The following is a 72,089-nucleotide window of genomic DNA, read 5'->3' as shown; positions in this document are numbered from 1 at the left end:
TTATACTAACTATACTAATTTATTACTACCTTTAAGAATACTCCACATCAAACTAATTAAAATAATTTACTACCTTTAAAAAACCAAATTTTATACTAACTTACTATATTCAACATTACTAACATATAATAACTTCCACCTTACTAACATTATACTAATTCACTAAACAATATAACCAATAAACAAAATCAACAACACTAACAAAACTAATATTAATCAAAATCAACAACACTACTACAACTACAATCATCACTATCAAAACCCCCAATATACACAACCATTAATCCCAATCTCACCAAAACCTAATGAAATGACATATAAAAACCTAATAATCAACACAAATGTTTATATAAACATATCAAATCATTCTAATACTAATTACAATAATAAAATAATCTATAATTAAACAAATTAATTGAAATTTAAAACAAAGAAAGAAATTATACCTTCAAATAGCTTAGGATGAACCAAAATAAGGCACCAACTCTTCTTTCCGGCGTCGAGGTGGTCGGTGTGATGATGGTCGGAGTAGTGGTCGGAGTCGTGGCCGGCTTAGGTGGTCGGATTAGGTGTTCTGGTGGTCGGGTCGATTTTTGTGTGTTTATGTTTTAGTAAAGTAAGAGAGAGGGGAGAAAGAGTCCCGTGTTGTTGTCTCTAATTAGTGACTGGGCGACTGAATTGGCGACCGACAAAGGGTAGTCGCCAATTTGGCGACTGATATCAGTCGCCCGTTATGTAAATCAATCGCCAGCTCCAATAATTGGGAGGAAATGGGTAGTCGCCAAATTAGCGACAGATAGTAGTCGCCCGAATTTTTTTTCAGTAGCCAATTTGGCGACTATTTTAGTCAGTCGCCATTTTAAGTCGCCCGAAACAGGATTTCTTGTAGTGTACTGGAGTTTGCACTGATGTACTCATCGGATCAGATACGTTATGACTGGATCCTGACATGACCAACTGTAGAGATGTTAGGATATTTCGGAAAGAGATATTTTAACCAAGATTTAACCACAATGCCCAACGGTGGGCGCCAAATTGTTTTGGCAAGATTTTACCGACTAAAGATTTGTGAGTAAATGCGGCTATTCCAACTAAAATACGAAGATGAAGACTTAAGTAGATAAGCAGAAAGAAAATAGCGAGAACGAAAATAAACAACGAGTACGAAAGAGAAAAAAACGAAAAGTAAGAGAGACAAACAACACAAGCAAAATGGTGACGTGGGAAACCCAAAATGTGGGAAAAACCGCGGGGGGAATGATATCCCGCCAATGATCCACTAGTAGTAATAGTATTCGAGGATGAACCTAGCTTGAACGATCAGGAGGAATAGCAGTAATATCCAAACGACTAAGTACAAATGATATGAACAATGTATAAAATTCCAAGTGTGATGGTGATGTAGATTTTTGCATATGATATATGAGATTTCTTCGAGTGGAGTTGATGAATGAATGATATATGAGCCATCCTTGAATATCGTGTTTGTTGCTGTTTTATAGTCTCCTTGAATTGTCGCACATGTCTTTTATTTTTTCTCAACCATACGCTCCACTTCCTATGAAATAGGAAGTGGTTGCTGACTTTGTCAAAGCTCCTGCTAATTACCAGATGTTCTTGCTGACCATTTCAACCTTCCTGCTGGTTTGTTTATTATTTGGTCCAACCGTGGCCTTCGTATCACTTGAATGTCCAGGTTCATCTCCCCTTGTTCTTCCTTGCGTCCAGCAGCCTGCAGCTTCGTCATTGATCCGTGTGCTTCTGTTTCGCCCAATAGCGAGTTGCCACGTCATGATAAAAATGAGAGGGTATTTTTACCCTTACAATACCCTTTAAAATGTAATTAACCAATAATATCACCGGGTAACGGATTAAACCGTCATGGTATAAGGAACCAAGGGTGATTATGATTTATGGTTAAAAAGTTTGTCATAAAAATGATTTGAAACATTTGAAATGGTAAAAACCGATTGCAGATAAGAAAATGAAATGGAGGAAAGACGAACTCAAACATATTTGAGTCTGACCCAAGAACCCACAAGAGGCGCGAGCCTCTTTGCATAGCAAAGGGCTTCTGTCTCGGGTCAAACCTCGGTTTTGGCTCGTCTAACCTATATTTGAATCGTGTTTTGTATTGTTCATGCATATAAACTCATAAAAACCGTAAAGACATGAAATAAATGTGATATTTACACCCTCAAACTTACGTGTATTGATGTTTGTGACGTAGACGACTTTAGACACGGTTTTCTCGTTGCGACTACTCACGATCAAAGAAGTTTAAAAGAGTGCCTTAAAAAGGATTTTGTTTTTGAAAATGAGTTGAAATATGTTAATTAAAACATGTTGATTGATGAATTGAGTTGGTCAAATGGGTCGGTCGAATGAACGGTGATGGTACCAAACAAAATGTGTAAGGCTTGTGTTTACGATCGGTACGTCGTAAACACGTGTCGATTTGGTGACTTAGGAAGTCGGGTCTAGAGGATTAAGGGAGAATGAGGGGGCGGACACTCGAGTCAGGATTATGGTGTGTGATGGTGGGTATTTATAGAGAAATGGGGGTGGTAGCAAGTCAGTTAAGTTTGCTTGCTGGCCAAGGGCATGCCTAAAGAGGCGCGAGATACCTAGTCACTGAAAGGGGTGTACTGTCCCTTTCAGAAATTTGGATTTTGCATTTGTTCTAACAATTGTTTTGTTGGTTGTGATTTTTGGTCTTCGATGGTTTCTTAGCCGTGTAAGCTTACTCTTGGGTGTTATTTGGGGTAGGTATTTTGTGTCCTTGACTCGGGTTTGACCCGTGTGAGTCGGGATTTAAATTTCGAGTCGGTTTTTGGCCTGGTGTCGGCTTAGACTCTAAGTAGGGTCATTTTAATGGAAATGACATGATAAAGACATTCATGGCATTATTTTCGACATTCGAGATTTGGGTTGACTCAGGTTGACTCGAGTTGCGGGTTTCTGGGTCGGTTTTGGGTCCGAAGACGGTTTTAATTCTAAATAGTGTTATTTTAATGCAAATGAAGTTAGAAAACTTTTGAAATCATTTTTCATATTCGAGTAGTGCAGTAAACCGTCTCATGTATAGCCAATCCACGCACACATATCAAAAACACGTTATAGTCCGATCATCATCGGGTGGTTTTTGGAAGGTGCAGATACTGGGTATCTACACAACTATGAAAGATCATTTTGTCATTTTTATTCGATTTATTTTTTGAAAATACGAAATATCATTTTGTAGAGAATAGGGTTGTAATCAATATCATTTGACAGCAGGCATGGGTGTACTCCTACTTTCCCAGTTTCGCGCCTGAGAGGGCGGAGGACGTACCGAGGGAGTACCCTATTGTCTGGGATTTGATTGTGTGCCATCATAAGAGCCAGAGGTCTTCTTATGACGTCTGCAGGAGGAGCGTGAACGCTCTGAGCTTAGACAGCGTAAGTATCTTGATTTTCGTTTTTTTTTTTCGTTTAGAGATGATCATAGGAATGACGCCCCGTCCTCTTGCTTTAGTGGGTGCCTCGGCCCTGGGAGAGCTACTGGAGCTCCTGCCTTCGTGGCCGAGGTTCTCCATTCTCGAAGTTCGAGTTGGTTGTTGTTGACGATGCCCATGGGGCCTGTGTGGTACTTGGGTGAGCGTTTGGCTCGACAATGGTCCCGCGACGACTTCACGTTTCCCATCGATCCTCCACGGACGATGTTTAGGAAGTCTTTAGAGGCTGAGAGGACGATAGATATGGCTGGCGCGAGTGGTGATGCCCTCTTTCTTCTTGGCACGGAGTACACGGAGTTTGTTCGTCAGAGGTTGGCGTACTGGCCGATCGTGGTAAGCATCTTTACTTGTCATTTTGATAAGAAATGATAAATGATGAATGATCATCAAGATAACGAATAATTTTAAACATGAAGGAGAGTGAGGTGGCAGGCGTAGAGCCCCCGGCTTTTCCAGAGACACTGGAGTATAATGACGCGGCGGGCATGACGACGATCTCGGAGATTCGTGACTTTGGCGAGGCGGTGACCGACGCTGGATTGGACGGGTGACAGCATATCGTGAGGAGGGTAAGCCCCCAGCTTTGGTTATCATTAGTCTTTGATGTTTTATTTACATATGAATGCATTTTCTTGAACCTTTCTTATATTTGAATGAAGGTGGCAGCGTCCAGGCACGTGGAGTTATGGAGGGTGGCCAACCGGCTGCAAGCTACAGCCATCGAGGCCCTTTCTGGTGGCTCTAGGAGGCAGGTATGAGCCTTTCGTACCCGTTTCTTATTTCTTATCTTTACTACTTCCGATCTTGTGAAAGGAAGTGAAGCATCATGTTATTTCTTCTGCGTAGAGGGAGCGTGGCCTGAAGCGTGAGCTGGCGCAGTCCTAGCAGGAGACAGCCCGCTTGTTGAGAGAGCTCGAGACCAGAGATGCTGAGATCGTTGCTCTTGAGGCGACAGTAGCCGAGCTGAGGGGTCGTCTGGACTAGCCTGTTGGTTGTTTGTTTGTTGCATAGTTGTACATTTTCTCTTTTGTCACTTTATTTTAGGCAGGAGCCCATCCTTTGATGTACATTTTGCTTTTTGGTTGTATATATGATGGCATGTGTGCCTTTGCTGCTGGGTGTTTGTTGTATCTGCTGGTTAGCTTAGAAGCAGGTCTGGCATCTGACGGTTTACGCCGTCATGCTACCGAAATTCACATAAAAAATCACATAACAAAGCATAAAATGAAATGAATTAACTTAAAATACGATGGCCTAAATAAGCGAGAAAAATAATAAAAGTTTCCAAAAAATGAAAAAAGCAGTGTCCGAAAATAGACGAAAATGACGCGACCGGATGGTAGGGAGGGCTACCCCCTAAAAAAAAGAAATTTAAAGAAATGTCTAAGTGTGTTAGAAATATTTTGAAAATAGGGAGTGAAATGATTCCCCAAAAAGAAAAAGAAAATAAAAATGAGTAAGTGTGCGTATATGGCGAAAATGTCGATTTTGCCTCGAAAAGCGAACCTGTAGCAATTAGGAAACGCAAATTAGGCAATTACATGGAATTGCCGAAATAATTCCTCGTAGGAATAAGAAATGTTAACGAAAATGGAATTAGGAAAGATCCACGGCCGTCAAAAACGAGGAAAAGGACCTGGGGAAGAGGCGCAGCAGGAGCTGCGATCCTTCGAAGAGGCGCAGCATCTGCTGCGTCATTTCCCCAGCTGATCCGTCCTCAGCTGAAATTAGGAAACAACGAATAGTATAAATAGAGACTTCGGTTGAGCTTCTATTCTCACAATTCTCTCTTTCTCGTCTTCATCTATTGCATAAAACCTCCTATAAACGTTTCCAAATTACCAACAAAACATGGATGTCTTTGAAAATCGCATGAAGGAGTGGACGATTAAATTCACAAATGTGGAGAAACACGACATGGGTGCTTTCAATTTGGGATCGATCATAAGTTTGAAGCTAGTGAAGGTTGTGAGGCCCTTTTTGGATGCATGTCTTGAATATTGGAACCCGAATTTCCATGTAGTTGCCTTCCCGAGAGGCGACATCTGCCCTTTTCCTGAAGAGATTGTTGCGGTTGGAGGATAGGATGTAGAAGGTGTTCCAGTTATACCCCCTAGCTCTCAAGGATACAAAGACAAATTTAGGGACTTGCTTGGGTTGACCAAGGCTGAGGTGGACCGTCTCGTGACCTCAAAAGGAGTCCGTATGTTTGACTTTGTCGATCGATTTATAAATAGGGAGGACTGTACTATCTCCTATAAAGCGAGATGCCGAGCTTATGGATTTTGCCTTCTTCATTGTTATATTCTTCGAGAGCATGTTGACCATGAGATGAGGGGTGATCCTCGATTTCTAGGCATAGTTGAGCAAATGAAACTGCGCAGGAGCCCAACATGCTTGATTCTAGGGGAGACCATCCTTGTTTTGGACAATAGGAAGGCAAACCGTGAGCTTCCCTATCTTGGGAGTCCTGTCATTTTACAGGTAAGAACCCACCTTTTCTCTTATTCGGCCGTTTTTATATTCCCGTTCATTTTTTTTTTTGGCCAAATATGGGATTGATTCCCATCTCCTTCCTTTGCAGATTTGGCTGATGGAGAGGCTGCGGGTGATCGAGCCCCTAGTTGATGTGGTTGGATACCATTCCCAATCGATTACGATGAGAACGAGGCCGTACATGGTTGACTTCACTCGAGTATGCGAATATTGGGAAAACAAATTGAAGAGTGAAGGTGGGCCGTTGATCAGGTGGATAGTGCCATAGTGGCATCTCAGATCAGTGACTGGAGTATCATCCTTGGATCCGACACGGTCCAATCGCGTTCCTGGCTTGGAATTCATGGTTCATACTTTTCCGGTGAGATTGATGAGGCAGGTGGGCTTCAAGCAGAAAATCCTGAAACTACATACTGTCCCTCAGACTGCCTTGGCACATACTGCAGGATCTTGCCGTGAGTGGGCTATTCGTTGGGCCCAAAGGAATATGTGGTTCATACCCGTCCCTATTAGCTCGTTATGGGTATCTGATTCATATCTGCAATGGAGGAAAGCTAGTACTCCTGAGGAACGTGAGAAGTTAAGGAAACACGAGCCTATTTACTACAAAATTCATGAAGTGGCGAAGGAGAACCAATGGTATTTGACTGAAGAGGAAGAAGAAGCAGGATATCGGGTTGTTCGTCCATCAAAGAAACCAAAGAATGCTCCTGCCGAGAAGATGGTGGTGGATCGAAATGGAAATGTTAGACCTCGTGAACGACCGTTGGTGATTAGGTCGAAAATAACGCAGGAGCGTCCTGCTCGTGGTCGAGACAATAAATATGACAAGGGTGACAAAGGCAAAGGGAAAATAGAAGAGTAGCCTTAGTCATTTATACTAGTATTATACTATTATTTATTATTATGTAAGTTGCAATAAATGGCGGGGTTTTTAGAATCGTAGGCTACCATTAAAATTTCAGCATTTACAATTTATATGTATGTGGCATATGATTATTATTTATGGGACAATGATAAAAGATTTATTAGTTAAGAAACTTTCATGAATTTCCTTTATTTATTCTTGTTGAATTTCAAATGCAAACGCAAATGTCCTTCTATTTACATTTTTTTTAAAGTGACGGGTTGTATCCGGTGAAGGAATGCCTACGTATTCATTAGAAAAAATAAAATCAAACCATGTGCGTAGTTCGGGAAATATAAAAGAATAAATGTTCGAAGCAAGAGCTTGTAATAAATTTAAAAATAAGCATGTGCTTTACTTACTCCTATGGAAGTGCAATTTAATTTATTTGATGATATGAGGATGTCGAAATGTCAAAACGCAAGAGCGTGATGGCAAGATTTTTTTTTTTAGCGGGCCAGGGGCCGGTTTTATTTCGTGCCGCATGAGCGGCACGTGGGCCACGCGAGGCGCATTTTCATCCTAATTATAAGGGTAGTACCGTTTCAATTGGTCTAGGTTGGTTGGGTTAGAAAACACATTCCCATCTAGGTCTGTGATCTTAACCGCACCCTCTAAAAGTATGGATTTGACTAAGAATGGTCTTGCCCAATTAGGCTTAAATTTTCCCCGTGGATCGACAGACAAGAGAGCTCTGACTAACATGATTACTAAATCTCCTTCCTTGATGTTTCTGGGTTTGACCCGTTTGTTAAAGGCTTGTTTGATACGTGCTTGGTATGTCTGCACATTATGTAATGCGCGTAGCCTTCGTTCGTCCAGGAGGACGAGTTCGTCATACCTATCCCTTTTCCCATCAGTTTCTGGAATTTGACTTTCGAGTAAAATGCATAGATATGGGATCTCTAGCTCCACTGGTTGTACGGATTCCATGTCGTAAGTCAAATAGAAAGGAATAGCCCCAGTGGGCGTCCTAACTGACGTGCGATATCCCCATAATGCAAAGGGTATTTTGCTAGGCTAATCGCGATAATTATCGATCATTTTCTTAAGGCCTGTGATGACATTCTTGTTGGCTGCCTCCACCGCGCCATTAGTTTGAGGTCTGTATGGTAAAGAATGGTGATGCTTGATCTTGTATTTGGCTAATAATTGTGCGGCTTTGGCCTGAAAATGTGATCCATTGTCACTAATGATTTCATGTGGACAACCATATCGACAGATGAGATTGGTTTGTATGAACTTTGCCACATGTTTGGATGTAAGGCTGGTGTAAGATGCGGCTTCGACCCATTTAGTGAAATAATCGATAGCTACAAAAATGAAATAGTGGTCTCCTGTCTGAGCTGGAGTGATCTTTCCGATGATGTCTATCCCCCAAGCAGAAAATGGCCAAGGAGATGTCATGGTATATAACATTGAAGGAGGAACATGTTGCACATTCCCAAAGATTTGATAGTTGTGACAATGCCTAACATATTTGATGAAATCGGATTCTATTGTCGTCCATTAATACCCTAGACGCGTTATCTTGTTTGCCATCATAGGTCCACTTATGTGAGGACCGCATTCTCCATCGTGAACTTCTTCCATCACATTCTGTGCCTGTAAACGATTAAGTCAACGCAAGATGACACCAAGAGGTGTTCTTTTGTACAATTCTCCCTGCATGAGAGGGTATTGAGTGGCAAGTAGGCGTATGGCGCGTTGTCCCTTCTTTTCCATTCTGGTGGGTATGTACCATTGAGTTTGAAGTTGAGAATAGCTTGGAACCAAGCCTCCTATGGGTTTTCCTCTTCATCTGTGAGGAAATGTACATAGGCTAGTTCCGATTTCCGTTCGATGCACAAAGGCATTTCGAAACACTTTGTCTGGCATGTTGATCAAGGCTGTGAGATTTGCAAGAGCGTCTGCAAAGTGATTCTCATCGCGAGGTAGGTGTAGGTAAGTAACCTGATCGAAGAATTGAGCGACTTGATCTATCCTAGCCTGATAGGGTGCTAGACTTTCACTTCGGATTTTCCGGGATCTAGTGATTTGGTTGATGATTGAGGATGAATCGCTGTGGACTCGAAGATGCTTGATGCCTAAGCTCACTGCTGCTTGTGGACCAATGAGGCAAGCTTCATATTCTGCTGCATTATTTGTCACCTCGAAGTCGAGTTTGACAAAAAGTGGTATATGCTCGCCTTCAGTAGAAATGAGCAACACTCCTATTTCGAATCCTCTCAAATTAGATGCCCCCATCAAAGTAAATATCCCAAGAATCCATACTAGTTTGTAGAATATCTTCATCTAGAAAAGACCACATGTCTATTGCTTACGTGTCGTTGATAGGATTCTCTGCGAAGAATATAGCCACGGCACGACCCATTATGACTTTCAAAGGTACGTATTCGAGATTGAACTCTGAGAGCATTAAGGTCCATCGTGCTAAGCGTCCATTGACAATGGGTTTCTCGAAGAGGTATTTAACGGGATCCATTTTAGAATACACCTTGGCAGAGTAGCTAAGCATGTTATGGCGTAGCTTCTTTGTTGCCCACACGAGAGCGAGGCTTGTCTTCTCAAGAGGTGTGTACTTACACTAGTATTCTAAGAACTTTTTACTGAGGTAGTAGATAGCTTTTTCTTCCTTTCCAACAGTCTGCGCGATCATAGCCCCCATGGCTGTTTCAGGGACTATGAGATACAAACCAAGAGGTTGATCTCGTTGGGGAGGCATTAGCACGAGTAGCTTAGCCAGTATTTCGATTATATAGTCAAATGTCTTTTGACAGTCCTTTTCCCATATGGTATGGTCCGTTTTCTTGAGCTTTTTGAAGATAGGTTTGCAGATCATAGTGACCTTCGATATGAATCGACTTATGTATTATACTTTTCTTAAAAATCCTCTAACCTCCTTTTCTGTCTGGGGTTGTGGCATTTTGATTAAGGCCTTGATCTTGGATGGATTAATTTCTATTCTCCTCTGGCTGATAACGTATCCCAGAAGCTTGCCTCACGTTACTCCGAATGCACATTTCTAAGGATTGAGCCTCATGTTGTACTTGCGCAATCTGAGGAAGAATTTGCGAAGGTTATCAATGTGCCCTTCCCTATCTTTGGATTTGACAATCATATCATCGACGTACACTTCTACTTCTTTATACATCATATCATGTAGCAAAGTAGTCGCAGTACGTTGGTCTTTAGCCCCAGCATTGATTGGCCCAAATGGCATAACAATATAACAGTATGTACCCCACTGAGTGACGAAGGCTTTTTTGTGCATATCTTCTACGATCATTTTGTTTTGGTTATACCCTGCATAATTGTCCATGAAGGATAACAACACATGATCTGCTGTATTATCTACCAAAATATCAATGTGTGGTAGAGGGAAGTCGTCTTTAGGACTTGCCTTGTTCAAGTCTCTGAAATCAACATAAACCCGGATTCAGCCATCCTTTTTGGGTATAGCGACTATGTTAGCCACCCAGTCTGAATACTCGGAAACTTTGATGAACCCGACTTTGAATTGTTTATCGACTTCTTTAATCTTAAGAGCCCACTCTGTCCTCATTCGATGAAGCTTCTATTTTACAGGTTTGAAACCTGGTTTAATTGGAATTCGATGTTCTGTAGTATCCCTGTCGATCCCTGGCATGTCCTTATAAGACCAAGCGAAGACGTCTTTGAACTCGTGTAGGATGTCGATGAAATTGGCCCTTTCAGTTGGGTCTAGGGTCGTCCCTATCCTATGTTCTTGGGGTTCTAATTCTGTTCCTACGTTGATAGGTTCCGTGTTTTCTATAACTGGTACCCCTTCCCCTCTTCTAGTATTTCTTTGATTATATAGGGAGGTAATTCGATTGAGTGCGTGGGTTAGGATCATCCTCATTATCATCGTAAATAGAATTGTATTCAGAAAAACACAAGGAGTAAGCAGAATCATATTTATTCATATTAAAATTTGAGAACAGCTAAAACAAAGAAGCCATCTGCGTGGTAGTCAGTGGCGGTAAAAGGGACAGTTGCTAGGACATTCCCTAAGCTACTGTTACTAGGTGACGCTATGCTTTGAGAAATAGAGGGGTGGGGAGTGACGACAAGAGGAGACTCTCTAGTGACTTCTCTAGACTTAGGTTCCGACTCCGACTCTGATTCCGACTCTGACTCGAATTCATCGTTGTTGGGTTCTCTTTTGAACATCTCTCCTTTTCTAGTAGTGATTTTGAAGAGCCTTCCTTTATTGTTGGTCCATTTGATCTACTTTTTCCACCCTTTCTGCTGATTTGAGTTGGTGTCGATGATCAGTGTTGCAGGGTTGAAATGGTCTTCTTGAAGTATCATGGTAATGATCACATCCTGTGCTGCCCTGACGAATCTATCTTCTCTAAACAGGAGGCTAACAGCCTATTCGTCGAGACAAGGTATCTGACGAGTTTTGACGGTAGGAACCGTTGCTGGAGGAATGAAGTAGCAATCGTGGAAGACCTCGATTCCAGCTAGTTGAATGCCTTTGTATTTCCAAGGTTCGGGAAATGCGTAAAGATTTTCACAGTCCCCTTCTCTAACGAAGTAACCATTTAGTGTGGGGAGATAGGTTTGCATTTGGACTCCCTGACTTTTGCGATTTCGAACTTGAGTAAAATTTCAAGAGTTTCGACTTTCGTGGGTTTGTAACCCAAGCCTAGTGATATCCTTTGCGATTCTCCTTCCTTAAAAGGTGCAAAGGTATTCTTCCAGATGGGGTTTAGTGGCATTCCTGGGACGTATCCCTAGGATTTGAGTATGTGGTTGACCACTAAGTTGGAGTATGGATTGAAATATAAGGGACCCAGCTCGCTCTCTATAAGGTTGATGATTTGAAATCCTCCAAGCTCATACATTGGGTCTGCAATTACATGGTTGCTTGACATTTTCTCTATCAGGGCCTTGATGGGTGATGAAGTGATCGTCACTACCTTGCTATCTAGAGGGATCTTGATCTTCTGGTGTAAGGTGGATGTCACTGCTTTGGAAGCGTGAATCTAGGGCCTACCCAAAAGGATATTGAAGGATGCCTCTATGTCCACTATCTGAAAATTAACCTTTCGCTCAATTGGCCCCGTGGCCACAGAATTCTCTCATGCCTAACTTATATGATGTTTTTAGTGGTATGACATTGATTGCGGAGCCATCATCCACCAAAGTCATTGGTACATTTTTATTAAAGCATGTGACTGTGATGTAGAGAGCAACGTTATGGGTGACGCCAAAAGGAGGCAAGTCCTCATCTGAGAAAGTAACTAGGTTACTTAGTTTGACTGAGTCTTGAAACACTAGGTTGACGACGTCGTCAGGTGTAGAGTTAGATGCCACGTTCAATTTGGCCAATGTTTACAGTAAAGCTTGGCGATGAGGAAATGAACTTGCAACTAGTTGCCAGACTGAAATATCAACCTTTGTTTTTTGAAGTTGCTTCAATAAATGGTCAGGAGAGGTATCTTCGCCGTCATTTGGTATGATGACATTGGTATTGGTAGTAATTGCACAATTTGTTTGAGTAACAGTTTGATATGGACGTCCTGAGCGAGTAAGTTGGTCCACATCTTGATCTTCACTAGCCTTGACTAGAGGGTGTTCTGTGAGGTAAACATCTTCATTGTCATCCTCCCAAACTCTATTGACGATATTGAGCTCGTTTGGACTTATGTTTTCAGCTTCTAGACTGATTATTTGCTCGGCTAGATCGTCAGTCATTGTGATCACTTCTTGCATTGTGGATTCTTGAGATAAGATTGGAACCACTGGCCTGTTTTCCCTAGGTTTAGTCTTTGGATTGCGTAGGGATGCCACTACAGCTTCTAGCTCTGAAACTTGTCTATTCACATTCTTTTTCCATGCGACAATGTCAGCGATAGTAGGGAGATGGTGGAATAGTCCTCTTCATTTTCTAGTGTATTGACCCCGTCTTCGTCTTGAGAAATGAGGTGTGAACAATCCAAAGTGGCGTCCACATTGGTGATCATCAGAATTCCAAGAGGATTCTGAGTATTGTTTGGCTTACTTGCAGGAGGTATATCTTGAATGACATGTTTTAATTTGAAGCATTTCTCTGTATCGTGCCCTTTGCCTCTATGGTACTCGCAGTAGGCATTCTTATCCCAGAATTTAGTCTTCTTCTCTGGGTCAGGTGTAGGTCTTATGGGTGGGAGCTTACCCTGTTTCATTAGTCTTTTTAGAGCGTTGGAGTTTGAGTCACCAACGTTGGTGAACTTCCTTTGTGGGCCATTCTTCTTAGTAGATTATTCGACAAGGTTGATCTTGTCGGTCTTTCTAGTGGAGCCATAAAAACGACTCGTTGCGCCTTGATATCCGCGACCTACCGTTTTGGACAAGAATCCTTTACGAATGTCGTCTTCAATTATTGTGCCTAATACAGTTAAGTCTTTGAAAGACTTTATGTTTTGGTATCTTAGGTGGTTCGCATAGATCGTTCTTAAGTTGTCCACGAACTTTTCAAGAAGAGTAGCCTCGTCTGGGCGTTCGACAAGTTGTGTGCTAGTCTTTTTCCATCTACTTAGGAAGTCGGTGAATCCTTGTTTCTCATTTTGGGTAAGAACGTCTAAAGTGCGCATATTGACTTGAATTTCAGCATTATCTGCATACTGTTTGGTGAACTCAATTGTAGCATCATCCCAAGTAGCAATTTTCTTGTATTCCAAGGAGTAGAACCACTGTTTAGGGATAGTATCGAGAGATAAATGAAAGATCCTTAGGAAAGACCCCTTAAACTTCGGGATGACAGTCATGTTGAAGTTAGTTGGCAATTGAGCGTTTACTATTTCATACTTGCGATTGTTTTCCTTGTAGATGTCATCTCCCTTGAGGTACATTAGTTGCTCCTCCAAATATTGGAGTCGCTTTTCAGCTTCAGTAGGACCTGGTGGAAGCTTGACTTCTAGTTGTCCTACAAAGGCTGGAAGGTTATCGTGTATGACCATGTCAGGAATGGCATCCTCGGCAGGAGGAAGTCTAGCTTCTACAGCGACAATACGGCCTTTAATGGTGTTGAGGCGAGCATAAGCTTGGTCTTGTCTTGTTTGGAGACGAATGAGTGCAGCTAGGATTTGATCATTACCATTCCGGGTTGACCATTAACGCTTCCGTGACTAGTTCCTGCCATTTTGGAACTGGGGATAAGAGATCGACGATGAATAAAAACACGATCGAACACTTTAGCACACTTATGCAAAAAGAAACTCGACTCGCGAAGTGGGCAACTGTAGTGTAGTTATAGGAGTGCCGACTCGAAGTGAGGTTTAAAATGGATTTCGAGGCCCGAATTTTGACTTGACATTTGGACAGAGTTTTTGCTTATTTTGCGCTATTTTAGGCCATTTTTGAAAAAATTTACATTTTGATAAAGGATTTTATTTTACAAAATTTCGTCATGTTTTTGTTTACAAAATGGTGATCACGTATATGATACAAACATTCATACGGGCATTATTACGGTATGCTGAGTGCATTTAAAGGGTTTTCGCATAAAAGGTGGGTTGCCATACCAAGCAATCAAACCCTAGTCTGTGGAGAGGTCCGTGCCAAATAGGAGTAAGTTCGGTTCCTGGTCCATTTCCTCGAGTAGTGAAAACCCTTGATACAAACATTAGTATGTACCACGATATGGTTGACGTCAATCGCTATCTATGCTTAGGCCCAGATAAGAATTTGGACTGTCCAGACGGGACGATTGGTCGAATGGGTTGGGTTGAGCCTAGGAAGGCCGAATAAAACGACCTAAGAAGGTCGAGTAATGAAAACCGACAACTGTCTCTATAAACTATTCCCTAACCTCGTTCAAGTTTCACCCTAGGTAATACATAAGTGTATCATCCCTATCAGAGTCACCAAACTATGGACATGGGCCATGCGCGGCATGCGTGAAAGGACTCGAATAAGCGTGCATTTGTGGAGTCCCCACCAATTTTTATGGGAAATTGGAACCGTTCAAATACCTCGTGTCATGCGAAGACACAAAGTAGTGACATGAACACTAAGAACTCGTTACCCTTAGCATTCTATTTCTAGAATGACTCTCGTGGATGCCAATGAACACGGATGTTCACAGAGATCTGGAGTAAGGGGTGAGGGTACGTATTAGGAAGCTCTTTAATCGAACACGTAATCCCGCCCTCCTCGATAGCGGCCTCTACTAAAGATTAGTGAAATTATTCATAGGTGATATGTTGTCGATGTAATACATGCAATGCAACAAACAAAAGATTAATCCTAGCATGTGAAATTAGACTAAGTCGGTTAGCACGTAATTTAGCACTCAATTGGGTCAAAGTAAGATGTTAGATTCAATTACATATGAGAACCAAGTAAACAAATCATACATAATAAATATATGCGATAATAATAAATAATAATAAATAAATAATAATGACGATTACAATGATTACAAAGGATTATTTGATCTACGTCAAAAGCACGCTCAAAACGGGATTTTGAAGAAGCAAAAAAAAAAAAAAGAGAAATTGGAATTAAAAGTATGAAAATACGTCAGGTTAGAGGTGATAATACGATTAATAGTCGATTATTTATGTAATTAGGAACTACGTCAAAGCGAGAAAGAATTCAGGGACGGAAACCAACCCAGAACAGGCGCATTAGCTGCTGCGTCCTCTGGAAGAGGTGCAGCACTTCCTGCATCTGTTCTCCAGTTGGGCTCTGGTTGTGAAGTCAGAACCGTGGATTGTTAATTTTCGTTGGTAAATTTAAGGCCGATTATTCATATTAGACTCAAGTAGAAGTGGTTTAAGAGGTTACATGCATACTAATATTGTCATAAGACAAAATAAAGGTGAGAATCTACAGCGGTTTACATGATTATACGAACTCCGGTCGTACTTAATAAAGGAGCAGATTTGAACTCGAAAATTGAATCAAATAAATCGAAATCAAATAAAGAGAATTATACAAAAGAATGAATTCCAAACAATCGATATGAACGAATCGAACCTCTAAACTCGGGTTTAAATAAACGACGAAGACCCTCAAATATCGAATTATAAGGGATTTATGTCGAATTATTGTAGTTACCCAGTATCTGCTGAGACTCCAACAAACACTCGATGATTATTGGACTATAACATGCTTTGGAATTGCGGCGTTTGATCGACAGTTTATGTACAACTTTACGTCGGAAAACATACAACGATTTCAAAAATAAAACTTCTCAAAAGTACCTGGAGTGTTTAATGCACGACGACGGGGTCGCAATGACACTAACTAGAGTCAAAACCGACACCGGACCAAAAACCGAGTCAACCACAAAAAATAAACCATTCAAGACCTTCTATGCTAAGATTTCCCGGATTTATGAATGGTCAAGTACCAAACATGTGACTAAAAATTCTAGGATAGAACAAATCGTGATTAGATTTGTGTGAAAGTGACAGGACAACTTGAAGACCCGCGACGTGGCTCGCGCCTCTTTGAGCAGCCCAGCTAGCCACGTCGCTCAAAACTCACACAACCACTCATTTTCCTATAAATACCCATCAAATGCCCCCATTTGAGAACTTACGCGAGTGTTGGCCCCCTCTTTTCTCCCTTAAAATTCTCGACTCGACTTCCTAAGTCACAATCCGACACGTATTTATGACCTACCGATCGTAAATACAAGTCTTACACATTGTTTGGTACCGTCATCGTGCATTAAATCACTTGACCGACCACTTCACCACCACATCGTCACTAATCTTAATAAAACAGTCTTTTTACTTACTAAAACGGTTTTTTCTTTTCCGACCAAACGAGTTGTTACACTTACGTCGGTTTCTCGCCATAACCAAGCATGTAAGTATGAGGGTGTAAAAATCCTTCTTTTATCATGTCTTTAATTATTTCATGACTATAACATGCTAAATCATGCATAACACGATCCAAAACATAGGGTAGACGAGCCAAAACTGAGTTTTGGCCTGAGACAGAAGCCCATTGTTCTGCACAGTGGCTCGCGCCTCAATGGGGCGTCTAGGTCAGACTCAACCGTGTTTGTTCTCGTCTTTCCTCATTAATTCACTTTCATATTTGTAATCGGTTTTTACCATTTCAAATATTTTCAAACCTCTTTTATTTTAATTGCTTTTACAAGTTTTTAACCATAAAACATTTTTCACCCTTTGTTCCTAATACCATGACGGTTTAATCCGTATTTCGGTGATAATATTTGGTTAATTACATTTAAAAGGTATTTTAAAGCCATTTATTTCATTTCTTTACATTTTGGGAGGTATTTTAAAGCCTTTCATCATTTCTTTACAATTTGTATTAGTCACCAACATAAAGTCATCCTTGGTTCTACATACCAGCATGCCGAATTTTAACCCGGTTACGATGATGAGTATCGACTAATTATATTCAAATGAACTTAAAACAATTAGTTCATAAATATTTTCAAAACTATTCATGTCAAGCTTGCCAAGTCGAACCCGACATCGAATATCATCAAGATAATGACGATTATTCAAGTCTCGTTCTTCAAATCAATAAATACGGTCTAAACAACCCTTTCAAACCAAAACTGGTTCAAATACCCATTTTCAACACGTTTTAAAAACGTTTTTCAAATGGTCAGAATGCGTCTTAAACCGTTGACTGACCCGCGCCTAAACAGGCCATTTCTTTTTTATATTCAAAACCAGGGGAGATCCCCTTGTATCGCCAACAGGCTCGCGCCTCATGTGGCCGCCTGGTGCAGGGTCTGTTCCCTTTCCAGCATTAGTCAAGGACGATCCCGACTCCGGCCAACCCGGATATAGGACGGATCAGATGACTAATTTGCTTATTCAAAAATCACATTTGAAAAATGGGGATCACGTTATGCACCAAAAACCTAATACGGTAAATGGATGTTTAATTTCCGTCTTACATGCAAATCAACCATTAATCCAACTCGACATCTTATACTTGATACTTGAATTAAATCAACCGACTTAGAAAGCTCTCATATGTTAGGTTTAAATTATTGCATGCGCATTCATGCAGTTAAACCGTTTTATCAACTTTTGCATTCAACCAACCAAGATCGATCAGTAGAGGCTGCTACCGCGGGCGGGATTGGGTGTCTGATTAAAGGGCTTCCCAATACGTACCTTCACCTCTTACTCAGAAACTTTGGATAGTGGACGACCTTATCCAGGGCGTACGAGAGTCATTTTAGAGATATGATGCTAAAGAGGGACGATTCCTTATCTTTAGCACCTATGTCAAACACTGCTTTGTGCTTCATTTGACCGAGGTATAAAATGGATTCGAACGGGTTCCAAGCATCCCACAAATGCTTGGTGGCGACTCCGAACATCTCTAATCATTTCGAGACCCTTACCGAGACGAAACCGACCGATCTAAAATGATTCGGTCGAAAGCATCTTTACGCCGCCGAGCGTGGCTTTCAAAAGACCGCTGTCATTGTCCACAAATCGTCTGGGCATACGCAGGTTGCTACATCCACCATTATATGATATAGTTTGTAAGGAATTAGTTAAACCATGATTATATACTGATATGAATGATAGAAACAAAAGAAAATAAGGAAAACAGAAAGTTGCAAAAGATCGAGGAAGAAGAAGAAGAGCAGGAGCAACGGCAGCCTCAGAAAGAGGCACAACATGCACTGTGAGTCTTCGAAGAGGCGTAGCTGATGCTACCTTTCTTCTCGACGTCAGATCTTTGTTGTTTTGTAAATACGGTTTTAAAAGACGGTTTTTGAAGACGGTTTTGAACGTGCTTTTGATATAAACCTTACATTATTGATACAAAATAAAAGGTACAATAAATAAACTAGGTTTTTACACCCTCAGACTTACATGTTTGACGAAACGAGATTGACTAAGTGATCGAGGCCATTTCGTTTCACAAATTAAGCATATGTGGTCGTTGGTCAATGGTCGATACAAAACACAATTTATACTTCACAAACAACTCTACAATTAGTAAAGAGGCAAGTAAAGGTCGGATCCCAAGGGACGGGTATTGAAATGAGAATTCTATTGTAACTAGTAGAGTCTAAGTGGTGTCACAAATTGGGTTGATGTAGAAGGTTACTAAACTAAAATAGCAATGAAAATAAACTAGCAAGATGAATAAAATAAGGGGTGTAAACAATTGATTAAAGGCACTAGGGTGTCATGGGTTCATAGGGGATTCATGGGATATGATCATACAAACATGTTCTCAAATTATAAGCAAGCAATTATTGTTGTGATGGATTGAGTTGGGTTATATCTTACAATCCTAGGAAAGTTTGGGTCCCGGAACCGAATCGATTAGATTGTACAACACCTACAAGTCGACTTAATCTTTCCTACTCAACACATGCATGGTCTAACAAGACTCGAGTTGGGTTATGTCTTACAAGTCAAGTTGAAAGGATAGAAGATGATAGTAAATGCAAGGATTCATAGGCTTAGCATTTCATCAAATATAACATGTGCATGTATTAAGATCAAAACAAGCAAGCAAATAAGATATGAAAGCATATTAATTTAAGCATGAATCATTCCCCATGTTGGTTTCCCCCTAATCACCCATTAAACCCTAGCTAAGAGACTACTCACTCATTATCATATTGATCATGCTAGAAAGGTTGTCAATCATACTAACATAATGAAACATGATGAATAAATGAAAGTAATTAGCAATAATTAAAAAGGGATTAAGAAATTATACCTACTAATGATTCCAATAATAAAGCAAGAATAATAGAAGTACTTGAATCCTAGATTGAGAGGTTGTCAATCTCCCAATAATAACCCAAATAATCTTCAATTACCCAAAATAAAGGAAGAACAAGAGAGAGATTAAAGAACTAAAACTTGGATTAAAACTTGATTAATACTTGATTACAATATTGAAGAGGGATTTGATTGATATTAACTACTCTAATTATTGATAAGAAGAACATGCTCCTCTAATTAGACTAATGGGGTATTTATAGTGAAAATTAGGGAGGATGCATTAGGGTTAACTAAGGGCTAAACTAGTAATTACACTTTTTAAGTTGAGCAAGGAGACTCCGGTATTCTCCGAGAGAAGGGCTTCTCTTATCGTAGCTTGAAGAATGAAAAACGTGCTGTACTGAAATCCGTGCGGATGGGAGTCGGGACGGCCGAATCTGGGCTGGAGAATCCGAGCGGATCCTTGGGCAAGACGCTCGGATTGGCGAGGGGGGATCCGAGCGGATTCCTTTGCGGGACGCTCGGATTGGGCTTGGACGGACGGACGGATTGTGTACAATCCGTTCGGATTGTATGGCAGCGTTATTTCTTCTTCTTTTCTTCCCTTTTCTTCATGAATTCCTTGGGTATTTCCTTGGGGACTCAAGGATCCTTTCTCAACAATGCTCTTCTACTATGCTATGTACAAAGGCCTTCTAGTCTTGTCTCTCCTTGATGCTTGGTCATTGAATACGATCAATTTAGCCTTGTTTTGCCATGAAAATGCAAGATTCTTACTCCTTTCCTACCAAGGGATCAAAATCTCAAAGAATATGCAAAACAAAGAACTAAAGATAAGAAATGACCCAAATAGGCACTAAAAAGCATGGAAACAATGGTAATTCGGGGGCTAAATATGCGCCAATTATGGTCACATCAAATATCCCCAAACCGAACCTTTGCTCGTCCCGAGTAAAGAGGTGACAAAGACTAGGACCAATACTAACCTAACCTAATAATAATAGCCGATATGAGACAATTAGCGGGTCTCACTCCGCCCCTTCAACTCACAACAAGACAACCATGAGGTAGGATGCCTTCTTGCAAGGCAAGGTGGGTCTTGCCAAAATGGCGACACATCCAAACATTAAGCACACAAAAAACACATAATGGATGCATCTACAAAAGGAATAGCCACTCCCTCATCAAGTGGCGGAAATTATCTACAAGGGAAGCAATTTAAGGGTACACAATCCTTCATAGATGCAATTTGTTCAAACTACTAAGCCTAGAAGGATACCAATAAATCACCTCCAAAAGGTGTCAAGCTAGGGTACCTTTGTCCTCAATCGTTAAATGATTTTGTCAAGAGTAGACTCCCTATGGTGTTAGAAACACTGGAGGATCGCGGAATTCCCCCTCTTGCCTAGACAAGAAGAAGGGTCGTCCCCTCTCTACCATGCACAAAAATGGATATGATGGATAAAGGGATCGATAGATATTTGAGTTTCATTTTGGGAGTTTGCTTTCATTTTTGTTTTCCCCCCAATTTCATTGGCATTTGACATTTGAGAACACTTTCTTGCCATTTCTTTTTGATTTTTGGCTTTTCAATACTTGACAACTTTTTGCATTTCTTTTTTGAACATTTTCAAAGTCACCCCAATTAGAAACGAGGGTGCCTTGTATTTGAAGCTTTAGGAGTCTATTTTTGCTCCTCTTTTCATTTGATGCATTTTTGCAAACTTTCTTTCACTTTTCATTTCATTGAACTCGAATTGATTTCTTTTTGTGCCCATTCCCTTTGATGACAAAATATGGTAGAATATGGATGAATGATGGAAGTATGCATGGTTTCAAGGGTCACCTTGGAATAAACGGTAGCCAAGGAGTTATCACACCACAAGGTACTCTTGACTAGGCCTTAAACCATGGGTCAAAGGATACTAGCATGACACATCCTAGGGTGTTTTACAAGCATTCTAACAAGCAAAGTCTTAAGAATAAAAAGCATCTACTAGGGCCTATATACACTTGTCAAGCTTCCCAAATAGACGGTTTCGCAAAATTTTTCTAACATGCAAACTACATGCCATGATGCAACTAACATATAAACATCCTAATGCAAATGATTCTACCAACTAATATGACATATAAACTAAATGCAAGTCCTAAGTTCACATTGTTATACCGCATCAATCAAAATAAAGCCACATAGTCATTAACATAAAGAGGAAAAAGGAGATTGGAAAGATCATACCATGCGGTCTTCAATATCCTCATGTCTCGGATATGGCGTAGTCAATCAAAGTGAACAAGGATAAACAAACACAATATATACAAGACAATATATACAAAGGAAATGAACTTGTTTATGGTTTTTCAATTTTTAAATTTTTATGATTTTTGAAATTTTTCAATTTTTATGGTTTTTGAATAAAAGTTAAGTGTTAGAATTCCCATCCCCACACTAATATGGGCATTGTCCTCAATGGCCAAAATGATGGAAATTATGCAAAAATGATGCATGATTTCTATACTAAATGCAATTCTACACTAAGCTATACTACATGATGCATGTTTTTTTGTTATGACGGAGAGGATAATTTAGATTAACTCCCGTTGTGTATGCATTAACTTCCCCAAACCAAATAAGACACTATTGCTAATGTCAAAGCATGGGTATAGTTCATGCACACACTATGCTATGCATGAAACTAGATTGTCATTTTGGATTTTCAAAAATGGGAACAATAAAGAACACCTCAATGGAACCGAGGTGTGAGTCCTTTGATGTTGCTAGGACTAAACCAACAATGATCAAAATGAAATAGAATACAAAGAGATATAGACAAACCGTGGGAGAGTAGGAGTCTCCAAGGCTAGTCTTCCATCATGCTATTATCATCACCACTTCCCTCATGAGAAGCGGTCACATTGCCACTTTCCTTGGCACTTTCTTCTTTGCTTTCTTCATCATCATCTTCACCATCTTCACCATCCCTTTCTTCATCTCCACTTGCTTCTTCCTCAATATTATCATCAATTTCTTCACCATTTCCAACAACCTCATTGTCTTCCACCACGTCCCTAGATGCACCCGGAAACAAGGCTTCTTTATCCGCCCAACTAGGCAAAGGACAAGATGGATCAAGGAGTCCTTGCCTAGCTAGATGTAAGAGGGGAGGATATTGAGCCAAATATGCATTCTTCCGATCTTCATAAGCTTGCTTGTGCATGGCTTGCATAAGAAGAGTGACATAGTCTTTCCCAATTTCAACTCCTTGCGGTTTGAACTCTTCATACACAAAGGGGTAAGGTGGTATAATAATGGAAGAGGAGGGGGTTTCATGATCACCCTTTTGTTGTTGAATGATGTACTCGGCTTCTTCGGATAGGGGAAGTAAATAGTTGGTCCGGTGGACACTAAGACGGCAAATCTTTGCGGGTAAAGTGAATGATCGAGCCTCACTAGTAAGCCACCCATACTTGGTGTCAAGGGGATTGTGAGCAACCCACTTGAACTTGTTAATCAAGATGGACATGTCAATAAGATGGCCACCTTCCTTTGCCTGTACTTGCTATCCTTATTGAAATTAGGATCAAAGTGCTTGGCTAGGACCGTGACAAGGCCGCCATTAACAATAACGGTTTGACCCTTCTTCCCACTATCTACATGAAGCCATCTTTCAACCAATAGCCTCAAAGAATTGTAAGGCTTGGTGTGAATTCTTCCAATATTCAAAGTTGATTCAAGGAGAATAAAATCGAGTCCCGTGAAATGATTGGTGTCTTTCCTAGCAATTATGGTATTTCCCACAACTTTGTGCCATATTCTTATGCCCGGATGATGGACCAAAAGAGCACGACAAACATGAAAATCTTCAAATTTCTTCCCGGAGATTGCCTCCCAAAGAGGCTCGGGGTCATACTTCCCATATTGCTTATAATATTTATGTTCATCGCTAAGACCCAAAATTTCACCCAATTCCGGAAAGGTAATGCGTCTACTAGTGTTAGCTAGACAAAACTCAATATTTTCCCTATTCTCAACTTTTGTCACTTTTAAAGAACTTAAGAATTCCAAGACAAGGGAGGGGTATGTTACTTCCTTCATTTCAAACAATTTCTTCAAACCCATGGCATTGAAAAAGACTCTTGTTTGTTCAAGAACACCCAACTTCTCTAAGGCATCTTTGCATATGAATTTGGTGGATTGAATTTGTTTCATAGCAAACTTGACAAATGTATTTCTATGGGTATCGGAAATGAAAGTTACCTCCGGATAATGCAAGAGTTGATTAATTACCGGAGTAGAAGGTGATGCTTCCATAGGAATTTGTTGTTGTTGTTGCACTTCCAAGTTTGGTGTTGATACCACCATTGCCAAAGCTTTCTTTGCTTGTAGAGCTTTTTGCCTTTGAGAGAGAGCCTTTGCTTTTGGTGCCTTTGTTGCCTTTGTTGCTCCCTTTGTTCTTGCCATTTGATAAACTAACCAAGTAAAGAGTCAAAAATCTTCAATTTGTAGAATGCCCAAATCGATTTGAAGGTGAAAGGCTTTGCCTTTATGAGAACAAAAATCGACTCAAAGGTGAAGATTTTGTGCTTGGTTTTGATTGTTAATAAAGATGGAGTGATTGATTTGTTGTTTGAAAGATGGTTTGATTTGATTTTGATGGATTTTGTTGAGGGTTTTTGTTTTTGAGATGGAGAGGATGAGGGTTTTGATGTTGTGGGTAGTGTTTATGAATGAATGAATGAATGAATGAAGGTGGGATGGGTATTTAAAGAAGTCGAGATTTTTCAAGACGCAGGGACAATCCGTGCGGATTGGGCGCAATCCGTGCGGATTCTACAGCTTCAAAATTTTCAAAATCCCGCCTAGAGACGGGCGGATTCTGGGGAATCCGCTCGGATTCTTCTGTGATGGGACGGGCGGATTTCGTGCAGGACGGACGGATTCTAGTCCAGAGATTTTTCTTTGTTTTTCTTCAGCTGCAAGACGGGCGGATTGTTCACAAGACGGACGGATTCTGTGAGACGGGCGTCTTTCCAGTAATCCGCTCGGATTCTTTGACAGTCAAGAATTTTGCAATTTCAGCTCAGCCCAAGACGGGCGTCTTCTCAGCAGGACGCTCAGATCTTCTTCAGACGGGCGGATTCTCAGGAATCCGCTCGGATTGGTACTTGTGTACACGGATTCAGTTCCATCCGTGCACAAACGCATTCCCTTATCATTCTTTCTTTCTTTCTTTCAAATCTTGTGTTCTTCATTGTGGGGGCACTACTAAGGCATGAATAGCCTAGGCAATTTCCATCCCCACACTAAGGTAAAGCACTACACATCAATTGAAATCGTTAATCCCTCCCTCACTTCTCTCTTTTCATGACAATTATTTTGATCAAAGTAAGTAAAAATCCAAAAATGACAAAAAAAAAATGCAATACAAAAATTGAAATGTAAGTTAGGGAGTTAGAAATATTTACAAGTGGTGGTTTAGGGAGGACTCCACCAAACTCTCATTCTTGATGAGATGTCAAGGGGGCATGTTCAAGGTGTTGTTGATGTTGCTCAACACCTTGAAGAAGTAATCAAAAGCTTGTTCATTGTTATGGTAGAGGTCCTCAATAGACCGTGGCCCTTGTTGTTGATCATGATCGATGGCATGCCCAATGTAGGGATTAAAGATCCCTTCAAATTCGTCGTCCCAAAGACCACAAACTTCATTGAGTTGATCATTGAAAATCTCTTGCTTAGATGGAGACAACTCTCCCAATTTCTTCTCTTGGCCAATGAGGCCATCATCTTCTTCCTTGGTTGATTTTGATGAGCTTTGCAAGCTCTCCTTGTCACAATTCACTTGCTCTTTGAATGGAGCATCTTCAATTTTCTTCTTCCATTGGAGTTCCGATTTCTTCCTTACATCTTTTCGGCTATAATGGTCAATCATGAAACATGGCTCATGCAAACGAGGAGCTCTCATGGTTTTGTCAAGATTAAAAGTTATGCTTTCATCTCCCACTTCTAGAGTGAGCTCTCCATGTTTCACATCAATCACCGCACCCGCGGTGTGTAGGAAAGGTCTTCCTAAGATGATTGGAATGTTGGAATCTTCCTCCATATCAACAATGACAAAGTCTACCGGGATGAAAAACTTCCCAATTCGCACGGGGACATCTTCCCATATCCCTAATGGTGTCTTCGTCGATCTATCGGCCATTTGAAGAGTGATATTGGTGCATTTAAGCTCTCCCATTCCCAACCTTTTACTCACCGAGTACGGCATGACACTCACACTAGCCCCTAGATCACATAAGGCTTTGTTGATCGTTGTGTCGCCAATGGTACACGGTATTGAGAAGCTTCCCGGATCCTTTAACTTTGGAGGTGAACTCCCTTGAAGTATTGCACTACTCACCTTAGTGAAGGCGATAGTCTCAAGTTTCCGGATCGACTTCTTCTTTGTGACGATATCTTTCATGTACTTTGCATAGACCGGAACGTGATTGATTAATTCCGTGAAAGGAATTGAGACTTCTAAGTTCTTCACAATCTCCATGAACTTTCCAAGTTGATCATCAAATTTGGGCTTGGCTTGACGACTTGGAAAAGGAAGTCTAATCACAATGGGCTCCTTCTCTTTGGCTTTGTCTTCATTTTTCTTTGAACTTTCTTCTTTTGATGATTCCCCTTCTTTGGGACTTTGCACAACAACTTCATTCTCACTAGCTCTCACAACTTCATTCTCAACTTGCTTCTTTGGTGCTTCATATCTTGTACCACTTCTCAAGTGAATGGCACTAACCGTTTCATGTCTAGGGGGATTACTTTGAGGTGGTAATTGCCCCTTTTGTCTTTGTGAGCTTGAAGATGCTAGTTGAGTCAATTGTGTTTCCAACATCTTGGTGTGAGCTAGAATGTTGTTGATGGTGGTATCTTTTGCTTGGCTATCTTTTTGCATTTGAGTGAAAAATTCTTGTTGATTCTTTTGCATTTGGAGGGCCGCTTTTTGGACATCAAAACCTTGGTCATTTTGGTGATTGTATGGATTTTGATTTTGGTAGCCTTGGTTTTGATTGTAAAAGGGTCTTTGATTTTGATTTCTCATGGGTGGTGGAGTGTATGTTGTTTGAGGGTTTTGAACATTTTGGCTTTTGTATGAGAGATTTGGATGGAACTTGGTGTTTTCATTGTAAAAATTTGAATAAGGGGTACCACTTTTGTAAGCTTGGAAAGCATTAACTTGTTCGGTTGTTCCCCTACATTCACTTGAGTCATGACCCAAGGTTCCACAATTCTCACATATCCCGCTTGGGATTGATGAGGATGCCGTCATGGCATTGACATGATGCTTTGATGATTTTGAGTTTTCCTCAAGTCTAGCCATAGCTTGTTCAAACTTCAAGTTGATTGTGTCAATGTGAGCACTAAGTTGAGCACCCAATTGAGTAACGGAGTCCACTTCATACTTTCCTCCTCTAGTAGCCTTGCGAGGCCTACTATATTGTGAATTATGGACCGCCATTTCCTCAATCTTGTTCCATGTTTGATTGTCATCAACTTCGGTGAACATTCCATTTGATCCCATATTGAGAATGTTCCTTGAATCTTCATATAAACCATTCCAAAATTGTTGCACTAAAAACCATTCGCTAAGTCCATGGTGAGGACATGAGCGACAAATACCTTTGAACCGCTCCCAAGCTTCATACAAAGATTCTTCATCCCTTTGCTTAAAACCCGTGATTTGAGCTCTTAGCATGTTAGTCTTTTCCGGTGGGTAGAATTTTTTGTAGAAAGCTAGAGCTAGCTTCTTCCAAGAATCTATTCCAAGGGTGGCCTTATCAAGGCCCTTCAACCATTGCTTTGCGGTGCCGATTAACGAAAAAGGAAATAAGACCCATCTTATTTGGTCTTGAGTCACGCCCGTTTGAGAGATAGCTTCACAATAATCGCAAAAGGTTTCCATATGAGAATGAGGGTCCTCACTAGGCATTCCCACGAATTGGCTCCTCTCAACTAGTTGGATGAAGGCGGACTTGGCAATAAAGTTTCCGGTAAGATGTTGTGGTGTAGGAGTACCATTTGGTAAATCCTCCTCGGTGGGTATAGAGTGTGACGAGAATTTAGGCATTGTAGGTGGATTTTGTGTGGTATTGTTTAATGGGTTTTCTTCTCCTTCTATTGCGAAAGGATTGACAAACTCACTAGTGGGTTGAACAACTTCACCAACACCTCCCAAATTCCTCCTAACAAGTCTCCTATTATTCGTCAAGGTTCTTTCGATTTCACGGTCAAAAGGTAACAAATCTCTTTGTAACCTTCTAGACATGCAAAATATCAAACAACTAGAAAACAATTAGAACGAACCTTGAGGAGTTTTACTTCCCCAAGGTGAAAAAGACACAACTAAAAACAATAAAAGAAATCTTAAATCAATTAAACACCGTCCCCGGCAACGGCGCCATTTTTGATCGAGGCCATTTCGTTTCACAAATTAAGCATATGTGGTCGTTGGTCAATGGTCTATACAAAACACAATTTATACTTCACAAACAACTCTACAATTAGTAAAGAGGCAAGTAAAGGTCGGATCCCAAGGGACGGGTATTGAAATGAGAATTCTATTGTAACTAGTAGTGTCTAAGGGGTGTCACAAATTGGGTTGATGTAGAAGGTTACTAAACTAAAATAGCAATGAAAATAAACTAGCAAGATGAATAAAATAAGGGGTGTAAACAATTGATTAAAGGCACTAGGGTGTCATGGGTTCATAGGGGATTCATGGGATATGATCATACAAACATGTTCTCAAATTATAAGCAAGCAATTATTGTTGTGATGGATTGAGTTGGGTTATATCTTACAATCCTAGGAAAGTTTGGGTCCCGGAGCCGAATCGATTAGATTGTACAACACCTACAAGTCGACTTAATCTTTCCTACTCAACACATGCATGGTCTAACAAGACTCGAGTTGGGTTATGTCTTACAAGTCAAGTTGAAAGGATAGAAGATGATAGTAAATGCAAGGATTCATAGGCTTAGCATTTCATCAAATATAACATGTGCATGTATTAAGATCAAAACAAGCAAGCAAATAAGATATGAAAGCATATTAATTTAAGCATGAATCATTCCCCATGTTGGTTTCCCTAATCACCCATTAAACCCTAGCTACGAGACTACTCACTCATTATCATATTGATCATGCTAGAAAGGTTGTCAATCATACTAACATAATGAAACATGATGAATAAATGAAAGTAATTAGCAATAATTAAAAAGGGATTAAGAAATTATACCTACTAATGATTCCAATAATAAAGCAAGAATAATAGAAGTACTTGAATCCTAGATTGAGAGGTTGTCAATCTCCCAATAATAACCCAAATAATCTTCAATTACCCAAAATAAAGGAAGAACAAGAGAGAGATTAAAGAACTAAAACTTGGATTAAAACTTGATTAATACTTGATTACAATATTGAAGAGGGATTTGATTGATATTAACTACTCTAATTATTGATAAGAAGAACATGCTCCTCTAATTAGACTAATGGGGTATTTATAGTGAAAATTAGGGAGGATGCATTAGGGTTAACTAAGGGCTAAACTAGTAATTACACTTTTTAAGTTGAGCAAGGAGACTCGGTATTCTCCGAGAGAAGGGCTTCTCTTATCGTAGCTTGAAGAATGAAAAACGTCTTTGTCATGAAATCCGTGCGGATGGGAGTCGGGACGGCCGGATCTGGGCTGGAGAATCCGAGCGGATCCTTGGGCAAGACGCTCGGATTGGCGAGGGGGGATCCGAGCGGATTCCTTTGCGGGACGCTCGGATTGGGCTTGGACGGACGGACGGATTGTGTACAATCCGTTCGGATTGTATGGCAGCGTTATTTCTTCTTCTTTTCTTCCCTTTTCTTCATGAATTCCTTGGGGATTTCCTTGGGGACTCAAGGATCCTTTCTCAACAATGCTTTTCTACTATGCTATGTACAAAGGCCTTCTAGTCTTGTCTCTCCTTGATGCTTGGTCATTGAATACGATCAATTTAGCCTTGTTTTGCCATGAAAATGCAAGATTCTTACTCCTTTCCTACCAAGGGATCAAAATCTCAAAGAATATGCAAAACAAAGAACTAAAGATAAGAAATGACCCAAATAGGCACTAAAAAGCATGGAAACAATGGTAATTCGGGGGCTAAATATGCGCCAATTATGGTCACATCACTAAGTTATCGTTGACACGTATATGCGAATATGAAAGTGCCCTTTTTAAAGGATTTAAAAGATTGATTAGATTGATTAAGTGGAGTTGGTCAAATTGGTCGGTCTATGCAACGTGACTTGAACTCAGAAGGATCTGAGATTACGTGGTCGATTGATCAAGCACGTAGGCATCGAAAGCAAAAGCGTGGTCTAGAAGGCAAAGCGAGAAGAGAAGGGCGGACACTTGCATCCCAAATATGGAGGCCGAAGGTGTCTATTTATACTAAACACACGAAGGAGTTTAGGTATGGCACGAATATGGAAAAAAATCACGGAAATATTCTGTAAAGCATGAAAAGAGAGCTGGGGAAGAGGCGCAACAGCCACTGTGACTCTTGGAAGAGGCGCAGCACCTGCTGCGTCATTTCCTCGGAGGTTTCCTCCTTAGCAAAAAAAATTTTCGCATTTTTTTTATGGAATTTCGGTTGTTATACACTTCCTTATTCCGTGAAACACAATTACGGAAGATAATTCCTTAAAGATATTAAATTAAATTAGGAATAACTATCCAGAGAATTCTAGAACTTTCTTGAACATTCCGACTCGGAATTTTAAACGGTTTATAGAAAATGAAACGGTTTTTGACCCGGACACCAAATGAACTCTAATTTCAGTCAAAACGAACGTATCGGTGCGTAGATGACGACCATGAGGTTGACTTGAGTTTTGAGCTATCACTTGTCGATGAACTTATGAACTATCATAAAATCGTTCCGCGTATCAAACATGCGGCCCAATCATCACTGAGTGTTTGGCGGGAGGTGCGGAAATGAGGTATCTACATATAGGTGGCGGGAAAGGGGAAAAAAGAGGGTGTCGGGTTGGTTGTCATTGTTGTTGTTATTTCGGTTGTTGTCACGGTTGCTGTTGCTATTGCTGGGGGCGGTTGTCGGCACGATGGTGGTGCTTGGACCACTGCGGTCAGGCCGGCACAATGGTGGTGGTGGCGGCCATGGTGGGCGTGGTTTATGCGGGTGTATGGTGTGTGTGGTAGTTGTGGGCGGTGTTTGCTGGTGGTGTCGGCGGTAGAGGGGTCATGGGTGGTTGCTGCTGGCCGTGGCATCACGGCTAGTGGTGGTGGTCTATGGTGGCAGCGGTGGTTGTGGTGGTTTGGGTTGAGTCAGGATTTTCACTGTTTAAGACGGGTTTATTTAGTTTAGTTAGTCGTAGACGTATTTATATAATGTATTAGTATATTTATACGTATTGGTATAAATATATTAGTTTATTATACGTATTGGATTAGTATATTTATATGTATTTGTATAGGTATTTATATGATTAGATGAGTATATTTATACGTATTTGTATTATTATCGTATTTTAGGACATGTGTTTTGTGAGACGGTTTTACGAGACGGACCTAGCATGTGTGACGGTTTGCTTATGCGACTTTGCTGTGAGGTAGATTTATCCTACTCAGTTTCATTGTTGCATTTATTTATAAAATGAGTCTTTCATCATTCATTTGCATTGAGTGAGTCGGTAATTGATCTGTTATATGATATATCGTATTTGTCGTGTTGTCTTTTATGTTGAAGGACATGGTGGTTTGTTTGGTTACTTGTTTTGGAGATGTAAGACGGTTGGGAGACCATCTTGCGCTTAAGTCAGCTCTTGGAGCTTCCCACTCCAAGAGGGATGTGCACATTAATGGCTTGAGTTACAAAGGGACTTGTGTGGTTGAGACACGACGTCTGGCAGGGAAACCGGGTGGCTTCCGGACCCGGTACGTCTGGGCGTGTCCCAGTACCTGTTTATGGTTATCGGTATGTATGGGCGTGTCCCGGTATCAGTGTGGTGATCGGTATATCTGGGCGTGTCCTGGTACCAATGTGGTTCTCGGTATCTCTAGGCGTGTCCCGGTACCGTGGTGGTGGTTGTTGATGGTGGTTCATTCAAATCACAGCCATGTTGCATGTTCCCACTTGAGTCGTGTCACACTTTATTTATTTAATGAAACCAACATTTGTGTGTCTGTGCATTGTCACCTATCTCTTTTGGGGTGGCCTGTGTCGATCCATATGATATTCCTTTGGGCATATGGGGAGCAGGTTATGATAAGGTTGTTTGGATAGTACGCGGGAACGGGACGAGCTTGATGATAACAAGAGACGAGTCTAGTAGGTTAGAAGAGTATAGATATCTCAAGTTGCATTTTAGTTATTCATTTTTTTACGATTATGTAGTTCACTAAACATTTATATTAATAAAATGTTCTTTGATTGATGTTTTAAAACACTACCTCGGGAAACCGAGATGGTAACGCTCCAATTATCTTGGCCGGATAATCGGGGTGTTACATTGTGGGACCCGCCACAGGGGGGATGTGCACATTAAGGAATATGGGTTATTGCTTGTTGTGATGAGCGGGGCTTAGGTGGGCAAGGATGCGGTCCCCCACTAGCGGTGAGGATTATCTGTCGCAGCAGTAATCTGGTAAGACTACACACTTATGTGTGTAGTCAATTATGTGATGTAATTGAGAGTTGGAGATTGATTGTGGAACAGTTATTTTTGTCATTGTTGTATTTTGGCTTACTTTAATTATGCAGTGAACTGACCCCGTTGTTGTTTTGTAAACCTGTGGTAATCCATTTGGGGATAGTGAGCATATTGTGACAGGTGATGGTTGTCTTTAGCTACGGGGATGAGATGGGATGTCATCACTTCGAGTCTAGCTTCCGTTGTTACGAGTTTAGCTGTTTTGATTTCAGTTGTATTGAAAGTTTTAAACATTTCTTTTGAGTTGGTTTTGAGACAATGTAATCGTTAACTTTATATACTTTAATAAATGTTTTGGATGGTTACTTCTGATATACTAGCCTCGCGCAGCTGAGATGGTAACAGTGTCTCATGCTAGGGTGGTCCTTGGTAAGGCACCTTGGTATGTGGGGGTGTTACAGAAGAAAAGGAAAGAACGAGGATACGATTAATTAATCACGAGCACGGATTCCAAAGAAATATGACATAACAACTAACCAATTAATGCAAGACTTTTACTACTCTTATACTCAAATCCTCCCGGTATGACGACGATAATAATACGATCCTAGTCTAAACCTGGGCAGACTCTCAGGATGAACGTTTGCCGATTTGACAAGCGTGAAATATTTCGCAGACAAGATTCGATCGACAAAACAGAAGTAGAGTACCCCGAATTCGGCAGAACGGCACAAAAGAGGCGGAAATGAAATGAGTTAAACAAACACTTGGCTGGACACCACAAGGAGGTGTAAAGACAAGTCAAGCAAGAAAGTACAGTATTATGACATTTTCTTCGAAACACGACTGAACTCAAGTAATTATTTAAAATAAATCATCCGAACTTGAGATGTGATAAATAAATGAAAATGAACAAATTATAACTCATATATGAAATATACTACCTCATTTCATGTATTTATAACGTAAAGAAATATTAAATTCCACCTTTACGAGTCATATGAAAAGTATATAAACAAACGATAAATGACGAATTACGTTATATAAAACACGAGGTTAAACGTATATAATTCAAATACGGAACAAGAGTACACACGAACAAGGGCAATCTTTCACGACCAAGAAGTGTCATTCACGGCCTAAAACAGCCAAGGAACGCCACAAGAGCCACCATAAACGACCATGAAGCAAGGCAGCCATGTCGGTGAGGGTAGCACTGTAGCAGCCATGCTGGTTGGGATGGGTGAAACGGGAGAGGAGTGGTGTTGCCAACCAAGTTTGTCCTGGTGGGAGCTAAGGCCATATCGGACGGTATAGGGTAGGCTTCCCGGTGGAACGAGGTTGCGTGCCGGTGGGACGATAAAATTGGCCCAATGAGCTAAATCTTGGACCTCTTCCCTACCTGTGATTGAGGGTATACTGGCAGGATGGCTGGGTAAACAAGAGGAATTGGCGAGATGAATTAAGGGACGAAGGGGATGATTCAATTTTGATATGGGACGAGTTTGGGACGGTCCTAAATGAGTCCGGACTTGTTCTATACTCGTTACACTCTTATAAAATTTTTGTGAGACGGTTTTATAAATGCATTTTTCCACCCATTATAAAATACTCCCTCCGATCCAGACAGATGTAAACATAAACAAAAAGTGGATATATAAGAAAAGGTGGAAAAGTGAGGGGTAAAGTAGGAAATATTGATTGGGGCCACATGGGTTTAGGTGGATTAAATAAGTAGTTGGTGAGTGTGTAACTGTGTAAGTGGGTGGTAAAGTTGTAAATAGGTAGTGGATATAAGGTTAATTTAGTTATTTTTCATGTCAAATATGGTATGTTACCATTGGTGTGGTTCGTCCATTTTAGGTAAGTATTACCATCTGTCTGAATCGGAGGGAGTGTAAAACATTTTCATAATGAAATTTTTCCAATAAATTTGAACATGTAATAAAATGAGAAGGTTCATATAATTTGAGACGGAAATTGCTAAACCAACGACATCTCATCCAACTTCACCCAAATCATTCCAAAACCCAATATTCCGAAACCAATTTCACCAAATAACTTAAGACGAGTAAAATATGGGCACACATGAGACGGAAAAATCTATAGTTTACATTTCTAGACTACCATGTTCACCCAATTGTTCTTATCTCAAACAATTCCAAACTAGTGAATTCATGTCATAATTAAACACAAGAATTAACGATTAATAATATGGATTATCAATAACTTCTACCATGTAAACATTATGCAACCACAAAACAAGAAGTTTCCTCAAACAAATATGGTATACTTCTACACATCCACACATTCAACAACAAACATGAAGAATTATGTAAAGGTTCATGCTTTAACACACATATGAGTAGAATACAACATGTAAACCCATAAAATTGACACCATTTCAAGTAATCTGTCACCGTTACATTTCTAGCTCTTCAATCCTCCAAAGACTCGTCCAAAATGTAGTTATCCCTCTCCGAATTGTCCAAAACTTCCCCTAAACACAAACATAAAAGAACTAAATTTGAGGTTCAAACTCTGTAAGACAAGAATTTAGAAATCTTAAGAAATTTGAGTTGTTTCTTACTTAAAAGATGGAGAACGAAATAAGGATGAAATTGGCGCAGAAATGACTAAAATTGGTGAAAAAATGAGCAAGTTATGGTGAATATAGGTTTAGAGGGGAATTGTGTAATAATGGCGTTTGTTGAGAGGAAATTTGAGAAATTTAAAGTGAAGAAGAAGCAGCTATGAGGGTTTGTGGTGGGTGCAATGAAGAGAAAAGAGTAGGAGAAAAGGTCCATAAGTCAAACAAGGCCCAAAAACACTAATTGAGTCGGATTTCACTTAAAACACAACCCAAAACTAACTACATACTCTAAATGGCCAAGATGGTCATTATTATTACTATTCTACATCAAAAGCTATACTTTTGTAAATATAAATTTTAAAACAATAACTAACTTTAAATAAAAGGTTTACGCGTTTTATAACTGTAACGAAAAGCTTGGTTGTTACTCATCTCCCATCACCACCCTACGCCATCCCCCGATGACCACCTTATGCCAGCCCCAACAACCAAACCCACCCCAGTGCTATCGAACCGTCCATCGAAATATTCGAGTCAACACACTAAAAATGAACAAAATGCTAAATCTCCTTCCCCAATTCACGCATTCCTCAATCGTCGTTCACCCATCCCCCATTCCCCATCGTCTTTCACCCTTGCTGCCATTTATACTTTTATCTCTAACCACTCAATTTCACTTCACCATCGCTGTTAACCCATTGGCGTTCACCCTCCATCCCCAATGACACCATTGCCCTTTACCATCGACGTTCATCCTCCATCGCCGACGACCCAATCGACGCACACGCATCTCTATCCCCAACGACCCAGAAGAAATTCCATGATTTCACGGTACTAAACCATGCAGATCGTGGTTTTTTTAAGGATTTCGTAGCTGTTCTCTCTCAATTGGAATGAGAGGGATAAAGTCCGAAAAAATTGGGAAAAGTGTGTAGTATTTAGTAATTTTTTGTTTTGGATTTAGCAAGTCTCATCTTAAAAATAGCATTAAATTTATTTAAGGGTGTATTTCTAATGCCACCCATTAAAATAGGTTTTTGTGAAATACCACCTTTGAAAAAATTTCTTCTTTTCCGGCAGCTTTAAAAAGAATTAGTTAAACATAACCTGTTACACCCCCTCTTACCCTGCCAATAAGGTAATCGGGAAATGTCAGCATCTCGGTTTCAGAGGTAGTGAGTCGAAACTTCAATTAAATAACATTTTATATAAATAACATGTTTAGTGGTTTACATAAATGAATAATAATTATTCGAATGTGAATATACATAATGCAACTGAACTAAAATCTATGTCATCTACCATGTGATTATGCAACTGAACTCCAAATCCGTAGCGGGCCGATATCCCGATAATTATCATATCTAAACCTGTACTCCAAACCGCTCCCCATATGATCGGAAATATCATATAGTTCATCACAGGCCGCCCCAATTAAAAAAAAGGTGACAATTTACACATAGGCACACACGTCAGTTTATATAATACAAACGCTCACAGGATAACATGTGAATATGAATGCATTGCAATAATGAAGCACACGAGTCACAAGTCTCAATCCGCACCAAATTCTCACCCATGTACATAACCCGGTGACGACATCGCAACACCGCCACCAAACAGCAGGACAGCGGCCCGTAAAACTGGTACTTGGGACACGCCCGTGGTACCGAACCCGGGTGCTAACCGGACCCTTTCTAGATGTCGTGACTGTAACACCCCGGGTCAAACCCTAGGTTAGGAGCAGTCACTCATGATAGCTCGCTAGGTTATGTACCCTACAGATCAACATGGGTCCTTTCCAGCACATTGTTACCTCACCCATGCGCATCCCGGGAACCTTCCCAGAAGGTCACCCATCCAAAGACTACTTCAAGCCAAGCACACTAAACTGTGGAGTTCTTTCGCATGGATAACTAGAAAAAAAGTGCACTTTTGTTGATACAAGTCGTACTTTCAATTCCTCTAAACACTAATCATATAAGCCTATTAACAAATCTCTTTAAGGGGTTACCCCACCCGAATAATGTCTTCGGTTCAGTGGAGTATTACACACCCCCATTTGAAGAAAAATGTAATACCCATCCGTTTAGAGACCCGTTGACCGTCGTTGACTGACCTTAGGCACCTATCTAGACCTTTGGAAACCTTACGAGCGAACCTTATGACGGTATAATCCTTTGAAGTTTTGGTTACTCGATCTAGCAGAGGCTACTCGATCGAGTAGCTTAGTCACTCGATTGAGTAGAGGCCACTCGATCGAGTAAGTTTCTTACTTGATCGAGTAATGGAGTTCAGCGGGGAGTTGTAAATCGTGATATCGTGAAACCAGAATCATTTCTACACCTTTATGCCTAAAACTAGATGCTGACATATCACTCCTCCTTCACCATGGTTTATCTCCTTGAGGCATTTGAGAGTGGTTACACCTTAGGGATGAGATGCTTGGGTCGGGTACCGGTCTTGACACCGGATGGCTTTGTATATGTATGTTGTCATCATCATCATCGTCTCCCTTGATATCCATTATGGTTATGGTAGTAGTAATATATGGTTATGCTGCGTGGAATCGCTATGGTTGCTAAAGGTAGGTTTTTCTACTCAGTATTGTTGGTTGTCTAGAGTGTCTATTGTTGTTGTATAAATGGTTTAATGTCATTGTTGGTGGTGTAGATTGGTTGTTGCTGACCATTGTTGTTATATAAAGTGGTTGGTTGTGGTTGTTTGCTTGTGGCTCGTGAGGTGAGTCCTCGGCTGAGTGGAGTCACTTGCGGGAGTGGCTTCACGCCATTGATTTGCCCTCTGTGGAACCCGCCATAGAGGGGATGTGCATATTAAGGAACATGGGTTATCGCTCGGATTAGATAAGCGGGGCTTAGGTGGGAACGGCTGCGGTCCCCCACTGGAAGGACTGGACCTTCGGGCAGTCAGAGATGTGTGTGTGGTTAGAGGAGGTGGTGTATGTGTATTACTGTGTTCGTTGTGTCTGCTTTTGTACTTGTTACCTCAGTTACTAACCTTGTGTGGTATTGTTTTGTTGTCTTCTTGTGTTGTGTATGTCATGATCTACTATGGTGAGCAGTCAGTCTTAGCAGGTTGATGTATGGATCATAGCTGGCTACTTGGAGGGATGAGTCTACCACGAGTCATGGCAGAGATAATTTTATATATTTGATAGTAGTCACAAGTTGTACTTTTGTTTTGTTTAAATCAATTATAATTTAATATAATTGTTCTTTTATCGGCATTTGATCATTATTGTCCTTGGGCAACCGAGATGGTAACGCCCTTATCTGCTGGGGAAGGCCTTGTTAAGGCTGCTTGGTAGATGGGGGTGTTACAAAGTTCTATCAGAGCGTCGATTTTGGAGCCTGTAACTAATGAGCCAAACAATGTAGTGAGTCTAATACAATGTAGTGAGTCTAATAAAATCATGACCCCAATATGCTTAAACCAGCCACCGAATATGGGGGTATCAATTTGGGTATTGTGGGCATAGATGTGTATGATAAATAAGTTAGAATTAGTTGTGATGGAGTCTATGGTAATGTTTAGTGCGTGCAAATAGTGACAATGAACTATGAAAGTTTGTGAATTGTTGGAAGTGTATGTCCGGATGCATAAAGATGCTGTATATGCTAGGAGTTGCATACGAGTATTGGATAATGTGGTGATGATAATGAGTTGGGAGTATTTATATACGTTTTAGTTAATAAAGGTTGTCAAGTGATATTTGGAATTGCAATGGATTCATTGTTGTGACATGTTTGAAATTTTTAGCAAACTTGAGTAGGATATGATAGTTTATTGCTAGATGGATGCCTGATGTAGTGTAAACATAAGTCGGATAATTGAATTTGCAAATGCATAAGTAAACGTGGAATAAAGTGTTGATTGTATATATATGTATAAATGACTGTCTTAGCGAATTGTCTTGCATGATTTTTGATATAGGATGGAATGATATGTGTAATGTTCGAATGAAATAGTTGTGTTAAATTTGATTTAGTATTAATTTGTCGTGATTGGATGAAATAATCAGTGATGAATTCCAAATATACTTTGGAATCGACACGATTTGTTGTTTTGCAGAAATTGTTAACTAAACTCGTAACTTTTGACCTTGTACCTAACCTTACTCGACCGAGTAGAGTGCCTACACGACCGAGTATACCTTACTCGATCTAGTTATGGAGTTATTAGGCCGAAAAAGTTAGAACTGCCAACGAAAACTCGATCGAGTAGCTCCAACTCGATCGAGTAGAGGCCACTCGATCGGGTAAGTGCCCCAGTACCCGATAGTTTCTTACAGTGCCCCGGCCATAGTTTGTGCTAGCCTAGCTTTGATGGCCACCTCTAGGACCCGACACTTGAGTTGTGGTGCCATTGCCACACGGTTGACTGAACAGTTGACCACCTTTGAGGCCTCCTCGACCCTTATACCCATGGCTCCATCTGTGCCTACCTTGGACCGAGACTACTTCCTCGACCAGAAATGGTTGAGAACTTTGTAGGGTGGTGGGTTGGCTTGGAGAGTATGGTGGATGAGTTGGATGAGGATACCTGACCCTGACCACTTTCCCGTGACGGAGCCCTTGACGGCGGTGGTAGTGGCATCGGATTTCGATGATGGTGAGGAGGTTCCTACTCGACAGTACTACCTCATTGATCCAGATATTTTGGAGGTGATGCAATAGCCGACTAAGGGGGATCAGACAATACCTAAGGACCGGTAACATAGACCGGCGAGGGGTCCGAGACGCGTGAGGGAGAGATTCGCTTAAACCTAACCACAGCAGCTCGTGCCTCCACAGCATCAGTTTCCCAGCTACACTTCGGTCTTTAGTCCTGAGATGAAGGTGAATGAGCTCACGGAAAGGGTATCTGCCACTCTGACGCTCTGGAACCTACACGATATGGCTTATTTGCAGGGCATTGGGACCGTCTCGGCCCAACCGATGTGGTGGAGAGGTGTTGGTGATGACAGTGGAGCCTTTCACTCTTTTGGAGTGGATCCGACAACTTGGGGGGGCCTCAGAATTACCCTTTCGGTTGCTTGGCACTTTGGTGCGTGGGAGCAGACTCAGGGGTTGGAGCCATCGCAGGCATGGAGACAGGAGGAGCTGGCACATCCGGCGGAGGAGGTGGTGATGAGGAGATGGAGGAGCCGGCCTTGGAGTGATGATGTTTCTTTTATTTTATCTTTGTTTTCATGGATTTGTTGTTAGTCGGTACTTGTTGTGGTTGGTACATTTGTTATACTTTGGTTTGTATTTGGCCATAAGTCCGTGCTATGGATGATTTTAGGACTTGTTATGTAGGTGGTTGGTGTCGGAAATAAAATTCCGACGTATATATGTTTCCTTAGCTATGCAACGTTCCTCTTTGGTGTATTTTGACCTGTGGCTACTCGATCAAGTGCCCCTCACTCGATCGAGTAACTGCAGAAGTGATTTAGAAATGCTCTCTGATCTCGACGTACTCGATCGAGTAGCTGATGAACTCGATCGAGTAACGTCAACTCGATCGAGTAGCTTCTCAGCTCGATTGAGTGTCCCTGTATGATGATTATTTCGTTCTAAATTTGTTTTGGGCCTTCATGCTTGTGGATTTTGTTGATAGTATGTTCCTCTGTCTTGGTTGGTGATAACATAGTCGTTTCTCAAGTCTTGTTCATAAGGTTATACATATATATGGTTTATACAATATAAATATGGTTTATACATTTTTGCATGCTAAATTGAATTGCCTCAAGTAACATGTTGAATCGATGTCGGGTATAATGACTGGATGACGGAATGTGTAATTATCTTGTCCACTTCTCATATGGTTTTTGTATTCAAGGTTCATATTTCTGTCATAGCAAGGAAGTGCCATGATCGTTGTGAGTCTCAGTGTGTAATATAATTTGATGGTAATGTCAATGTGGAATAAAAGTTAACACCTCATGTAATAGTTATAGTTCATCATGAAGGTGAACTTCGGGGATGAAGTTCCTTTTAAGACGGGAAGAGTAATGTCGCATGGGAAAATGACAAAATTATGACAATATCATAGTAGTTGAGTAGTTGTTTGGGTAATTATTAGTATTGTATAGTTGTTGGCAATTGTTAATTAAATTTATCATGTTGTTGTATTTCGTTTCCAAGTGATTGGTCACAAAGTTGTTAAATAATTGAGTTATTGATGCATGGTTGAGTAATAAAAATGATTTAAAGGAATTAATTTAAGAGTGTATGGTATTTTGGTTTGTTGTGTAATTGCTTTTGGGTGATTGATAACTAATGATAGTTGAAAAGTAATTGATGGGAGAATAAACAGATAGTCGGGTTGGTTTATACTTGAGTAATGACATGAGATAAGTGGAAGTGATAGTTGAGTTAGATGTTCTTATGTATAATGTATGTTTGACGATTTGAAAGAAAGTCGTGTTGAGTGATGGGTGATAAGGTAGATGATGATGATGGTTGATGAACATTCATATCGGGGCGGTATTCATGAACGGTTGTACTCGTCCTTGTGAGAATGGATAGTTGTAGGTTGTCGTAGTTTCTTTTGCCTGGTGTCGTGGGGGACGTTGAGTGAACTTCGGGGACGAAGTTCTTTTTAAGAGGGGAAGACTGTAATACCGATCCGTTTAGAGACTCGTTGACCGTCGTTGACTAATCTTAGGCACCTATCTAGACCTTTGGAAACCTTACGAGCGAACCTTGTGACGTTATAATCCTTTGAAGTTTTGGTTACTCGATCTAACGGTGGCTACGCGATCGAGTAGCTTAGTCACTCGATCGAGTAGAGGCCACTCGATCGAGTAAGTTCCTTACTCGATCGAGTAACGGGAGTTCAGCGGGGAATTATAAATCGTGATATCGTGAAACCCAAATCATTTCTCCACCTTTCTTCCTAAACCAAGATTCCGACATATCACTCCTCCATCACCATGGTTCATCTCCTTGAGGCCTTTGAGAGTGGTTACACCTTAGGAATGGGATGCTTGAGTCGGGTAGCGGTCTTGACGCCGGATTGCTTTGTATAGGTATGTTGTAATCATCATCATCGTCTCCCTTGATTTCAGTTATGGTTATGGTAGTAGTAATAGATGGTTATACTGGTTGTTATAGGTGGTTATGGTAGTTGCTTGTTATCTTATGGTCGTGCGCGGAATCGTTGCGGTTGCTAAAGGGAGGTTTTCCTACTCATTACTGTTGGTTGTCTAGAGTGTTAATATTGTTATATAATTGGTTTAATATAATTGTTGGTGGTGTATATTGGTTGTCCTCGGCTGAGTGGAGTCACTTGCCGGAGTGGCTTCACGCCCTTGATTTGCCCTATGTGGAACCCGCCACGGAGGGGATATGCACATTAAGGAACATGGGTTATCGCTCGGTTAGATGAGTGGGTCTTAGGTGGGAACGGTTGCGGTCCCCCACTGATAGGACTGGACCTTCGGGCAGTCAGAGATGCGTGGTTGGTTAGAGGAGGTGGTGTATGTGTATTACTGTATTCGTTGTGTTTGCTTTTGTACGTGTTACCCCAGTTACTGACCTTGTGTGGTATTGTTGTTTTGTCTTCTTGTGTTGCGTCTGTCGTGATCCACTGTGGTGAGCAGTCAGTCTTAGCAGGTTGAAGTGTGGATCGTAGCTGGGTGCTTGGAGGGACGAGTCTACCATGAGTAATGGCAGAGATAGTTTTACATAGTGGATAGTAGTCATAAGTTGTACCTTTGTTTTGTTTAAATCACTTGTAATTTAATATAACTGTTCTTTTATCGACATTTGATTACTACTATCCTCGGACAACCGAGATGGTAACGCCCATCTGCTGGGGAAGGCCTTGTTAAGGCTCCTTGGTAGATGGGGGTATTACAAACACAACGTCCTCATTGCGCCTGGCAGCATCTGACCGCAACCAATTATCCAAACCCAGAATCCACCTTCGCTGGGTGGGTGACTTGGGTACTCCTAACCACAAGCAGACCACACAGTCGCAGGGTTGCTCTGGTAGCACTTGTAACACCCCGACCCAAACCCTTGGTCATAAATAATCACTCATGATAGCTCCAAAGCTGTGTACATGGCCAATAGATCAACACGGGTCCTTTCCAGCACATTTTGTCCTCACTCATACGCATCCCGGGAACCTTCTGAGAAGGTCACCCATCCTAATACTACTCTCAGCCAAGCACGCTTAAATGTGGAGTTCTTTTGCATGTATAACCAGAAAACAAAATGCACTTTGTTGATATGAGCAGTACTTTCAATTCCTTTAAGCACTAGTCATTTAAGTCTATCAATGAACCTCTTCAAGGGGTTACCCCACCCGAATAACATCTTCGATTCAGTGGAGTATTACAGTGACACCGCACGAGTCCCTCTATACTCAATCCATAAACGTGCACGTCTCTCTTGGAGTGCGAAACTCCAAGAGGCAACCCAAGTGTAAGACGGTATCCCAAACCGCCTTACGTCTTCTCAGCAACCGTATATCACCACCACTACTCCACCAAAATCCTCCAAAATCTACAACAATCTTGTGTACACAATATGCACACAATATGTCAAGCATAATGCTCCTCGTGTATAAAATTACCAAACATGCCTCTTTCTTATATGTAATGAATGTCAAGTATACCATGTACTCATGTCTCATGTATATCAATAGCCACAACAATACCTCAAGGTGCAATCCCCAATTAACATGTTATTATGCAAATCCAATGATAATATGAGACCAACACTAATGCCCCATTACCATGTCATAAGGAAATTCCAACAATAACATGAAACTAACAACAATTATCCATTCATCATGTTATAATGCAATTATAACCATTACAATGAATTTAATAACAATGCACACATATGTAAGCATTCATATTACCAAAATCGAGTAGGGAAAACCCTACCTTTTAGCAAACTTTGTAAGCAATCCGAGACAACCAAGAATCTGTCTCACAAAACCGTCCCATCTTACATAAACCACATAATTAGTATTAGAAAACACCATATACTCTTTTATTATATAAAACCCCTTATTATTACTCTTTAGTTACCCATATTACTAATTAAAATTACGGAAAATTCACGAGGTACCCTCGAACTTTGCCATTTTGCACATAGGACCCAACTTTTTAAGTTTGTGTACATTATACCCTCCATGTTTGATTTTCATGCACAACATATCATTTTTGTTGCTTTAAAAAAAACCTCAACTGCGCATAACTCTTAGATCGAAATTCAGAATCGGCCATTTTTTTTTCCTTAAATGATTTTCTTGTCATAATCTACGATTTGAAAAAAAAAAATACCGGCTGACATTTTATAGGATTTTTTTTAACGAAAATCTCAAATCAAACATATCTTCGATCTTAAATTTCCGAATGACAATTTTTGTTTTATCAATTTATAAATCTCGAAGAGTTAATCAATTTGAAAAAAAAAAATACTCAATTCCGATTTCTGGTCTATAATTTATGCTCAATTGAAAATTTTAATAAACGATAAAAATGGCAAGTTGTGCTTGAAAATCAAATTTCAAGGATATCATGCGCACAAACATAAAAAATTGAATACCACATGAAAAATGGCAAAGTGTAAGGGTACCACGTGAATTTTACATTAAAATTATTAATTAATATATAGTATATAAAACCCCCAAGTGTTAGGGTTTGATAAAAGAAAAAGGGAAAAGGTGAGACTTGACTTACAAAGAGTAGATCGTGAAAATGGTAGAAGAAAGGGTGCATCATCTTCAAACTCAAACTTAAATTCCATGAGAGGGTGTTTGGGAGCGTTCTAGAGAGAAAGGAGGGGATTTGGAGGCTTAAAAGAAAGAGGGGGTAAATGATTTAGGGTTTTTGCGGATTTTAGATTATGACATAGTTTATATCGCCATTGACACGCTGCACTCAATGGAATCTACACTAGGTCGATTATTGCCCATACTCGGCCCAGTGCCACTTACTCGGTCCACTACACACCCACTCGGTCTAGCAGATTCACACTCAATCTAGTATAGGTCACACTCGATTTAGTGTGTCCCTCCTTACTCATGATTACGACTATCCTCAAGCCCCAGGATCCCCTGCCTATTCCTCAAATAATCTTATAGACGTCTAAAAAAATCCGGGTATTACAGAACCAAATGGCCGGAATCTTGTTTTTCAATTCCCTCCATAATTTCTCTCCAATTTCACCTTGTATTCGATAACTCCATAATTTGTTCTACTTTTTATTAAAAAAAAAAAAAAAAGCCTTACGGAATGAATATTTGAAACCATATTCAATTCCTCTTATCACATATTGTTCCTCCTACACTACTAATCAAAACTCAATTGTGGCAGTCTAGTTTTGAGAATCGAGGGTCGATATTTCCATCAAGCATTCCCTCCTTACATCAAACATATCGGAGTCAAAACTTCACAAAACACAAACCGCCAACAACAAAAAAACGGAAAATCACTCAACTATGCAATAACAAAACGAGAGGTTATTAACTTACCACGAAATAACCATTTTTGCAAACAAATAACTTGAACTTTTGATTGGGAACCAAATAGTACCTTCAAATAGCCATATTTGGGTGAAAAATTTGATAAATTAGTAGGATCTGGACTCATTAGGATCCATCCCATATCCATTTAATAATACTAGTTGTTGCACCGCGCCCTATCGGACGCGGTTCCCCAATTTGGGAGAATGCTAAGCGGAAGTTAGTCGGTAGTGTATCAATAGAAAGGTGCTTGGTCCATTATATATTTGTAGATGGTAGAACGAGCATTGTATTTATTACAAAACTGGCGTAAATGTTTGAAAACGCCATGTATAATTCAAAATAATGATGCACAAGTGAACGACTAATATTAATAAAATGAAGGTAGAATTACACCGCCACATGCTTTTTTATAGTAAACAGTTTTTTTTTTTTTTTTTTTTTTTTTTGCAAACAGACTTCAAGGCCGAGATTACAACACGAAACGACTACACAAACTGAGAACAAATACATAACACACTAAGTAAGCATTGGTCTCATGCCACAAAGACACACCTTAGAGAAAGTTCACAAATAAACCGTGCGGAAGGCATCATTGATGTTAGCCGAAACGTATTCAACATCTGCAGAACCTGAATTTGGGCTTGAACCTCCTGATGGCTGTCTACATTTAAGGGAATTTGAAAAATAAACAAACAACGCAGAAGAAAAATGCACAATTGGAAGAGAATAGTTGATAAACACATGAGGGAAAGTCGAAAAATATGCAGTAGAACAACAACGGTAAAAAACATATAGTATTAATGTCGTGATTCTTCAAGAAGATCCTTATACAGTATATATCTACCTCAAGTTTGTAACATGAGTTATTCTTCCCAACCTCAATTAAACAAAACCCGTATTATGCGATCTTACCTCAAACCGTTGCACGAAAAAATTAATAGTTTGTCTCAAATTAGAAAGATTTTAAACAATCAGAGGGCAAGTTATAAGGACAAAAGTAATAGTATCCAAAAATTGCTGACTATTTTCCATAATGCCGAGAGAGAAAACTTTTTTAATCAAATAAGGGAACACGAATAAAAAATGAAGATGCGTCAAATCTTACTCAATTCAGTAGGACATATCTCAACAAATGAGTTCCCATCAATACTATAAGCTTCTCTCGCAACAAACCTGGCTGGAGATGAAAGGCATCAACATTCTAGCATTTCACGTTTACAAGGCGAATAATGGAAGAAGATGAGTCATGCAAGACTACTCTAGGTGTATGATTGTAAATTATCTTAGCATTACTCTATTTAGTAACTCTCATGGTGTAGTGGTGTAGGAATAAGTGTATTTAATGGATGATTTTACAATATTTAGCACAAAAAAAAAAATTACAAGCGACTTGAATAACTCAATTAAATCTTACCAATCTCATGTGATGATTAGCTAAAACTACGAATATTTAGTATATAAAATTTACCAATCCCATTCTTGGTTTCGTTGAATACATTTTCTGGAGAGATGTGTAAAGACTTCGTCTCTAAATTTAGGATGGTGTTTTAACCCATATACCACCTACAATTATCGATACAGACACAAAGTAACAAGAAACTTATTATTGCAATAGAATTAAGCCTAAGTGATTTGGGTTCATCTCGCAATATATTAAAGAATGATCACAGTCGATACCTGCAACTACTCACATCAACATTTCATAAAATAAACAACTTATAGATTAGACATTTAACCAACAAACGACCGCAGCTTTTCAAGTTCTGGTCTCTCCGCTGAAAAGCTGGAGTGACACTAAGAATGTGCACAAAGAAAGTGTAACACCATAGTCAGGCCCAAAAGAAGCTCTTACTCATGATTTCAAGCAATGAATTCACACGAACCAGACCACTCGAACTAACACATACAGGACAGAAATTTATGTATAAAGTGAGTCAATATGCAACACAAGGAAGAGCCCCAATTCATATTAAAGCCCGACTTACTGCCAAAGTATTATTCAAATGTGAATGTGAGAGGTATAATGAAATGCTCAGTAGGTGCTTCCAAGGCATATCTTATTATGTTAAGATTAAACTCTGATGTTCCTCTAGTATACGACTCTTGTAATAGCACCACCTCTTAAATCAAAATGATATTGCACTAAAAAGGTAATCTTTGCCAATTAGTTAGGCGATAAAGAAGTATTATAAATAATAACAAAGCCTTAGTTAGAAAATTATTCGTCGGCTACAAACCAATAACGTAAATTGCCGCTTGCAAATGGCAACGTGAGATACACAAACAAATCAAGAGAAATGGAAAGAATATTAAAAAAGTAATACCATATATCTGCCACTTTCTCTTTCTCCCACTGCATCTCTGAACTCCTCTTCAATGCCATGACAAGTGTATCTCCAGAAAACATGACAACCCCATGTTGCCGCCTCTCACTCCTACCCTGTCCCTCAACTAATTATTTCTCATTACTCCTTTCTCAAACATTATGCAAACACTAAAAGAATATGCAAAGAGATTATCAAGATCATAGCGACAATGTAGGTAGCAGCTACTGTCACAAAACAAACAAACAGGTATGAACTTAATGATTAACTCACTAAATTCTATCTTACAAAAAATTAGCACATTCATTGTAAGAGTTCCAAAATAAACTATTTGTTTTCTCTCTGTGTTCCACGGTTCCACCTATCAATATTTTCTGAGGATCTCTTACTGATTTTCTTCCTGTCACAAAATTATCATTAAATTATGTCTCCCTCATGAGTTGTCTCATAATCCGATGTATGCAATTCACTCATCAAATCAACAACAATGGTGATCAACAATGGCGATATAAACAAAACAGCAAACGAATGAAAGACAATATTAGTGCCTCAAGGGCTACTGCCTAAAGCGAGGTAAGGACGGGTTTGATGTACGCAACCATACCCATGTGTTAACAACACAAAGAGATTGTTTCCAAATGACCCATCATAAAAAATTATATCGAGAGTTGCATTGGATGACTGCAATTCACAACAAAAAGAACAACAGCTAGCATAGTCAGCATTTTGCTCTTTTCCGCAATAATCGAGCCTTTGAAAATTGGATATCATTTGTACCATAGGAGATGGAAAATGAAAGACAACATCAGCTGTAAGTAAATAAATTAAAAAATGAGATGAAAAAGCAGCTTAAGAGAAGTGACTTCTAGAAACAAAATAGTAATCCGTAATAGACAACAACATGTCTCTTGTCTTGTATCATAATATAAGGAGAAATGTCGCGGGAATTGAGCTCATAATTAGGAAATACGAGAATGACATCTATAGATATAGGAACCAAAGACAACCTCTTTCCTAAAAGTTGTAAATCTCAATATTGAGTAGACATTAGCATAACTAACTGACTTGTAATTGGTTTTTTTTCAATTGTTGAATCAAAAATCAAAACTTCAGCAATCATGACAAGTGACAACTTTAAATATTTCATCATAAGACATCCAAACTTACGAAACCCGTGTATCAAATAAAATGTAGTATAAGAAAGCATTGGAAAATTAAACGACATTCTCTTTCATTCAAATATTCTTTCTATACCCTAATACAATTAAAAAGCTACGAAAAAAGTTATGCTAATACATGGGGCATTGAGTAATGATAATGCTAAAACATCAGTTATCATATTTTGCCCTTACCCTACTTATTTATTAATAGTAAATGCAACCAGTTAAAAGGCTAAAAACGCAACCAAATATAAGTTTGCGTCAAAGTTTCATAAACAATAAGATATATTAGTTTCATATTAACTTATGGTCAAAGTATTCCATGCAGGCTGACGTTTAATTGGGTGCTTCTAACATGAGTAGTGTTTCATAGACAATGCACAGGAATTAATCCAATATACTTTATAGGCAAAAGCTAAACAACACAAACAAATGAACGGATCCCTACCCTACACTCCACATCTGGTGTATACCAATTTGGAGTACAGACTAAGTACACTTTAACTGAAAGCAAATAAAGCAGCATAAACTGAACACCATATAAAACTACTACTAACCTTCTTATAAAAGACTCTGGCGAACATGATATGAATAAGTGCTCGATAGACTCTGGCGAAGCATGACATAGATGACAAGCGGGCTCAATATTCAAGCCCCGTGATATCAAATTAACTTTGGTTGGCAAGATATTAAGCGCAATTCACCAAAGCAAAAGTGACAACTTAGATGACAGCTTCTTTTCCCATACAATATGCCATGGGAAACGGTGCGCGATAGAGTCAGTACAAGAAGCAGCCAAAGATTGGGACCAGACGAAAAAGTATCTGGACTTAACAGAATAAACACCATCTTCAGTAAACATCCAGTAAATGAAGCCATCAATATCAGGTGCTGGAGGTTCTATAGCAATAATTGCTTTTGCAGTGTTGGTAGTAAAATAACGGAAGACCATTGTCGGATTCCAGTCACCAGAATCGAAAGTAAAGGATGATAATCGTGGTTACGGGTCCGGAACAGGAGAAACAAGAGTGGGTATATCGCAATTCACCCAACGACGTGACCAAATATTAACCAACTTACCACTACCATGCTTCCAGCAGATTGCGTCTTTAGTTAAACTCACTGCCTGACATATCCCCGACCATGAGTAAGATGCATTTGAATCCAAAGACCTGGAAGCCGGAATAGGTAGATCCTTCTGATATTTTGAAATCCAAAACCTTACAAGTAAAGTATTTGGCCGAGAAGTAATTCTCCAATAATTCTTGAGGAGTAAGGATTGACCTAACGAGAAAGTATTCTTAATTCCAAGACAGCCATATTCCTTCGGAGCTTGTAAAATATCGTGCTTAAGCCAGTGTATCGTATTTTTATTCCAATCATTCTGCCACCAGAACGCCGCAATCAGAGCATCAATTTTGCGGCAGACACCATGTGGGATAGGAACACATGACAGAATATGATGCAATGAAGCTAGAAGGATAGCTGAGATAATAAGTAGTTTACTTGGTTGGCTTAGATGAAGTGCAGTCCATGACGCAATTCGAGTAGTAAGCTTATCAATTAAAGGAAAGAATAGTTATGACTTTTTCCAAGGAATATCAATCGGAACACCCAAATAGGCATCAAAGGAAGAAATCGTGGGCATCCTCAGGATAGAAGTCAAATGCATCCGGAAATCAGACGGTGTATTCGGACTGAATTTAATGTATGACTTATTAAGGTTTATCATTTGGCCCGACACAAGTTCGAAATCCTTGAGTAAATCCCTCAGATTTTCAAAGGAGTTGTGTGTGGCTTTGCAGCAAAGTAGGGCATCATCAGCATAAAACAAATGCGAAAGTGTAGGTGCGTATCTCGAAATCTTGATTCCATTAAAACTTTTCATCCTTTCAGCCTTGGCAAGTTGACGGGATAGAACCTCCATGCAGAGAATAAACAGATAAGGGGAGATGGGATCCCCTTGACGAAGGCCAGATGAGGGTTGGATAGCTGCAGAAGGTGTGCCATTTACGAGAATCCTATAAGAAACAGTTGAAATGCATTCCCAGACGATATTACGCCAGTGAATATGAAAACCCATATGTCGCATTACTGCCATAAGGAAATGCCAAGATACTCGATCAAAAGCCGTACTCGTGTCTAATTTCAGCACTGTATAGCAATTTGTACCTCTTTTTGTCTTGTTGATGTAATGCATAACTTCATGTGCAACAAAGCAACCATCAGACATTAGTCGACCCGGGACAAATGCTTGTTGAGAATCCGAGATAATTGAAGGAGTCACCAATTTGAGTCTGTTTGCAAGGCACTTGGAGGCAATACGGTAAATAACATTGCATAAGCTAAAAGGACGATAATGAAAAACCAACTCCGGATGATCAATCTTCGGAATAAGGACAATGTGCGTACAATTCCACTATTTTAGCTAACGCCGGAATTAAGAAATTATAACACTGCAGCTGACACAAGATGACCAATCTGGGGCCAAAAATATTGGTAGGAACGGGGCGTAATTCCATCTGGGCCTGTTGATTTTGAGCAATCTATGTTTCGCAGTGCACGTAGTACATCATTCTCAGTGAAAGGTGCGGATAAAATGGAACAGTCAGCAGGCGAAAGAGAAGGTAAATCCAAATTAGAGAGGAAAGAGTTAGTGGATTCAAAGGACCAGGAAGCAGTAGAAGACCTTGTTGATGCACCAATAGGCCACGGAAATAAGAAAGAATTTCATTTTCAATATCTGCGGGTTCCCGGAGCTAGATTCCAGCAGGAGTGCGAATGGCAACTAAGCGTTGTTTGACCGATCGATGTCTAACTCTATTAAATAGGAAACGAGTTGGCAATCCATCCAAGACCTCCTTACGAAGCTTAACACGCTGAAGCCAATATCCATGTTGTTTGGAGATAAGTTGGAGGCGATTAGAACGCAGCAAATGGTAATTAGCAGCTGAAGTAAGATCAGAAATATCCGCAGCTGAAATCTCAAGTTCCTTCTCAATGGACGACCAATTAATTCCATAGCAAAAAAGGTGTTGAATAACCCAATTCAGGATGGCAAATCGCACGGAAGCTAACTTTCGTGAGAGAACATACGGTATAGATCCCAGTACTGGGGTTTGGAATGCTAAATTTACAAGGTTGACAACTTCAGGCAAATGCAAACACCAGTTATCTATACGGTATAGTCGTTTAGAGCTATTTTGAGGAGCAATAAAATGTAAAATAATTGGGGAGTGATGTGACCATAATTAGAGCATATTTAGTCCCCGAATTAGCCTTGTTCCCATGCTTTTTAGTGCATATTTGGGTCATTTATTATCTTTAGTTCTTTGTTTTGCATATTCTTTGAGGTTTTGTCTCCTTGGTAGGAAAGGAGTGCAAACCTTGCATTTTCATGGCAAAATGAGACTAAATTGATTGAATTCAATGACCAAGCATCAAGGAGAGACAAGATTATAAGGCCTTTGTACATATTATACTAGATGGGCAATGATGAGAAAAGATCCTTGCATCCCCGAGGAAATTCCAAAGGATTTTATCAAGAAAAGGGAAGAAAAGAAGAAGAAAGCACGCTGCATGACAACCCGTGCGTCTTCCCAAGAAGACGCCCGTCCTCCACCTTCACAATCCATGTGTCCTCTACCAAAGACGCCCGGGCAGCAACCCCAGAAGACGCCCGTCTTCTCCCAAAGACGCACGGGTAGAGACAATAGAATCCGGCCGTCCCGAGCCTAATACGCACGGATTCCAAGACAACGCAATTTTTTTTCTTCAAGCTTCAAGAAAGATGCCCATCCTTCAGAAAATACCGGCGTTTCCCTAAGTAGGGACTTAATGGTCATTTAAGCCCTTAGTTAACCCTAATGCATCCACCTAATTTCCACAATAAATACCCCATTAGTCTAATTGGAAGAGCATGTTCTTCTTATCAATTCTTAGAGTAGTTAATATCAATCAAATATCTCTTTAGTTTTGTAATCAACAATTAATCAAGTTTTAATACAAGTTTTATTTCCTTAATCTCTCTTTTGTTCATCCTTTATTTTGGGTAATTGAAGATTATTTGGGTTATTATTGGGAGATTGACAACCTCTCAATCAAGCATCAAGTAATTCTTTTATTCTTTGCTTTATTATTGGAATCATTAGTAGGTATAATTCTCTTAATCCATTTTTAATTATTGCTAATTACTTTCATTTGTTCATGTTTCACTTTGTTGGTATGATTGACAACCTTGCTAGCATGTTCAACATGATAATGAGTGGGTAGTTCCATAGCTAGGGTTAATGGGTAATTAGGGGAAACCAACATGGGGAATGATTCATGCTTAAATTAATATGCTTTCATGGTTTATTTGCTTTCTTGTTTTGATCTCAACTCATGCACATGTTATGTTTGATGAAATGCGAGCCTATGAATCCTTGCATTTTTACCCATCACCTACCTTTTCAATGAGACTTGTAAGATATAAACCAACTCGAGTCTCATTAGACCATGCATGTTGTTGAGTAGGGAAGACTAAGTCGACTTGTAGGTGTTGTACAATCTAATCGATTCGGCTCCGGGACCCAAACTTTCCTAGGATTGTAAGATATAACCCAAATCAATCCATCACAACAATAATTGCTTGCATATAATTTGAGAACATGTTTGTATGATCAATTCCCATGATTCCCCTATGACCCCATGATACCCTAGTGCTTTTTATCAATTGTTTACAACCCTTTCAATTCATCTTGCTTATTTACTTTCATTGCAATTTAGTTTAGTGACCTTCTACATCAACCCAAATTGTGACACCCCTAAGACACCACTAGTTTCAATAGAAATCTCATTTCAATTCCCGTCCCTTGGGATCCGTCCATTACTTGCCTCTTTACTAATTGTAGAGTTGTTTTTGAAGCTATAAATTGTGTTTTGGTCTAGGTGCTCCTAACGACAAGTTACCGAAAAGATTTAGTCCGACCAAAAATGTCGCCGTTGCCGGGGACGGTGTTAACTTGATTTAGATTTTCTTATATTGTTATTAGTTGTGTCTTTCTTTGCCTTGAGGAAGTAAAACTCCTCAAGGTTAGTTCTAATTGTTTTCAAGTTGTTTGATATTTTGCATGTCTAGAAGGTCACAAGGTGATTTGTTACCCTTTGATCGTGAAATTGAAAGAACTTTGACAACCAATAGAAGACTTGCTAGGAGAAATTTGAGAGGTATTAGTGAGGTTGTAGATATTCAACCAACTATTGAGTTCATCAACTCTTTTGCAAGAGAAGGTGAGGAGAACCCAACACAAAATCAACCCACAATTCCTAAGTTTTCATCACATTCCGAACCCATTGAGGAGAACCTACCCAATGGTACTCCCACACCACAACATCTAACCGGAAATTTCATTGCCAAATCCGCATTTATCCAATTAGTCGAAAGGAGCCAATTTGGGGGTATGCCTAGTGAAGACCCTCACTCTCATATGGAGACCTTTTGTGACTATTGTGATGCGATTTCTCAAACCGGTGTAACTCAAGACCAAATTCGATGGGTCTTATTTCCTTTTTCTCTAATTGGCACCGCGAAACAATGGTTGAAGGGCCTTGATAAGGCCACTCTCGGAATTGATTCTTGGAAGAAGTTGGCTCTAGCATTCTACAAAAAATTCTACCCACCGGAAAAGACTGACATGCTAAGAGCTCAAATTACGGGTTTTAAGCAAAGGGATGAAGAATCTTTGTATGAAGCTTGGGAGCGGTTCAAAGTAATTTGTCGCTCATGTCCTCACCATGGACATAGCGAGTGGTTCTTGGTACAACTATTTTGGAACGGTCTATATGAAGATTAAAGGAACATTCTCAACATGGGATCAAATGGAATGTTCACCGAAGTTAATGACAATCAAACATGGAACAAAATTGAGCAAATGGCGGTCCATAACTCACAATATAGTAGACCTCGCAAGGCTACTAGAGGAGGAAAGCATGAAGTGGACTCCGTTACTCAATTGGGTGCTCAACTTAGTGCTCACATTGATACAATCAATTTGAAGTTTGAAAAATCTATGGCTAGACTTGAAGAATCCTCAAAATCACCAAAGCATCATGTTAATGCCATGACGACATCTTCATCAATCCCAAGTGGGATATGTGAGAATTGTGGAACTTTGGGACATGACTCAAGTGAATGTAGGGGAACAAATGAACAAGTGAATGTTTTCCAAGCATACAAGAGTGGTACCCCTTATTCCAACTATTACAATGAAAACACCAAATTCCATCCAAATCTCTCATACAAAAGCCAAAATGTTCAAAACCCTCAAACAACATACACCCCACCTCCCATGAGAAACCAAATCAAAGACCCTTTTTCAACCAAAACCAAGGTTACCAAAATCAATCTCCATACAATCAACAAAATGACCAATGTTATGATGTTCAAAAAGCGGTCCTTCAAATGCAAAAGAATTAACAAGAATTTTTCACTCAAATGCAAAAAGATAGGCAAGCAAAGGAAACCACCATCAACAACATCCTAGCTCACACCAAAATGTTGGAAACCCAATTGAATCAACTAGCATCTTCAAGCTCACAAAGAAAAAAGGGGCAATTACCACCTCAAAGTAATCCCCCAAGACATGAAACGGTTAGTGCCATTCACTTGAGAAGTGGTACAAGGTATGAAGCACCGAAGAAGCAAGTTGAGGATGAAGTTGTGGAAGCTAGTGACAAGGAAGAAATTGTGCAAAACTCCAAAGATGGAGAATCATCAAAAGAAGAAATCTCAAAGAAAGATGAAGACAAGGTCAAGGAGAAGGAGCCCATTGTGATTAGACTTCCTTTTCCAAGTCGTCAAGCCAAGCCCAAATTTGATGACCAACTTGGAAAGTTTATGGAAATTGTGAAGAATTTTGAAGTCTCAATTCCTTTCACGGAATTAATCAATCACGTGTCGGCCTATGCAAAATACATGAAAGACATCCTCACAAAGAAGAAGTCGATCCGGAAGCTTGAGACTATTGCCTTCACTAAGGTGAGTAGTGCAATACTTCAAGGGAGTTCACCTGCAAAACTCAAGGATCCGGGAAGCTTCTCAATACCGTGTACCATTGGCGACACCACGATCAACAAAGCCTTATGTGATCTAGGGGCTAGTGTGAGTGTTATGCCGTACTCGGTGAGTAAAAGATTGGGGACGGGAGAGCTTAAATGCACCAATATTACACTCCAAATGGCCGATAGATCGACGAAGACACCATTAGGGATATGGGAAGATGTTCCCGTGCGAATTGGGAAATTTTTCATCCCGGTGGACTTTGTCATTGTTGATATGGAAGAAGATTCCAACATTCCAATCATTCTAGGAAGACCTTTCTTACACACCGCGGGTGCGGTGATTGATGTGAAACATGGATAGCTTACTCTAGAAGTAGGAGATGAGAGTATAACTTTCAATCTTGACAAGACTATGAGAGCTCCCCGTTTGCATGAACCATGTTTTATGATTGATAATTATAGCCGGAAGGATGATAGGAAGAAGTCGGAACTCCAATGGAAGAAGAAAATTGAAGATGCTCCATTCAAAGAGCAAGTGAATTGTAACAAAGAGAGCTTGCAAAGCTCACCAAAGTCAAGCAATAAAGAAGATGACCTCATTGGCCAAAACAAGATAATGGGAGAGTTGTCTCTATCAACTCAAGAGATCTTTAGTGATCAAGTAGATGAAGTGTGTGGTCTTTGGGACGATGAGTTTGAAGGGATTTTCAATCCCTATATTGGTAATGCTATCGATCAAGACCGACAACAAGGGCAAAGATCTATTGAAGAACTTTATCACGACAATGAGCAAGCTTTTGATTACTTTTTCAAGGTGTTGAGCAACATCAACAACACCTTGGACATGCCCCCTTAACATCTCATCAAGAATGAGAGTTTGGTGGAGTCCTCCCTAAACCACCATTTGTAAATATTTCTAACTCCCTAACTCGCATTTTAATTCTTAATTTGCATTTTTGTCATTTTTGGATTTTTATGCCTTGATCAAGATAATTATCATGTTTGAGAGAAGTGAGGGAGGGACTAATGATTTCAATTGATGTGTAGTGCTTTAGCTTAGTGTGGGGATAGCAATTGCCTAGGCTATTCATGCCTTAGTAGTGCCCCCACAATGAAGAACACGAGATTTTGAAGAATGAACAATGACAAGGGATATGCAAGGTACACGGATGGAACTGAATCCGGGTAAAAGGGGTAGAATCCGAGCGGTTTCAAGAGAATCCGCCCGTCTTCAAGCAACCCGAGCGTCTTGGTCTGAATCTGCCCGTCCTTCATGAGCTGAATTTTTGAAATTTTTGGAATGCTAGCAAATCCAGGCGTCCTGCAAAGAATCCGCCCATCTTCATAAAGACGTCCGTCCTGAAAGAGAAGACGCCCGTCTTTTGGCTGAGAAAAAACAAGAAAAATCCCTGGAAAGGAATCCGGCCGTCTTCTCTGAAAGACGCCCGTCCCGCATTTTCAAATCCGCCCGTCTTTGCTAGAATACGCCCGTCTTTAGGCGAGAATTTCCCAACCCAGAACAGACAGAATCCGGGCGTCCCGAAGGAAAGCCGCCCGTCTCCCCCCTGCATTTCAAATTTTTCGGGTTTATTATAAACCCCATCCCACATTCATTTCTTCATTTCTTCATTCAAAAACACTACCCACAAACCCCAATACTCAAAACCCTCATCCTCTCCATCACAAAAACAAGATTTCCTCAAATACATTCATCAAAATCAAATCAAAACATCCTTTTAACAAAAATTAATCACTCCTCTTTCAACAAAAATCAAAACCAAGCACAAAATCTTCAACCTTTGAGTCGATTTTTGAATTCATAAAGGCAAAGCCTTTCATCTTTAAATCGATTTGGGTACACTAGAAATTGAAGATTTTTACTCTTTTCTTGGTTCAAGCATCAATGGCAAGGACAAAAGGAGCAACAAAGGCAAAGGCACTCTCATCAAGACAAAAGAGTATTCAAGCAAAGAAAGCATTGGCTATGGTGGTAGCTAGCCCAAACTTGGAAGTGCAACAAGAACAACCTCCCATGGAAGCAACAACATCTACTACTCCGGAAATTGCTCAACTTTCGAACTATCCGGAGGTAATTTTCATTTCCTTAGATAAGTTGGGTGTCCTTGAGAAAACTAGATCCTTCTTTAAAGCCATGGGGTTGGAGAAATTGTTTACAACAAAAGAATTGACATACCCCTCCCTTACCTTAGAATTCTTGAGTTCTTTGAAAGTCAATAAGGTAGAGACTATGGAAACCATCGAGTTCCGCCTAGCTAATGTTAGTAGGTGCATTTCCTTTGAGGAAATGGGTAAAGCATTGGGTCTTAGTGATTCACCGAGTTATTTCAAGAATGTTGGCAGATATGACCCCGACCCTCTTTGGGAGGCGATTTCCGGAAGGAAATTTGAGAACTATCATGCTAGTCGCGCTCTATTAGTCCACCATCCGGGCATTATAGTGTGGCACAAGGTCGTAGGAAACACCATCATTGCAAGAAAAGACACCAACCACTTTACCAAGCTCGATTTTGTTCTTCTTGAGTCGGCCTTTAATATTGGAAGGGAATTCACCAAGCCTTTCAACTCTCTAAGGCTTTTGGTGGATAGATGGCTAAATGTTGATTGTGGGAAGCAAGGCACTACCGTCATTGTGAATGGAGGTCTAGTCACTCTTTTGGCTAAATATTTTGATCCGAACTTCAACAAGGATAGCAAGTATGTGGCGAAAAAGGGTGGTCATCTCATTGATATTGATACTATGATAAACAAGTACAAGTGGGTCTCTCATAACCCTCTTGACACCAAGTATGGGTGGCTCACTAGTGAGGCTATATCTTTTACTTTACCTTCGAAGATTTGTCGTTTAAGTGTCCACCGGACCAACTATCTCCTTCCCCTTTCAAAAGAGGCCGAGTACATTATCCGGCAACAAAAGGGTGAAATTGAAATGCCCTCCTCTTCCATTGTCACACCACCCTATCCTTTCAAGTACCAAGAGATCAAACCCGAAGGTGTTGAAGCAAGCAAAGATTATATGACTCTTCTTATGCAAGAGATGCACAAGCAAGCTTTCAAGGATCGGGAAGATGCTTACTTAGCCCAATATCCACCCCTCCTTCATTTAGCTAGGCAAGGACTACTTGATCCTTCATGTCCTTTGCCTAGTTGGGCGGATAGGGAAGTCTTCTTTCCGAGTGCATCTAGGGATGAGAGTCCGGGTGACGATGAGGTTGTTGGTGATGCAGTTGATGAGGATAATGATGATGAAGAGGCTAGTGAAGAAGAAGAAGAGGATGATGAACAAAGTGAACAACAAAGTGAAGAAGGAAGTGGTGATGAGTCCACTTCTATTGAGGAAGATGATGATAGTGATGATATGATGGAAGATTAGCAATCTTTGGAGGCTCCTACCCTCTTGAGGTTTGTCTATTTCTCTCTTTGTTTTATTTATTTATCTTGATCATTGTTGGAGTAGTCCTAGCACCATAGAGGACTAACACCTTGGCCCCATTGAGGTGTTCTCATTTTATTGTTCCCACTTTTAAAAAATCCAAAATGACAAATTTAGTTTCATGCATTGCATAGTGTGTGCATGAACTACACCCAACCTTAGGACATTAGCAATAATGCCTAACTCGGTTTGGGGAAGTACATACATACACAACGGGTGGTAATCTAAATTATCCTCTCCGTCATAAATAAAAACCCATGCATCATGTAGTGTAGATTAGTGTAGCTTGCATTTAGTGTAGAATTCATTCATCATGCTTGCATGATTTCCCATAATTTTGGTCATTGAGGACAATGCCCATATTAGTGTGGGGATGGGGAATTCTAACTTAACTTTTATTCAAAAAAATCCAAAAAATTGAAAAATTTCGAAAAATCATAAAAATTTGAAAATTGAAAAACCAAAAACAAGTTCATTTCCTTTGTAGTGTAGTCATGTATATATTGTATATATTGTGTTTGTTTTACCCTTGTTCACATTGATCGACTACGCCATATCCGAGACATGAGGATAATGAAGACAGCATGCTATGATCTTTCCAATCTCCTTTTTCCTCTTTATGTTAATGACTATGTGGCTTTATTTTGATTGATGCGGTATAACAATGTGAACTTAGGACTTGCATTTAGTTTATATGTCATATTAGTTGGTAGAATCACTTGCATTAGGATGTATATAATAGTTGCATCATGACATATAGTTGCATTTAGATGAAATGTTTTGAAAAGTGCCTAATTGGGAACTTTGACAAGAGCAATTAAGCCATTACAAATACTTTATCAACTTAAGACTTCGCCTACTAGAATAGATGTAAAACACCCTAGATTGTGTCATACTAGTGTCTTTCGACCCATGACCCAAAGCCTAGTCAAGGGTTTGCATGTGAGCCACCTATCCAACCCCGTGATGCGATGTGGACTTGGTTAACTTGTCTAGGTGACCTTGACTGACCTTGTGGTATGGCAACCCAAAAATACTTTCTATCAATAAGTTTGAAGTGCTCATTTCAAGGATTTTGTTATGTGGAAACGTTTTATTGCCAAGGAAACCTCAAATGTTTTGAAATGTTGAAATGTTGAGAATTTTAGTCGTTTTGATGGAGGCGTACCACTTCTATGTGATTTGGAGAGGGATCCATTGAATTGGGCCCCCACACGGTTGTGAATTCAACCGCCTTAAGACAGAGTGACTATCACCCTGAAAAGCTATTGTCTAGAGGTTAACCGGTTGCCTAATAAGCGATTGGCGAAAGCAAAGGACATTAGCACGGAAGGGACAAACCCCATCTCTAATTCTTGAAATGTGAAAGTTGAATGAGGTCAATTTTTGAATGCTAGTCATATCCACCCTTGTTTACAATGATTTGAACATTTCATTCCCAAAAAGCCTTTTTGTCAAGCCACTTTGTCGAGCTTAGGACGATCCATGACCTTTACTTTTGTAGAGAACTCGAGACTTGTCATGTCATGTGCTACTAGCATCATGGGGATCATCATTCCACGCCATCCGATCGCTCTTGACGAAAGTATTTGGAAATTGAGGATGAAAGTAGTTTAGTTTAACACCATTTGGAGGTGATTTAGTGCCATCCTCTTAGCCTTAGTGATTTGTTGAACTAGTATTTGTGACGGAATATATGCTCTTAAATTTGTCCCCTTTTAGTTGACTCCGCCACTTGATGAGGAAGTGGCTATTCCTTTTGTAGATGCATCCATTATTTGATTTTGTGTGCTTAATGTTTGGATGTGTCGCCATTTTGGTAAGACCCACCTTGCCTTGCAAGAAGGCATCCTACCTCATGGTTGTCTTGTTGAGAGTTAAAGGGGCGGAGTGAGACTCGCTAATTGTCTCATATCGGCTATGTTATTAGGTTAGTTTAAATAATGGTCCTAGTCTTTGTCACCTCTTTACTCGGGACGAGCAAAGGTTCGGTTTGGGGATATTTGATGTGACCATAACTAGTTAAGGAAAAGTAGATCTATATACTCAACATATTCATATATGTTTTATTTTAATTTAATCATAAAATTAATTGGTGATCTTATGCATGCAAACTATAAACAATTTAAAGAAGAAATCTCTATCTTACATTGGTATTTCGGTTTATTTGGGCACAAGAGAGATCTCCTTCTCTCTTGTTCTTGTGCTTTCCTCAATGGATGAACTAGGATCCAAGTATAGGACCCCTCCCAAAGTATAATACCCAAAGCAAACTCTTAATCAAATTAATATTATGTATACTAGAATAATATTAATTTAGTGAAAAATTGACCCAAAAATATTATGGAACTTTCTATTATTTCGGTTAGAGAGAAGGAAGAGAAGGAAGAGTTTTTATCTTTATAAAAACCAAATTTTAGATGAATGAATAATATTATACACTAATTACATTTGTAGTGTATAATGGGTGAAATAAGAAGAAAAACCAAAGTGGTTTTTCTTCTCAAAAACCGGGTGGAAGAGGGGAGAAGAGGGAACCAATGCATGCACTAGTTGTTCTTCACAATGATCACTAGGTTTGCATGGCTAGTCAACTAGGGTAATCATTATGCTTACCACTCACATAATAAACATAATATTATCCTAAATCCTCCCTTAATTTCGGTACATATGGATAAAATGGAATCCATTTTATTTTTTGTCAATTTGTCACATGTCACATGTCACATAAAATTGTTATGTATTTTTAACATATTAAAAATCAACGTATTAATAAAAATACGTCATATACAAAAATCGACTTAGCAATTCAGAATTACCTGTACCAAAATATTTTGCCAATTTATAAATCACAATAACTTGTATTTATGATAATTCATTCAATTTCAATTGTTTCCTTGAAAAATAATTTCATCTGAGTAATGAAACAATTCGATTACTTAGGTCGTATCTCATTTAATCAATTTCAATGAGACACGTAAATATTACTTCCAAAATCGTCCGTCAATTTTAAATAATTTAATTGACTCGTAACGTTATACGATCAATTAATTGATCAATTAAGAGTGCTGCCCTTTAGTTATGACCTAGGGGATCAACTGATCACCACCGTCGCACGACAGTAATGTCAAACTCTAGTCAGCCAATCATCACCGATATGTGTGGACCAGTTGACAGTAAAATATTACTTCCCAATTGTATTCTTTAAAATGAGACTTAAACATGTGATCATCATGATCAACAGTTGTGATCGCATTATTGTCGGAGGACACATATTCCAAAAATCTCCCACTTGTCCTCGACAAGTGTGCGTCACCAATTCTCTTGTCCTATTACTATCTCCCACATAATGCAAGGTGTCTTTCAGGTCGTACTTGCAAGTGATCATATCGAGATTGGTTTCCTCGATCTGGAGAATAACTGATTGACCGGATTTATCCACCATGGATACATTCCGAGCGTGGCCACGCATTTCCAGTTCATTACTCCTCGAGTGGCCCTGAGATATTGTTATAACCCTGACTAGGGGTGGACAATTCCTATCACACTCATTCCCTTCAACTAGCCACAGCCATCATAACCCAAAATATGCCCATTTGATCCCATTTACGAAGGTCGTAGTAACACAAATCAAAGTTAATCTGAAACTGTGCCATCTTAGGCTAATAGTCTTTAGTCAAAAGAATCGACTCATTTGAATACTATAGCAGCTCTCGCCACGACCAGACTATATAAATTTGCCAGAACTCTATAAGCGGTCATAAGGCCCGACAAAATGTTCCTAACAGTCCGGCTATATGATCGACTAGTCATTCTCATATGACTTTATGGCACTTGAACTTGCCATCAATCGCATCACACTCTAGTCACTTCGAGACGTCACCTCATGTAAGTAACTATGGGCAAATACAATGCTAATCCGTGTTCACTTAAACAGGGTTCAATTGTCTCTACAACCCGTTGGATGTAACAAAGTATAAGGTGAGTTATTAAAAACTCAAACGACAAATGTCGACATCACACTTGGGTAGTCAATACCATATTACAACCTTGTGATGCATATCGTAAGTGTGTAAACACTTGTTGCTTGCAATAGAAGTTTAACATGTTACGTGTCCATGTGTTTAAACTTCTTAATCGTATTATCCTTTACATTCATGTTATCACTTATAGCATGAACCTTACCAAGTACACATCAAGGTTCCCGACCTTGGTTTCGGTTCTTTATCTTGAAAGAACTTCCTTATCGATTATCACATAACGAACGAATTTGTGGTGAATGATATAACTTGTACTGATCAAGTACTCCATCCACACACAATGCACTAGGTATATGTTTTGTAGAGTCTTGGAACAATTTGTCAAGATGATTAGCCTAGCACTTATCACAAGTCCTAGCATATTAGGAAAGATTAGTTTTGAGCAACTTCTTATTCAACTAAGTATCTTTCCAAACTTCCTATTTCTCCTTTTGGCTTGAAAAGTTTAGGATTTTTATAAATCTTTACGTGTGTTCGGATTTTCTATAATATGTGCAACCTCTTGACACATAACAGAGTATTCCGTCAAACACCGAAATCGCTCATCGAATTCTTCTCGAGAATTCATGACGTTTCTACTATGGCTTACCAATGATTCATCATGCTCTTATGCATATGATTCATAATTGGACATGTGCATGATTATTCTAATGGCGGAAAACATTAGTAACTTTTAATCATGTTATCAACTATATTTAGGTTCAAGGAACGACCATGACTGCTAATGGCAATTCCATTTTCATTTAAATGAATAACCTACGTATCTCGTTGATTCGATGTGTATCATACAATACTTATCCAACATCTCATGATGTAGTTGGATTCATCATGGTCCATTTTCATCCAGAATTGAAAACTCAAATCTTCCTTTGTGAAGGAAGGTATTAGCTCGTCATTCTTCAATGAGTGATGAGTTATAAACTTTTACAAGATGATTGCTCCCACTAAATTCCATGTCTTCACATGATAATTTCAAACTCCCACTCAATTCCACATGTTTCGAAATTTACTTCTTAATTGAAACATTTCAAGAATTGAAATATAAATTGCATTGCCAAGTTATTAAGATAAAACCATATATGTTCCCATCATATCCATTCAAAATACCTATTTTGAAGTGGTCTCATCTTAACCTTATTAAAAGATATTTTAATCTCTAACTCACAGATGTCATAATGATGTGTAGCAATGTCATTATTCAAATATAAATAATATCTAGAACACGTCCTTCGAAATACCCTTTCGGAAGGAGGTTTAACCATTCCATCTTAACCTTATTAAAAGAGATTTTAATCTCTAACTCACAGATGTCGTAATGACATCTGCGTGGTTAAATCTTGGCTATTGAAGATATCGGTATATCAATCCTTGCAACCTCTAGTCATAAATCTTGTTTATTTTCTAGGATGTTACTTTGATTCATTTAGGCTCTTAAGTAAATATTAATATTGAAACTATTGGTCAAAATTTATTATAATCTAGTAAAAACTCTTGTTAAGACTTTACATTAGTCATTTTTCTTCCAAAACTTTCTTTTGGTCTCCTCGTGTAGGTATCTTGAGAAAATATTCCTTTGATTACTTCACTTGGTCTCTTTAGTCATATAGAACTATTTGAGACCATATTCATATTCATTCTCCTTGCGTAGATCTCATATACACAAGTACACATATTTATCTTGGTGTGTGTTGTGTCCTCATTTTTTTTTTCTCCCACTCTATCTTTAGAATAAATACACTAGAGATTCAAAGATAGCATATGAGACACAAATAATGATTTTGAAGTATAAGGAGAACTATCTCATAGGTTGACTAATAGTTTAAAATTTTGAAGTGTACTTGGTGATTGACATTCCTTTAAGAGAGTTCATAGACTCAATATCACTTTATAAATGATCATACACAAGCCTTAAGCATGTGGACGTATAATGAATCCCATCATTATAGTTGTCTATTAGATCACTTTAAGTGAATAATCATATGTTTCTAAGAGCAAGCATGTAAATACGAATTTTAGAACAAGGATAAAATGATAAAATGGGTGACTTGAGTTGCAAACCAAGCCACCATTATCCAAAATACAACCAATTATCCAAAATACCTTTCCATGTCGAACACGGAATCTTAAAGGTTCTAAAATCCAAAACATAATTAAAATAAGACAATAAAAAGCGAAGCTCCATGAAAGCTATTCCTAGCTTCTTGATGGTTTCTCAAGCTTGCTTTTCTTTTCCCTTGTCTTTGCTTGGTGGAGGCCCTATTTACAATAAAAAGGGAGATACATTATCACAACTTTGTATCACAATACCATAGTTGAAATAGAAACATAAAAGAAAGGATAGTCATTTACCTCTGGAGTAATCTTTCCAGCCTTAATATCACCAAGGTATTTAGAACAATTTCTTTTCCAATGTCCAACACCATTACAATAATGGCATTTATCAAGAGGACCCTTCTTGATTTTTGAAGTGCTAGCTTCATAAGTCTTAGCTTTGGTGAAAGTGGGAGCTTGTTTCTTACCCTTCCTCCCATTCTTCTTGAACTTCCCCTTGCTTTTGGTGCTAATGTTAAGCACATCCTTGGGTGGGTTCACATTTAACCCCATGTCCCTTTCGGCTTACACAAGTAACTTGTGCAATTCTTCAAGAAACACATCCTTGTCTTGCATATTAAAATTCACCCGGAATTGAACATATGCCTTGACTTTGGATAAGGAGTGTAGAATCCTATCTACAATGAGTTCTTTGGGGATTTCAACCTTTTGAATCTTCAAGGTCTCGACTAGCTCCATAAGTTTGAGCACATGAGGGCTAACCTTTTGGCTCTCTTTGAAGTCGAGATCAAAGAATGCCGCGGCCGCCTCATATTGGACGATCCGCGGAGTTTGTGAAAACATTGTCACAAGCTTGGAGTAAATCTCATTAGCGGTGCCCATCTTAAAGGCTCTACTTTGGAGATCCGCCTCCATCGCAAAGATCAACACATTTTTCATTACGGCGGACTCCTTATGGTAAGCCTCCTATGCTTCCCTAGTGGCGGCGGTCGACCTAGTAGTAGGTTCTGTAACACCCCTATACTCCAAGTGCCTTACCAGGACCACTCAGGTATGAAGATATTACCATCTCGGTTACCCGAGGCATGATATTCATAAGACAATAACGAAACAACTTAAATGATATAACTTTAGTGAAAAGTACAACTGAAACCAAATCCCAAAAATACGGGTACAAGTTCTTAAAACCAACTGTCTACTGAAATACTGAAATGTCATAAAACTAAAAGACTACAGAGGAAGACTTCTATCGTCAGACGGTGGCACATCCAGCTATCCCAAAGACTCAACTCAAACCGCTCAATTCGCTCACCATCCCCGAATGGATCACCGCAGGTTTACAAAACAACAACCGGGGTCAGTACTAATCACACAACTAAATATATCAACAATAAGATAAACAGACAGCTTAACTGTCACACACACACAACCACACCAATCCCAACAATCTCAATCACCGACCGTCCAGTGGACCAGCCCTGCCAGTGGGGGACCGCAGCCGTACCCACCGAATCCCCGCTCCTCATAATGAGCGATAACCCTGTCCATTATTGTGCACATCCCCTTCCGTAGCGGGTTCCACGAAGGGCGAAACTAGGGCGTGAAGCCACTCCCGCAAGTGACCCCACTCAGCCGAGGACACGCCTCGAGAACCAGAGACAAACAATCACAATTAACAAACCATCACAATACAATTACTATATTATTCAATCAACCACAACACATCAACAATCATCCCATTATGGGACTAAATGCGAGTAGGAAATCCTACCGGAAAGCACAACTATCGACGGTCACTACAAATTTTGTATCAAAAAGCTTCTTCTACGAAACCTCCTCCTATCATACAACATACAAATGCTACCAAATCACAAACTACTCAAAAACCCCCAAATCCCTAGATTAGGGTTTAACCAACTTAAAGGAAAGACAACAAAAAGGGTACATAGATCTTACCCTTGACGCGAGGATCTCAACGGTATAACAAACGATGAAAACCGACCTTCCAAACTCCGGGATTTGCTAACAATGCGATTAAGATGATGAACGTACTTGCTTTCTCTCTTTGACAGTAAATTAGATTTTGCAAAAGTGTTTATAATAATGACGGAAAAGGTTATATATCTTAATCGCATAATTAACAAAACCCGAGAAAAACTCCCCGTAAACCGGCTACTCGATCGAGTATCTAAGGTACTCGATCGAGTACCCCCTTACTCGATCGAGGATCCTAGTTACTCGATCGAGTACCCAACAGGTCAGAAACAATTTTAAAACGCAACTTACCCTTACTCGATAGAATACCCAAAGACTCATAAATACGGAGTATTACAGGTCCGAGTGGAGAGGCCTCGGTAAGGTAGCGAAGCTTGTCGTCACCTTGGGCGGCTAGTTTGAGTTGGGCATCCCAAACGGAGAAATTTGACCCATTCTTTTCAAGTTTACATCGATCCATGAAGGATCGGAGCCATGATGAATTAGCGAGAGGCGTGGCGTTTGGGTTTGGTGTAGCCATTTGTTATGAGAAAAAGAAGTGGTCCACAAAACAAAATAGAAGGAGTAAAACATATGTCGTTTTACAATAATACTCGTAAAAAGATTTAAACAAGTTTTATTACATTTTTCTAGTGACCTCTACCCAACTAGATAAATGATTCCAAGACCCAAATTCATATCAACTTAGGCACGGGATAGCCGATGAAACCCTTATCAATATAACTCGGTGGATTAACGCTTAATCGATTATACTTTTAGAACTCTTGGTCGATAAATTTACTCTAATGTTTATCTATAGCCCGGAACACATGCGACTACGGTCACGAATACTTCCGTTGAGGTCAATCCAAATTTCGAATAAATGTGTCCATGATCCAAATTCACATTAATTTGGGCACGGGATGGCCGATGAAACCCTCATCAACACGAATTCGGCGGATAGACATTTATCACCCACATCCCCTACGTAACAAGGTTTGTACCCCGGGATGGCCGAGTGCACTCCCTCACGAAATAGGTTTTCATGGTTTCTACTCTTTGGTAAGGCTATGTCTCAATTGTTTGTTTTAGCGAGAGGTCATGTCAATTTATTATCTATCACGTTTTAAGTGAACTAAAGCGCTGAACTACAATAATTCTAATTGACACGGTCGATATACTCGATAAGTGATGATGCATGTTTTAGTTATGGCGATTTAGCGATGCATGCGACATATAAATAAAATGCAAAGCATAAAAAAAAATCCTAGTATGGCCTTCCTAAAAATAGAAAAACCATTTAACTATTACATATTCGAAAACCAATTCCATTGGTCCCTTGAACTTCGGTTGTGGCACGCACCTCGAGGTAACACCGTCTCAATGTATCGCCATCTTGAAGAAATCCGTCTTTGGGAACACCGAAATAAATAAAATTACATAACAAATTACATAATTTCCTATTATACATTTGTAACTAAAATAAAATAAATCTATTAAATTACAAAACGGTGATACGAGATCACAATAAATTACAACCGAATTGATATTCCCATACATTTCGGGTAATACCAATTAAAAATTAAGGCCATACTAAGTAAAATTACATAAAATAAAATTACATAAAATAAAATTATGACAATCATAAATAAAATACAGCATTATAATATGTATGAACATGCCCAATTTTATGCTAAATCGCCTTTAAGTAGCCAATATCGTATATTATATGGTTTTTACGGATTTGCGTGATTCAACGTTTTATAATCACAAAAATTACATAAATTCATATTTATGCATAAGTTAATTACCCTAACCTTTTAGTACTCAAAATTTAGTCTTCACTAATTATTTGACCATAATTAACTCATATTTCTAAAATTTGTTCATTAATGGACTTAAAATTAGAGTTTTTTATCAAAAACTACCTTATATTTAGGGGTATTTGTAAAAATACTACCTTATATTTATTTTCTTGTTTTATACTACCTTTGTTTTCTCATTTTTTGGTCAATAACTACCTATGTCGAAAATATTGTAAGATTTGGTCGATTTAGCGACATTAACCTAACTCATATGTCTTTGTTAACATCAAACAACAATGATCAATCGCATTCAAACCACAATTCTACTTCAGATAAGAAAAATGTATGAATTTCACATTTCAATAATAACTACACACATCTACTAAGTTAAGCGCAAGTACATCATTACTTCCCAAAATCAAACCTAAGTAAGATTAAAATATAAAAGAGTCATGTGAGATAGGTTAAAGCCCCGCAAAACATACCAAATATGTCTAGACTCTTAGTGTAGGTAGTTATTAACCAAAAAATGAGAAAACAAAGGTAGTCTGAAACAAGAAAAATAATATAAGGTAGTATTTTTACAAATACCCCTAAATATAAGGTAGTTTTTGACAAAAAAACCCTTAAAATTATAATAAAATGCTATAAACTTCAAATAAATCACAAAATTTCAAATAAATTTGAAATTTGAAATTTAAACTCATGAACATTCTGGAAAAATACCATGACACTCATAATGTTCAAAAACTTAGGTTAAATATTTCGAAATTTATCCGGAAAAACAATGTTGCGGTTTATCGGTTTTAACAAAAATAATCATAAAAACATGAGAAAAATTATATTTATCAATTTTTCAATTTTAGATCTGAAATGGATAATAAAATGCAACATATGAAGTTTTTCTTTAGTCATGGAGCAATGTTTTATTAATATTTCACTAATTAAGTCACTATTTATGCTATTTTTCTTCAAAAAATCATAAATCATGCATAAAGACTTCAATATAGCCTATTATTTTACACACATCTTGTAAAATTTCATGTGACAACATACTAAATTTTTATGACCAGATTCGAAATTATCTCATATTAACCTATTTTTCATCTAAATCTGATTTTAATAATGAAAAATCCATTGTTCGAGCATAAGAAGTCCAAAAATTATGAAAATTTACAGGTCATCTCAAAATAATATATATGACAACATATCCAAAAATCACTGGAAAATTCGAAGTTTAGCTAATTTTAGTCCGAAAATGACATTTTATTCATAAAATCATATTTTAATACCATTATTATATAATATGAACAATAAAAATCCATAAATTAACCAAAATATCCTAAAAACATTTTAGGGCCAGAAACTTTAACATGCATAATGATTTTCGTGATATATCATAATAACACAAATTAAACAAGTTTTATATGTTAATCGTATAACTCGGAAAAACTTTTAACCGATTTGCATGCAAACAACCATGGCTCTGATACCGATTGAAGGAAAAGTAGATCTATATACTCAACATATTCATATATGTTTATTTTAATTTAATCATAAAATTAATTGGTGATCTTATGCATGCAAACTATAAACAATTTAAAGAAGAAATCTCTATCTTACATTGATATTTCGGTTTATTTGGGCACAAGAGAGATCTCCTTCTCTCTTGTTCTTGTGCTTTCCTCAATGGATGAACTAGGATCCAAGTATAGGGTCCCTCCCAAAGTATAATACCCAAAGCAAACTCTTAATCAAATTAATATTATGTATACTAGAATAATATTAATTTAGTGAAATATTGACCCAAAAATATTATGGAACTCTCTATTATTTCGGTTAGAGAGAAGGAAGAGAAGAAAGAGTTTTTATCTTTCTAAAAACCAAATTTTAGATGAATGAATAATATTATACACTAATTACATTTGTAGTGTATAATTGGTGAAATAAGAAGAAAAACCAAAGTGGTTTTTCTTCTCAAAAACCGGGTGGAAGAGGGGAGAAGAGGGAGCCAATGCATGCACTAGTTGTTCTTCACAATGATCACTAGGTTTGCATGGGTAGTCAATTAGGGTAATCATTATGCTTACCACTCACATAATAAACATAATATTATCCTAAATCCTCCCTTAATTTCGGTACATATGGATAAAATGGAATCCATTTTATTTTTTGTCAATTTGTCAATTTGTCACATGTCACATGTCACATAAAATTGTTATGTATTTTTAACATATTAAAAATCAACGTATTAATAAAAATACGTCATATACAAAAATCGACTTAGCAATTCAGAATTACCTGTACCAAAATATTTTGCCAATTTATAAATCACAATAACTTGTATTTATGATAATTCATTCAATTTCAATTGCTTCCTTGAAAAATAATTTCATCTGAGTAATGAAACAATTCGATTACTTAGGCCGTATCTCATTTAATCAATTTCAATGAGACACGTAAATATTACTTCCAAAATCGTCCGTCAATTTTAAATAATTTAATTGACTCGTAACGTTATACGATCAATTAATTGATCAATTAAGAGTGTTGCCCTTTAGGTATGACCTAGGGGATCAACTGATCACCACCGTCGCACGACGGTAATGTCAAACTCTACTCAGCCAATCATTACGGATATGTGTGGACTAGTTGACAGTAAAATATTACTTCCCAATTGTATTCTTGAAAATGAGACTTAAACATGTGATCATCATGATCAACAGTTGTGATCGCATTATTGTCGGAGGACACATATTCCAACAATTAGAGCATATTTAGTCCTCGAATTAGCCTTGTTCCCATGCTTTTTAGTGCATATTTGGGTCATTTATTGTCTTTAGTT

General features: G+C 39.1%; 1 long non-coding RNA gene and 2 other non-coding genes across 3 annotated transcripts; 1 reads left to right on the top strand and 2 right to left on the bottom strand.

Moving 5' to 3' along the window:
- Positions 1–27,251: 27,251 nt before the first annotated feature.
- Positions 27,252–27,358, top strand: LOC141610043 (small nucleolar RNA R71). The gene has a single exon (XR_012527937.1). It is a non-coding gene; the product is annotated as a small nucleolar RNA R71 (small nucleolar RNA).
- Positions 27,359–45,828: 18,470 nt separating this feature from the next.
- On the bottom strand, positions 45,829–47,912 carry LOC141609006 (uncharacterized). Its single transcript, XR_012527127.1, has 3 exons — positions 47,722–47,912; positions 46,503–46,574; positions 45,829–46,058 (listed from the first exon to the last, which is right to left on the bottom strand). It is a non-coding gene; the product is annotated as an uncharacterized LOC141609006 (long non-coding RNA).
- Positions 47,913–54,556: 6,644 nt separating this feature from the next.
- On the bottom strand, positions 54,557–54,664 carry LOC141610282 (small nucleolar RNA R71). The gene has a single exon (XR_012528185.1). It is a non-coding gene; the product is annotated as a small nucleolar RNA R71 (small nucleolar RNA).
- Between the last annotated feature and the right edge of the window lie 17,425 nt (positions 54,665–72,089).

This window comes from Silene latifolia, chromosome 10 (genome assembly GCF_048544455.1).
Source record: "Silene latifolia isolate original U9 population chromosome 10, ASM4854445v1, whole genome shotgun sequence".
NCBI classification, from domain to species: domain Eukaryota; kingdom Viridiplantae; phylum Streptophyta; class Magnoliopsida; order Caryophyllales; family Caryophyllaceae; genus Silene; species Silene latifolia.
Note: the sequence above shows the minus strand (reverse complement) of the source record. Positions and strands in the feature narration are given on the sequence as shown.